General features: G+C 34.5%; 4 protein-coding genes across 5 annotated transcripts; all 4 read right to left on the bottom strand.

Annotated features, from left to right (window-relative positions):
• Positions 1-11,110: 11,110 nt before the first annotated feature.
• Positions 11,111-19,721, bottom strand: LOC125655385 (sushi, nidogen and EGF-like domain-containing protein 1). Its single transcript, XM_056142944.1, has 8 exons — positions 18,403-19,721; positions 17,771-17,914; positions 17,488-17,643; positions 17,245-17,394; positions 16,218-16,367; positions 15,782-15,925; positions 15,354-15,488; positions 11,111-11,175 (listed from the first exon to the last, which is right to left on the bottom strand). Exons 2-8 carry the CDS (start codon positions 17,820-17,822, stop codon positions 11,111-11,113), a joined length of 852 nt encoding a protein of 283 aa, XP_055998919.1. The 5' UTR covers positions 17,823-17,914; positions 18,403-19,721.
• A 2,079-nt stretch (positions 19,722-21,800) lies between these two features.
• On the bottom strand, positions 21,801-27,237 carry LOC125655374 (uncharacterized). Its single transcript, XM_048885653.2, has 7 exons — positions 27,105-27,237; positions 23,879-23,954; positions 23,555-23,646; positions 23,254-23,460; positions 23,040-23,141; positions 22,736-22,870; positions 21,801-22,601 (listed from the first exon to the last, which is right to left on the bottom strand). The coding sequence occupies exons 1-7, from the start codon at positions 27,133-27,135 to the stop codon at positions 22,486-22,488; spliced, it is 759 nt and encodes a 252-aa protein (XP_048741610.2). The 5' UTR covers positions 27,136-27,237; the 3' UTR covers positions 21,801-22,485.
• A 2,461-nt stretch (positions 27,238-29,698) lies between these two features.
• Positions 29,699-33,174, bottom strand: LOC130047803 (uncharacterized). The gene is made up of 2 exons (XM_056143298.1): positions 32,879-33,174; positions 29,699-30,418 (listed from the first exon to the last, which is right to left on the bottom strand). The coding sequence occupies exons 1-2, from the start codon at positions 33,087-33,089 to the stop codon at positions 30,285-30,287; spliced, it is 345 nt and encodes a 114-aa protein (XP_055999273.1). The 5' UTR covers positions 33,090-33,174; the 3' UTR covers positions 29,699-30,284.
• Positions 33,175-41,813: 8,639 nt separating this feature from the next.
• Positions 41,814-43,263, bottom strand: LOC130047802 (uncharacterized). 2 transcript variants are annotated; one of them, XM_056143297.1, is made up of 4 exons: positions 43,022-43,263; positions 42,770-42,884; positions 42,504-42,585; positions 41,814-42,169 (listed from the first exon to the last, which is right to left on the bottom strand). In XM_056143297.1, the coding sequence occupies exons 2-4, from the start codon at positions 42,880-42,882 to the stop codon at positions 41,888-41,890; spliced, it is 477 nt and encodes a 158-aa protein (XP_055999272.1). In that variant the 5' UTR covers positions 42,883-42,884; positions 43,022-43,263; the 3' UTR covers positions 41,814-41,887. The 2 variants fall into 2 exon arrangements, with proteins under 2 accessions (XP_055999272.1, XP_055999271.1); XM_056143296.1 differs by lacking the exon at positions 43,022-43,263 and having other exon boundaries at positions 42,770-42,954.
• Positions 43,264-66,991: the final 23,728 nt, after the last annotated feature.

Genomic DNA, 66,991 nt, shown 5'->3' with positions numbered 1-66,991 from the left:
CGACGGTATTTTCTGAAGACAATCTGGCACTTGTCAGAAGAAATTACCATTTTCCATTCATTTTCCACGGTCCAGTTTATTTTACCCGCACACCATTGCAGACGTTTTACATGACTGACAACTCGGAAAGTATTTTCTTGATAAAAACACATATTTAGGATCCATCCCAGTCTTAAACATCGCCAAATAGTTGGGTTTTTTTTTAAAATATTTGCAGTTAAGTTGATTATATTTTTTGTAACGTCCGACAGTAATCTTTTTCTATCCAACAAGTCTATGTTCTGCACGTGCACTCGACAATTTCTTTCGTCCACTTCTTTGTTAATTTTCTGTTGTACCTCGCTCTCAAAACTTATTCCAACCACTATACACAGTTAATATAGGAATTCTTAATAATTTTCCAACTTCCCCGGAACTTTTACAGCCCTGAACTAATGTTACGATGTTTTCTTAGCAGCCTATACCAAGTTCTGATGTTTACAACCCATGTTTTCTGATCACTACCTTCCCTGTATAAACAGAGTTGCAGACGACCACAAACATCCTTACGTAATATAACTGACCTTCAACTTTTGAAATACATCATTGGTGAAAGGATAACTCATGTCTGTACAAAGAGAGATAACCCGCAATGTATGATACTCGATAAACACGTTTGAAAAATGACGCAATCGTGCGAATACTTTTGTCCACAGTCTGTATATATTCATGTATGAAGAAATTAAATACTACTCATTATCAGACAAAATGCATTAGTATCCAAGATGACGCACCAATGCTCATGGTTTATGAAAACTTCAAGGGTTCTAAATATTACTTTTCTTCTTAATTTACGATGATTTCATGAGAAATATAAATCCAGTACTAACAAATGAATGGATTATGCTTTGTTTAGACTGAACATATTCAGAACTGGTACAAGTAGTTCTCGAATCCGTTTTATATTCTACTTACTCAGCGATATGGAGATAGATTGAGAGAGAGAGAGAGAGAGAGAGAGAGAGAGAGAGAGAGAGAGAGAGAGAGAGAGATTCATATCTAGTAATCAGTCATCCAAACAATTACGTTTTTAACACAACTCTGATTCCATGCACAAGTACTCTGTTGTTAAAATAAAAAAAATATACTACAGTTCCGCATTGGTCTTTCGTGGTCAGGTCTTCCTACAATCTGTTGGAATTCCCATGGACATAGATTTGAGAAAAGTTTCGCGAATTCAAGTTTACTTAAATTTCTTTAAAAATGTTTTGAATTCACACTTGATTGACACCACTTCTACCATATGTAGTCGCACAGTACGTTTGAGAAGCAACGTGGGGGCTCGGTAGAACACTTACTAGATTTTATGAAGTTTAGGAATCCAACATAGGTACGGTAACTCATATTCATCCAACCCATTGACTGGGATATTAAATGTGTCTAAATCTGATGCATGTTTCTGAAGAATTTCATATCTTGATGGGTCAGTTGGAGTATAAGTATGACTACCAAAAGTGAAATCAATGCGGACTAAAGTGAAATTAGTGCCAAGTTCGTTTGAAATACAGTTGTAATAATGAGCCTTGCAGCAACTTAAACCAAAACATATTCCTCATGTAACCTATCCAATTCTTTTAACACTTATGATTTACTAAACACAGAAGGATAGACGTTACGTACTTTTGTTTTAATATGTTTAATGTGGAATTCTAATATTACTCTAATGCTTTTAATCCATTCCAACAATGTATAAAGTTCGTATTTTTGTTATTTAGTCCATCGTTTGGCATAATCTTCGACAGAATTGAAAACAGTCACACAGTTATGTCGCCAATTGAAAGACCGATGTTCTCTCTGTATTTATAGATACATAGATACATAGATTGATTGATAGAGTGATAAATAGAAAAATAGATGGATAAATGATTAGATAAACAGAAAGACATAAGTGAACCAAGAGAGTGAAAGTGAGAGAGAAATTATTTTTGTTAACATCTTGGCTTGATTCTTTCTTTGCAGTTTAATCCTGGAAGCCAGACCGGTTTTCTGTGCATTTTTTCTATGATATGGATTTTATATGACTAAGTAGCTAATACAAAGCAGATATGTGCCGATTATGAAACCCTTGTTTGGCAGTCGATATTCTTCCCAATAATAGCTACTTTACCAGTCGATGAAGACAGAGTCACTCGTTCCCGTAGTCGGTTGTTTTAGGTGAGCCAAAATGGGTATATACTTTGTACTACCATCTCGGTTTGGATTAAAATTGAAACAGATTTTGCTTACCCAGCGGTACTATGAATTCCATCGCGTGTTTTTCAGCAGATATATGTGTGTTGTCATTTTCCAAAAACAATCCGGAAAAACTGTATCTGTTTTAAAGACGAGAAATAAGCACCGCCTTCAAATTTACCTGGTCTGTGAACCCTTGTCAATCAAAAGAAATTAAGCGTCAAATTGGATGCTAAAAATTGATGGACATTTGGCTACTAGTCTTTGTGTATACCTTATCTATCTTATTTGGCAATCGAAGCGTTCATGCAATATGTTGATGCTTACCGCGTAAACCTGCTTGATAGGGAAACGGTTTTTCTTCTGCATGTAGAGATATAGTCACACAATAATAATAATAAATTTTGCATGTACAATTACATAAATTATAATAGAATATAGTAGGTTTTGCTTAGAAATAGGTACGATTGATAACAATTATCATGGATTGTTGAATATAATATACACGGACATCCATTTTATACTAAACAGATTAATTATGAGTAAATGCATTGTACATTAATGAAATCTTGTTTACACTCAGTTGAAAATTTATAGGCGTAATTTTCCCATCGAAACATGACCACAAAAGTTTAACCAATCGGAAGAGAATTTAGCCGCTATAAGGGCTATTTATTGCTTATAATAGTTGGAAATGGGATCCAGAGAAAGAAGAGTTTTTTTGTCAAGACCAGTTATTGAAGAAACTGTCGGGAAATACGAATGTCCTGTTTTTGTAGGCCATACGTTATGGACGAGCCACACAGACAGCTTTGGTAGGCAGAGAATTATGGTGTGCGGTTCAGAAAAACCAATTCAAACAGCATAAAACTTTCTAATTTGTGTTTTTTAATATATAGTCATCATGGGGCGTGAGAGGATGATCGGTACATCAGCTCTACTTAGCCAGAAAATATACCGCAGTACTCGGAAACTGTATGTTTGGCAGTCAAACATCGTTGGATACTGGGTATCCGATGAACGAAGGCGGTCAAATGGATTCAAGAAAATTTTGAATAAAGAATATTCTGTCTAAGTTTTCAATGGCTAACGTTCTCATTCATATTGAGCTTTAATTCTTATATTTGATTCATTAGATTTAATCATCCACGTTTCGATTAACCTGCACAAGAAAAATTACTACCATGAACTAATTTCTAATCTTACAAAAACGTACAGGTAATGCAAGTAACACAGATAACAACCCGTGTATTTGGGACGGTATATACAAGCTAGCAAGGTTTCCTCGGGCTCGTGTCTTCACACCTGCCTTAAATAAGCTCTGCCCCGCACTTAACTTACCTGAGGAAAACTGACCGGTTGAAAATATCGGCCTTTAAGTTCCATTGAGATTACAATTTGTATTTCTAAATGACAAAGATCTAAACGGCGATTACTGGGTATACAATCTGAATGCTTTAAAAGTTGATACGTTGGTTCTCATACACATGATTCTGGGGTGAAACAGCCTCGTGATTTATAGAAATTTAATGTTCCATTTTTCTATTAGTTAATGAATATTATCACCATATCATTACACTAACCTTCGAAGGCTCAGATATGAAATTCAAATACAAAATATGCATAAGAGATCGTAGATTTCTGCACATACGCACGTTGAAAAGAGAAAAGTGAGTGAAAATATAAGAAATGATGTTGTGAAATAAAATCCCCACAGGGAAAGCACGAATGAAGCTCGGAATATGAAATTTAATAGTTTACCATTAATCAAAAACACATATAACACAGAAACTTAGTATGCACTTTAAAATTCCACTCACTACAGCTGCTGCACTTTTAGATTGGAACGTTTGCAAGGATGACAAGATACAATTGCAAAGGTGTTGATAAGAAATTAGAGCATTGGTATACCTGTATTAAGTACCAACGTGTATATGATTCAGTATGGTGTCTCTTAGTATGTGAACATGCATCAACCTTCGTCCCAGAAAACCCGTCGTTGTACATCTATCCATATGCTGCTTCAACTTTCCCATTTAACATTCGAGAAGTTACTCAACGTACATATTTATTTGTTTTACATTTCAAACGTTGAAGAATTGTCAAAATGAAATTATACAATATATAGAAAACCTTTACAGATGTATCTATCACATATTTAGAGCGTGCTTACATCTATAGGATAGGTTCAGGAAAATCATAGAAATCAGCTGATTTGGGGTCATCATCAGAACTCTGGAACATCCGTTTAGAGACATTTTCCGCGACGTTTTACACGCCTTGACACAATGGTGCTTCCTTTTCATGGAGGTGGTTGTACACGTCATCACAAGGATCCTGCTCTACAAACATTTGCTGAGAGAATGCATTATCTTTCTTTTCCACTGGTTCATTGAGGTGATTGTATGTGTAATTTGCTCCTCTTTGGGTATCTTGGTGAGCAAACGTTGAAGGTTCCTGAAAAATAATATAGAAGAAACATAGACGGGGAAAAAGTCGCTTTAACAAACATGATTTATTACAATACATATGAGTGATAATGTCATAAACAGATTCGTTAATTGATTCTAATTCCAAAATGCCTTATGTTACATGTGGTCTTTTGAGATGTTTGTTATACCTCATAGTTCCTAATATCACTGGGCACAGCATACAGAGTGTATTGACGATTGATGTTTTCTTCATCAGAATGTACTACAAACCTGGTTACACAAAAATTTCAAAGAATTAAAACACTGGTGACGATCAATAACAAACAAATGTAGAACAAATATACACACAAAACTGTCATTCACACAGTACGAACCAGTAATCCTATCAAAAACGAAAACAAATATTGTACAATGAATAACTATGCCAAAGCATATAAATTGAGGAAACGTAATACTACACACTCCCCTCTGGATAGTAGGTTTCTTCTACATTTACGTACAAGCATTACAATCCAGTAAAATATTCCAAATAGAAGCCCCACCTGCTCCAACAAACATAAATCGATATATTATTTCTGAAATAAAAGCTATCTAATGAGTCACTATCAGAAAATATCCTTTTTACTTTTATGTGTATTATGAATGTAAAACAAAAACAACGTACATATCAACCAAGAACTAGAACAGTTTTATATACCTTAACTCCATCCGCCTAAATGAAAATAGGTAAAGTTGAATGAAGCTATTTTAAATTCCCATACTTGGAGGGTTGAATGCAAGGTGAAGATAACGAACAGAGATCAATCTCATAACTCCTACAAGCAATACAAAATAGATAGTTGGGCAAACACGGACCCCTGGACACACCTGGACTACTCAGGTGCCTAGGAAGAGTAAGCAAGATGAGAATGTAAAAATCCCCTCCCCCCAAGCATGTCATTCAAATAGCAATTAGCCATGGCATTCTGTGTAAAATAATACTTGTCATTTTTATTCATACGTCGATTCGATATATCCCAAACTAACAAACGGTTTCTCCATCGCCAAATTTCCATATTTAACTTTAAATATTTGTGCAGCATTATTCCCATTGTCACCTGCATCTGTAGTTGATGTATATGAACTGATTCGATAGATAAGAGCTTTTTTCTGTGTATGATCAGCTTTAAATCAAGGTAGACTACTGATTAACACGTTGTCTATATGAAGGGTTTTATATCAATGTATGAAAGGTAAAAATAACGAACAGTGACCAATCTCATAACTCCTCTCAGCAATACAAAAAGAGAGTTGGGCAAACACCAACCCCTGGATGTATTAAAGGTGAGATCAGGTACCTAGGGGGAGTAATGATCCCCTGTCGACCGGTCACCCGCGCTGTTAGCTCTATATCTTGATTAGCTATAATGAGTTTGATGAAAGATGAAGAGCTAGTCTATCGGAATGAAATTTGTTAGACAGCATCAGATCCAAAAGATAGGTTGTATTGGCCTGCTAGATCACTATAACGATCACAAAATGCTGACTATAAACGAGACTGTTGTTATACTTTCAAAACAAGTAGTCTTCCACAAAAAATAAGTAGACAACACAGAGCTCTACGTTACGGAAGTGATATATACTCCTCCACCATTTCGTACGTTATATATGTGTAGTTGTGATCTTTTTTGTTTCATCATCAAATGCAGAACAAGTGGTCACAGTGTTTACATCTACAGTTCATCAAATTATAAGAACTTGTTCTGCGTAAGATTAATTTCTCAATCGAGGCATTTTACTGACATATAAGTTGATAGCATACATATTTTAAAAGTCTTTTTTTAAAGACAGCTTTTCCTAACTTCGTGGTCCTTATATATAATGAACTAATGTTCCAACTACAAGATATCACTTGATGTGATGCTTACGCCTTCGAAACACCTATCCCCACCTCTGGTATATCGATGGATCCGCGTTTGCCTTATTCGTTATTTTGTAGTTATTTATAGGAGCAATCAGACTGATTATTGTTCGTTATCTTTATATTTTTATAATTGTCAATCTCTTGGCAGCCTGTGGCTTGCATACACCCATTCTACTAATATATCATTGATCACTTGACCAAAGTAATGTAGAGATATTAAGAGTTGAGGTTACTCACTCTATAGTAATCCAATGCGCAATTCACTAAAGTTTCAATAAAACTGATTTTCTTATATATCAAGTTATCGAACACTACAGGACCAAATTATATTTCAGCAGTCAAAAGGGGAAACTTGACAATTTTGAAATGTACTGAAGTTTATAAGCACAGTTACTGCGTGTATAATTAATTCATTCTTCCTGTATTCATTTAAGATTACATTATCTAGATATTTGTCTGTACTCATGTAAATTCTGTTTATAAATATTAATCAGATAAGATATATTCTCATAATGGTAGATTAAAACAATGATAAATGTATCAACTGAGCATCAGTTCCCACACATACAGCTTTTGTTGTATGCACATCACATTACATGTCAACTATGTGTGCAGTAAGCAAACAAAACAACATAATTTGCTCGTGGAATTTGTATATTGCCTCAGGAGTGTATATAACATAGTAATCATTGGTATCAGGCATTTATATATCATTATCTATTTTCAATACTTTACCTTGATTTTTCCAAATTTAAAGTGGCATCGCTGGCGTTTTTACTTCCCCTTTGTCATGTGTATAGTAGGCGTTTTTAAACGAGATTCCAACCAAACGACAAACCTGACCGGGTTATTTCTATTCATAATGCTACATGTATAACACGTAATCCAATCGTGGAAAGTTGAAATATTTCAAGCAGTTCTTATATGTCTTTTTAAATGGTCCTAAGAATTGAAATTTTGTAAGCATATCTCGATAAAAATTGATCAGGCTGTAACAACTCTAATGACGTCACAGCAGTCACCTACTTATTACTTCATTATTATACTGATTTCGTCCGTTGCTTTTCCTGAACTGCATTTCAATGTATACTTTCTAGAAATATAATTCTCCTGGGATTTGTTTTAGCATCAATATTTTTCAAACTACACATAAAAGTAAAATAAATAACGGGGATCAATCTCATGACTCCTATAAAGAATGGAAAATTAAGAACACTGCTAACAAGAAATCCCTGGATACACCAGAGGTAGGATCAGGTGCTAAGAAGGAGTAAGCATTTAAGAAATAAATCATTGTAAATGTTGAATATGGAATTTATAGTTATAACTATTTATAAACGACCGAAGATAACGAACAGTAACCAAATTTGAATATCTGAAAACAAAATTGATAAATGGCTCATCAATATACTTAAGGCAGTGTAATTATAATATTTAACCTCTAACACAGCCCTTATCTTCCCTGATGAACCCGTTTCACATGATTCACCAAAGCCATTTCTAGCTAAATGGTATTACTAACAATATATCAACACTAATCACATTAAATTTCAAACTTGAAAACTTAGTTTCCTACGCCAATCTCTTGAGATAAAGATAAATGCAACAAAAATAGTGTCTAAGTGAAGATGTACAGAGCTATGGTTACCTTCGATACATGTCCCATTAAACACAACCATGCCTTCATTGCAAAAACATATTGACCTGTTTCCAAATAATTCACACATAGTTGCATTTGTAGTCCCGTTACATTGCAAATCATACTCACAGGATTGAAGTAACTGTCTACCAACTGAAATGTAAAGAATGAAAGTTAGTAATGCTTTGTTTGTTGATGTTGTATTCAGCAGCCGTATCAACAACTGACCATTGCATATCGCCTAAAAGAAACATCCGGAAAAAAAGCAGTATATCAAGAATAACACATTTATATCCATTTCCGATGGCAGGGTCAACTGCACAAAATACGTTGACTATATTAGTTCGAAATGCTTCTTTTATTGTTGATGTTGTATTCAACGGCCGTATCAACAATCAACAATCGACCATTACACATCGCCTAAACGAATTACCCGAAAAACAAAGCGGTATATTGAGAAGAACACATCTGATGGCAGGGTCAACTAAATAAAATGCGTTGACTATCTGAGTGCGAATTCATTACATGCAATATAAATCCTGTTACCGTAAATACATTTATTTCATTTTTATAATTTGGTCATATTTAATTTTAGTTATAAGTATTTTGTTAGTATTTATGACCAATGGACACTATTAAAGATTCTACTTTGTCTTACTTGGTACACATGACGCATTCACCCATTCAAATCCATCCCTACAAGCACAGCTGTTAGATTGGCTCTCCGTATTATATTTGCACACATCTGCATTATTTGTCTTTGTACACTGGTCGTCAATTGTGCACATCTCAAATATTTCCTTCCCAACTGATAATTCACTTTGCATATTATCAAGTTTTGAAACGTAGCCATTTTCTTTCAAACAGTGCTATTTCTATTTATAATTGAGACGAACCTGGTCAATGCTACATTGCTCATAATCAATGGGTAACAAACTAATACGAGATGTTGAGGGAACGATTTTTCTTATGTTTTCCGCACCTATGGTTTTTTCCTAATCATGGTAAAACAATATTCGGAAACACAAATATTTAATTCCTTATCAACAAGATCCCCTGATGTCCATATGAGGTAGCGTATATAAAAAGAGTATATGTGTACTTATTTCACAACAGATATTGTAGTGATGTTTAGGAATTATTCCTCGAAATTTGTTTTCACTCTTGGGTTTTTTATCGAGATACGTTGTATTGTAAAACTTATACGGTACCAATTTTGATGCACCAGATGCGCATTTCGACAAATAATGTCTCTTCAGTGATGCTCAACCGAAATGTTTGAAATCCGAAATAACATTGAAGTTTTAGAGCTATTATAGCCAAAAACAGCGTGCCAGAAAAGTGGAGTCAAATTCGTCTTAGGATAAGAGCTATCCGTGAGGAAGATAATCCTTAATTTTGAAATGAATTTCTAAATTTTATAACAGCAATTAAATATGTATCCGTATTTTCAAGCTAGTAACGAACTACTTTGATGTAAATCATTAAGAATTGGAAATCTTTGTAAAAATTACTTTTCTACCACATACCTTTCAACGATTACTCTTGAGACTATCTACGACGAATGTAGTTGTGTTGAATTTATAGCTGGTCGAAATAGAGAACCATATGTATACTTTTTGATCGATAGATATTGCTTCATATATATAAACAATAACGATACAGTACTGACTGACAGTATAAAAAGGTGTCACTCTGTGAAGTTTATAAGGGGCACATACTCCAACAGATAGGTTGGTGTCCCTCGGATTATCCTTCAAGATATCAAAGATTTGTCTTATGTACAATCGTCAAATTGTCTGTTTTGATACAGAAACAAGAATTCTTATATCCAAATTAAAGACTAAGTTCCTTTATAAGCTATTTTCATGATTCCTTTTCAGATCCCATGTGCTTGATCTCAAAATGTTCTGTAAAAATTCTAAAACTGATAAAACTGATATATATACTGATCACTAGAAATTTCTTTAGTAGTAATCTCACAGGACGCAGTTTCTGTTCCAAAACTTTCAGATTTTACTTGTAATTCTTCTAACGTTGTCTATGATAACAAGTATAACCTGTGTGGCTAAGTTTATGTGGGAAAAATCAACGGTTCTCTTAAAAGAATATCGGGGAACAACTTTTAAATGAATAATGGTGGTAACCAACTTCTTTCCAAGCATTTCAATTCACCGGACCACTCAATCTTGTCCATGAAGGTAAGGATTTAAAAAAAAAAGTTCCATTACACAAATAATCCAACATGAAGTATGCCTTTTCGTAGACAACGAGAAGATCACTGGACCAGGACCCTAGGTACTGCATTTCCATATGGATGCAACGATAATATATGTGATGTGTGAAAATTACCCTAACCCTCACCACTTCACAAGGAAATAACGTGAATGTGATCGGACTCTTCCCCAATACCCAAAGACGGAAACGCAGTCGCGGACAGATGCAAAACTTATACGGTATCAATTTTAATGCACCAGATGCGCATTTCGACAAATAATGTCTCTTCAGTGATGCTCAGCCGAAATGTTTGAAATCCGAAATAACAATGACGTTTTAGAGATGTTATAGGGGAAAACGATGTTCCAAAAAAGTGGAGTCAAATTCGTCCAGGATAAGAGCTATGCGTGAGGGAGATCATCCTTAATTTTGAAATAAATGTCTAAATTTGGAAACAGTAACTAAATATACATCCGTATTTTCAAGCTAGTAAGGAAGTACTTAGCTACTGGGCTGTAGAGACCCACGGGGACTAACAGTCCACCAGCAGAGGCCTCGACCCATTGGTCATAATGTAAAACTTATACGGTACCAATTACAGATGCCATATACAACTAAATTATAAAGTATGTAGTCATGAATTAGTAAATACATTGATATGAAATTGTAATATACATTTATAGCATATCATCCTCATGAAATTATGATTCATTCCTCAACTACACTGTCTTCACTATCACTGTCATTAATGACGCGTGGCATATCGCTGGCATCTTTCAAACATACAATTCACCTTAGACTTTAAAACTTCAATGTCCGAGTCGAGCCTTGCATATCCTAAATACCAGGTGATTGAAACTATAGAACTTGCAACAAAGTGGCATTCACGAAAAAATGAATAAAAGCTATATACCTGTAAGAGAAAAAATGTTAAAATTCCGTATAAATTCTCATACCGATTCTCACTGCAACCATTTGAAGAAATGAAGTTCTTCATTAAATGTCACCATATCATTCTATTAAACTTCCAGACTTAGATCACGAACTTCTACTTATATACAAATTAAATCTCCGTAGTAAATAATTAAGGAGGAAATATACAAAAGCAACAGTATGTACTTTAAACAACATATTTAGGTGAGTGACTAGTAAGTTATTAGAACTTGTTCTCAATCCCTTTGATTTGATCAATAAAATATGTTCTATCCAAAAACAAAACACCAACATACTCCTCCTAGCCACCTGATTCCACCTCTGGTATGTCCAGAACTCCGTGTTTGCCCAACTCTTTATTTCGTAATAATTGTGGAATTCATGAAATTGATCACAGTTCGTTATTTTCGCCTTTCATGTGTTTGTCTATATATGCATGTCCTTACCTAAAATATCCATAGATCAAATGTACATGAAACATAACCAGAGCTTTTCGATCCTTTCATTATAAATGTTGTATAAAACATCTGCCTTAGAGCATCAACTTCTAGATTTCCATGTGCATGATTTTACATTTATGTTCAGTTTCAAAACTCGCGCATTTTTTTGTGTCCAGGGGTCCGTGTTTGCCCTACTCTTAATTCTGTATTCTTTATAATATTGACCACTATTCATTATTTTCACTTTTCAATCAGGTCAGTAATTATGTAAATATATAATATATTTCCGTAACACGTGTTTACGTGACAGTGTATAAGGAAGGACAAAATAACATGTGGTTTATACTTAGATATAGTATGTATTTGCTGCAATGGTGTATTTTCCTTATGAATGATAGAGCACATATTTATTTCTGTAACTTTATAGCCGGAAGTAGAGCATTTAAGTCCCTTACTTTGACAAAAGCCCACTCCTTGACAAAAACAGTTAGAAAATATTGCTATTTCTCATGGGAAATTGATTTCAGAACATAACAAGTCAATAAGAACATAGACGACCAACGTTGGGTCTACACAACGTACTTGATAACCGAATGCAATCGATCGATTTCTCAAAAACGTATGTACTTATACGAATGTTTCAGGCTTTAATACATCACAGTCAATAGTACAATGAGAACAGGAAATACCAAATTTAAAAAAAATCTCAAAATTAGTGCATTTTTGCGGTTGTATAGTTAGCCACAATAACGAGAGCGGGGTAATGTTATAGTTGTTAATATTATTTTGCATTAGGAACAACGTCAATTATAATGGAAGTGTAGTCTCATAAAAGATTTTGTCTCAGAAAATGTTTTAATTTCCCTGTTTACGACCTCACCTTTATTATAAGTTATTGATAAGAAGACAATTTAACAAGGTATAGAAACTGAGGGCGAAATACTCCGATGTGTTTTTGTATCTCTCAATAAAGTTTTCATATATTCATACAAGTCGTGGATTTACCATTTCTTTCATTTTATACTGCACAACAACGGAGCTAAAGTGAAGCAACGATTTTAATTCCCGATCCTCATATATCAGCAGTCCATTTGTAAGAGTAGCATGTATTCCAAATAAAATGAGATCTGTGGTCTACATGATCGATGACCAAACAATCAACATGCAATTATCCTATATACATGTGTTCTTAGTTAAGCTTTCAACAAAATGTAAAAGATTGGGTAATGTTTCCTTCAAAATAGTCTTGATCTTTCTCTTTTATTCTAAGTAGTTTTGAAATTGTAAATACATGTAGAGTTATCACGAACAAGTAACTATGAAAATTAAATCCTGTTTAAACCTACAATCCAAATATGCAGGTGTAAGATAAAAACATAGTCATGGGAAAATAGTGAAATGTATTGTAAACATTTAGACAGACGATTTAACCCAACTATATTTAAATATTATTAACAAAGAAGACATTAAATGTCTCTTTACACAAACAGCAACAAAAATAGCTGGTATACAAAATGTAAATATCAACAACACACTGAACAAAGATAAAATTGGTTTAACTTTGATTGTTATAATGCTCGTAAAAAATTTCGAAAATGAAAACGATTGTATAGAAAGTATGGTTCTAGAAATTTTAAAGATGACCTTTGCACAGCTGAAAGAAGGTATAAATCTACTTTAGATAAGTCTCTTAAAATTATAAACATGATATGATGCAAAAAAAATCGGAAACTAAAAACATCAAATCCGAAAGAGTACTGGAAAATTATTAATAAGAAAAATAAAAATAAGAATTGCCCTATACATATTTCAGATTTTTATAGCTATTTTAAAGACATGAATACAAATGATTATGAAGATGATGATCAACTTGATGTTGACTTAGAAACAAATGATATAGATATATATTATGATATTTTGGATGTATCTATAATCGAGAACGAAATCAGACAATGTATTAGCACAGTGAAGAATGACAAATCATTGTTAGCGAGTATATAAAATCATCCACTGATTATATGATGCCGGTTTATGTGAAACTATTTAACATTGTATTGGTTACAGGTATACTCATTGAGGCATGGTTGATACATTTAGCTAAGTAGCTAAGTACTTCGTTACTAGCTTGAAAATACGGATGTATATTTAATTGCTGTTATAAAATTTAGAAATTCATTTCAAAATTAAGGATTATCTCTCTCATGCACAGCTCTTATCCTTGGACGAATTTGACTCCACTTTTTTAGCACGCTGGTTTTGGCTATATTTAGCTCTAAAACTTCATAGTTATTTCGGATTTCAAACATTTCGGTTGAGCATCACTGAAGAGACATTATTTGTCGAAATGCGCGTTCTGCTGCATCAAAATTGGTACCGTATAAGTTTTACATTATAAAACCAAGGATCTTAATATTTGTTCATCTATTTACTGGCCTATTATTTTATTAAGCTGTATCGGGAATTTATATACACCTTTCATAAATTATCTCAAAAATAATGTATGCCTTCTTTGATATGTATGAAGTTTTATCTGAAAATCGAGCATCTGGTGCATCAAAATTGGTAGCGCATAAGTTTTACATTATGACCCCTGGGTCGAGGCCTCTGCTGGTGGACTGTTAGTACCCGAGGGTCTCTACAGCCCAGTAGCTACGTACTTCGTTACTAACTTGAAAATACGGATGTATATTTAATTGCTGTTATGAAATTTAGAAATTCATTTCAAAATTAAGGATTATCTCCCTCATGCATAGCTTTTATCCTTGAACGAATTTGACTCCACTTTTTGGCACGCTGGTTTTGGCTATATTTAGCTCTAAAACTTCGTAGTTATTTCGGATTTCAAACATTTCGGTTGAGCATCACTGAAGAGACATTATTTGTCGAAATGCGCATCTGCTGCATCAAAATTGGTACGGTATAAGTTTTACATTATCACGCAAGCAAGCATTGTATTCCAGATATATTTCATACTAGACTTTAAGTTATAAAATTTCATAATGTATTTGCAACTAAAAATGACAAATTTCTTCTGAAATTGTGTAAATACATACCAATAATTAGCGAGAGAGTAAACACTGCGGGTTAAATGTATATAGAATATATTATTGTACTTATTCATTATCAAGATTGTGGTATATATTTATATGAATTACTTGTGTATGCGTAAATATTGTTTTTGAATGTTTGTTTAATATGTTCTCTGTGTTGTGTTAACAGTGAATGGGAAATATATTGCTATATATATATATATATATATATATATATATATATATATATGTAAAGTTCATATACAGAAGTTGAAGTCATCCCACTTGTAATTAACTTGAGTTGTTCGTTTGTCTTCAACATTTATGTCCTTAAAAATGTACAATTATTAAAAAGATATGAAATACTATGTGCTGTCTTTTATTTCCAGTTTACTGGGAGATATCAAATTGACATATGAACAAAAATGATTACTGTTAATAGGATAAACATTGTCGACATATTGACTTGTGGAACTGAAGGCCTCAATAAGATATTTTTTCTCCTTTACGTTTGTTGGATTTTCTGCATATATATTATTTAAGATTCACCTTTTACACACTCGCTATGGTCTTCGATGAACCCCTGGTCACACGAACACCTCCTTTTTTCACCACAGACACCAGCATGCAGTGTTCCTGTACACTGCCTGTCCATTTCACAGGGATCACCAAGGCTCCTGCCAGCTAAAACACATAGTGAACAGTTTATACGATTTAATGATATTAAAAGTCATTTTAATGCCTCAAACATTAACAGCTTATATTTATTTCCTTTGGGGGTGATTTAAATGGCATCTTAGAAAAAGTACAATGTAGAATTTTGCTGCGTGTGTTTTATTTCCTGTGTTTCCTACATATTAAGTGCGTTACAATTCATATGTTTGTAAAGATACCGTTGATATGCTTTCAAAGGCGCTTTTGTACTCTCATGGCACAGGATACAACATATTTCGTTGTTCTGGATATTCATTCATTACCTTCAATGCACCTTCCGTCGAATTCCAGCATACCTTCATCACAAAAGCATAACGATTTATTTCCAAACGATTTACAAATTGTGGCACTATTAGTTCCATTACACTGTACATTAAACACACATGATTCTAGTAACTCTCTTCCAGCTGAAAACAGTAATATTATTCAATACATTGTGATTGTTTTACTATTCAACTATGATACGTGTACCACACGACAATAATCCCTTCAAAACGTTGGTTTGATATAACGTTTAACATGATGAAATAATTGTGATAACATTGTCAATCATCGTGTATTGATTTTGTCCAATGCAGTTCATACGTACAATGAACACATATTGTGCTGTAATGGATGCATACAAATCAATTAAATTGATAATCTAATTAGATCAATTCATAATCTAAGGAGAGTATGTTAGATTCTGATAATACTTACTTGGTACACACGATTCATTCACCCACTCAAATCCATCACTGCATACACATATTCTAGTTGATGTTTTATCCTGATAAGCACAAACGTCAGCATTATTCGTCCCAGTACACTGGTCATCCACCATGCACGACTCGAATATCCGTTTTCCAACTGTTGAAATATTGATAAAATATGTTTACTATTTTCTACCACTACCATTTCTGCTGCTTCAGGTAATATGTAAGTTTAAAATAGTTTTGACTATGATCATGAATAAAGTAATGAAATGGGCATAAAGCGTGGGATAGTGTAATTGTTTTTTTCACTAGTTCTATCGAACCTGCATTGACTGAGTGAGCTAATCCCAGTAAACTCTTTCATTCCAATCTTTACCAGTATACTTAAGATGTGTTATTATGAAATTAAATATTTTTAACATTGAAAAGATGAATCAGAGAATATAAAGTTCGTATTTCCATAACAACACACACTGTACTATGAATAACAATATTTCTACCTGCAATTACTTACTTTTGTTTTATATTGAATTCGTTATTCATCATCAATATGAATGTATGAAAACTTTATGTTATTTCGTATCCTGATAGGGCATGTTTTGAAATAAAGAACAGGACATCATTTTCACTTTTTGTATTCATTAACTCCACGCAAATTTCATTAATGGAGGACTTTCCAGGCGACTCTCATTTATACCTTACAATTCAGATTTACTGTTCTTACCAAATTTTGAATAAAAGAGTACGAGTCTTAATATAGTCACATATTTCTAACATTGTTAGTAAACTGATTACTTTATACAGGGTTACATTAGACCCGTGCTATTATCGCCGTCCTACACTTGCAGACAGTTTCTCCCCGTTTTAAATTCGCCTAGACATAGTTGTATTAAAAAAAGAGATGTATGAGAAAACAGTTACGTCCACTCAGTGACAGAGAGGGCGAGAGGGGCGACAATAAAATTGGGCGAATATTTCCCTGTAGACACTAGTAGCATATCATTCTATTCTACAATTAACATTTGCCATACCTTTATGACATGTAAGGGACGTTTTATCCTCATGGTACTCAGGTCCACATGCACATATTTTTCGATCGCCAGCTGTTCTGCAGATTTCCAGACCTAACGTTCCATTACACTGCTTGTCTATTTCACAAGTCTCAAAAAGTGTTTTGTTAACTGCAAACCATGCATGGAATAAACGTCTTTAAAAGAGTAAACATTTTAATTCAAAATCGAAATGCGAAGATATTTATTTACAGAAATGCAAACCTGGTAAACAAAATGAACCATTTGTCGGAAATCCCTCATCACAGACACATGTTTGAGACTCTGTACCGTTGCCCTCGCTGTAGACACATCTCCCGCCATTTTTTGTACCGGTACATTCTTTATCAATTGTACACGACTCCCCTATGACTGACCCGACTGTTAACAAATCAGCAAATATGACTGAATATTAACCTTAACGATCATTATAATCCAAAATAATTTGATGATGTCCCTCCCATTTTGACAGTATCTTATCATTACAAAATAATGTTATACATCAAACCTTTTATACAAAAGTCTCGAATGACTGTATGCTTATCCGGACAGTGACACATTTGTATACCAGCGATGACTTTACATTTCCCTACCCCATAAGTTCCTGTACATTGTCTGTCAGATTCACAAGATTGGAAAAGGCGTCGATTACCTATAATGGTGAAAATACAAAACAAATAAATCACTATCTTCACCAAGGCATCCGTAACATTTATGATACCAACCCAATGATTTTTAATGGAATTCTAGTAATTTGTTTGAGCTATTATCGTCACTTACTAAACAAAATGTATTATTTCTTTTAATTCTTTAAAGTGAATTAATATATGTAGTGCTACGTCGTATACTTTATATAATCGTTATCATTTGATATAATATTTACTGCTTTAAATTACACTTGCAGTTTTATCTTAAAGGACACATTGTCATAAAATCGCATTACATTTACCATACATTCTTATACAAACCATGTATATACCAATAAATATAATCATTTATGAACACAATAATAGCTAGAGACAAATAGCACACACATATGACACGCAAGTAAACTACTTTCTCAAACTCACTTCTTTTTGTTCTCTGATTTTAAATCCTTTATAAAAGCTGTTACAAATATTCTGTTTTGAACAAGTATACCTTGTAAACAATTCGAACCCTCTTCAAGGAGCCCTACGTCACAGGAACAGACACCACGACCAGGCGGCCGTTTCACTAAATGATCGTAGATCGTAAACGTAGACTTAAATGTGAACGTATCACGTAAGACCGTTTCACTAAAAGTTACGATTTGCGATTTACGATCAGTATTGATCGTAACCCTACGAGTGGTCTAGGGTTATCGTAAGTGTTCCTACATGCACGTAAATGAGCAATATAGCCGCCATGCTGGCCCCCTGAGATCATTTTGTGATAGTATTTACCTGACCGAGTTTGTTTATACTTTGTAGGAAGAAAACAATCACAATGACTTGCAGTCTGCTTTTGCACAAAAATATTGTACAGTCCGTGCCCGAACCTTAAATCAATTAGAGTTGTCGTTCTTTGTTATGCACACCCACAGAAATGTCAGTCTCACAGGGGTCAAGTTCGTTTTGGGCCCGGGCTCTGTGATACCACAAATATTGTAAATTCATTGTATCATAGAGTTCGGGTCCAAAACGGGCCTAGCCCTTGTTACCAGTTTGCTGAAATAAATATAAAGACAATGCAAGATCGAATTCATATTTTAAAAAGTGAGGGGGGGGGTAGTCAATATATCAAACTTTGCATGTAATAATAACGAGAACAGATATTGGGGGTGGGGGTGGGGGTATAGCTACATATTCCTGCATCACCGTTAGATCACATGTATATTTAACATTAGAGGGGTTCCAAGACATTATTATTCTCATGTTCAGAAATTAAATTTCTTTAGAAACAGTTGATTTAATGATCCAAGACGTCGCGATTCCACGTACTCAGTTTTTTTCCCCCGTCAGATCAATACCTTTGATGAAACTGACTAACTGCATAATACATGCACATTTTAAGGAAAATATGATAATAAAATGATTTGGTAATGGGAGAGGGGTTAAAATCCCAATTTTGCAAGTGGATCGTTTCTGTGCTTTTATGAAGGTCGTTAGAAATTAAACATACAGACTAGACCTATATGTATACACAGACAAGGGAAGGGTCATTATCGGACCCTTGGGGTTCCGACCCCTTTTTATAAAGTGCACTCCCGTGGGGATCCGGGTTAGAATAGGTCCTCAGAACCTCTTGCTTATCGTAGGAGGCGACTAAATGGGGCGGTCCTTCGGATGAGACTGCAAACACTGAGGTCCCGTGTCACAGCAAGTGTGGCACGACAAAGATCCCTCCCTGCCCAATGGCCGTAAGCGCCGAGTATAGGCCTAAAATTTGTAGCCCTTCACCGGCAATGGTGACGTCCCCATATTAGTGAAAATTTACGAGAGGGAAGTTAAACAATATAAAAATCAATCATCATAAAGTGTAATATCAATAATAATTTTTAACTAGAGCAAAGCTCGTTGCAAAGCAACGAGAGGTCTTCCGTCGGAACTGTGAACCCGTGATTTAAAAAATAAAGTTTATAAATTATTTGTTATGCTTACAAAAAGGATCCATTTTTTTCACTTTGTAGAGAATGCAGAAAGCTTGTGTATCAACTGGCTAAAGTAGAGTTAAATCACAGATTGCTTGTCCACATGTGATGAATCTCCAAAATTAAACACAATAAGACGCTTGAGATGTATATATATATATTTGGGGCGCTCTTGCCTTTTTCATTTCACTTATAAAAACCGCATTTACTTGCACGAATGATTGTATTTAGATGAAATGAAATGAACCGACAAATAAATCCTTCTGTATGCAGACAATTATAAGTTAATAAAACTTAAAACTACTTCATTTTATTTAGTAAGATTTTTTCTGACAATTAGAAACGTCACATACCCTTACCGTAAACGTATTGTGAGGAAAATGACAACCCGATAAATAATCAGGAAAATTGTGTAGGTTTTTTTAAATGTATGTATAACTTGACACAAATATTATGAGGTCCATTGATCACTAACTCGAAATGTTTGCGGTAGCATCTTTACAATTACTTTATAATTGAAATAAAACATAATATAATTGTTAATTAAGTATGATATAATGTAAAAGGATTCAAAATGATTTCAAACATAATTTTCCAGTAATTGATGTGTTTATTTATGCGATGGACGAAAGCCGAGTTAGCTTCGATGATTTTGTTTTGATTATGCAAGCTTGTCACTCTGGCCACCTGCGAGCGAGGCGAGAGTTGGGTTACATAACTGTATAAACAACGCTGACCGTGAAGAATGTAAACAGCTTGCAGTTATTGACCATGATTTATTATACGTTTGAACGTTTTATTTTATGTATATTACTTATTTTAATTATAATATGAAACAAATAAAAGATAATTTATCTCTCTCCTTTTGTTGTTGTTGAAGGTTTGTTTATGTTAAAACGAAAGAAAAAAAGAAATGTATCACTAAATAATTTGTATTTGAACCACAGAGCATGTTAAAAACCTTATTTAAAATGAATATTAGTATCTATTGTAGTCAGGTATGTTATTTTTAGCAAGTTTATTTCAGTTATACGCATGAAGAGTTCTCGCTCACTTGCCAAATGAAAATGGCTACTTGTTTACGGGTATAGCTTTTTACTCTAATATAACACAAGATTCGAACAAAATAACAATTTCATGAGATAAATAAGATGTTAAAGAACAACTTTTCCATCGCAAGCCATATCGAATTCTTTGCCGTTTTTGAGCTATAAAGCGAAAACTTTTAGGGGCCGTAGATCCCTAATTTAAGAAACCAGCCCCTTTTTACTGGTGTCAAATAAAAGCTCTTGAAAGTCTACACAACTTTTATTTTACATGTCTTAACAAAATATTTTTAGTTTAAAAGATACAAAGGAAATTATGTGCAAATTTTCGATCTTTCAGGCGTCCTGATTTTTGACCCCTCTCTATCGCCATTTTAAATGGCGAAATCAAAAAACAAAATATGATGTGCACAACTACAAAGCTTCTACTTTACCAATTCAGTGTTTTCTCTGCTCCAATTATTATAGTCTCGGAGCCTTTATCTGGAAACCAAAGCCCCTAAAATTTCACTTAAAGGGAAATAACTCGCAAGCGGAAGAGAATATCCAAAATGTTTAAAAGTATTTTGAAAGTCTTTAGTAAAATGTATGAAAGCTGAAAATTTGAGCAAAATCGGTTGAGGAATGAGCGAGATATGAAGCTTCAAAGTTAACGTCTAGGAAAAAAAAAAGAATAATAAGAATAATCTTAACCAGCACAATAAGTAGAAGGTCTTCCGTTGCTACGGAAGACCTTAATAAATGATCTAGATTATACATCATCACGTAAAGACAGAAGTTATCATATGCTTACATGCCTAAACGGAAAAAATATATATATATATAAGACAAACGCATGTGGAAAATAAATTTCAAGTCATTTTAGGGACCATTGAGCCCATTATTTGTTTGAAATTTATACAAATAAGTGAATAGATATGTCATTAGTGTTACAGCTTATTTTACAACAATGATTAAACGCCGGAGTACGTACATATCCATGGTTTGATGCAGGGTAAAATTTCCTATACTTGTGTGCAATTTTATTTTCATTTTATTATTTCCTTTTATCAATATAATTTCATTTTCTTATTCATTTTTTTAATCCGTTGAAGATAGTTTACTTATTGATGGAAATTTGGCTCGCATCAGCAGATCGATACATGGCATTTAAAATTCTAAAATGTAATTTTTTTATGTTATTTCTTATATCACCCCCCCCCCCCCCCCCCCAACCCAATTTTAGTTACATGAAAGTCAATAAAAAAATATTCTATCAATTGTTTAAACATTCTAGGAATTTTCTTTACGTTACACTAGAGATCGGGCTCAAAATTTCCATTATTTTTGTTGACAACTTGCATGGGTTACTACAGACGATAAGGATATGTTTAAAACCATGAAGAAATAATGAATGAATATTTCTTTCCATGGTAGGATTAATTTTAAATCTACCTCCATAGAGAAAAGAGTTCTAAAAAGTCAGACGTAAATCGCAATCGTAAGTGTTACGACTACGTTAGGTTTCGTGAAACTCTCGTATACGTGCGAGTCAAATGATCTTAAACGTAATCGTACGTTTACGATCTACGATCGCTTAGTGAAACGGCCGCCAGGACTCTGTTTGTTCTGTTGACACCTCCCGGCGTTTGTAGTACCAGACTGACGGTCGTGAGAACATGGTTCATTCAAAGACATCCCAACTGCATAAAATTAATAGATAAGTAATCACGTCGTGTTAAAAATGCACACTAATTATTTCTGGATATGACATATAATTTATTTGACACACTAAATAATAATCAATTGTTATCAATGTATGTAGGTTTCTACAAACCTTTTAAACATGTTCCATTAATGATTTCCGATCTTTCCGGGCAGTAGCAGACCCCTCTCCCTCCAATATATTTACATTCTGTGGTCGATTTACACTGCATATCAGTGTCACAGGATCCAAAAAGATCGCGACGTTCTTCAAGCAAAAAAAACAAAACAAAACAAATAAAATAAAAAAGAAAATAGAAGACAAATCAAGCAATATTGGATGCACTTTATTCAGAAGTTTATTTTCTTCCAGGACGCCATTAACGTAAACATTATCAGAATATAGCTCAATATAGCCATAAAACAGTCTTTTATACCCATACAAAGCCCTGTTTTATTTTCGTCCTTGGATAGCCTGTTGCATAACGTGTTTTCACTATTACAATCCCTTCCATCAACACATGTTTTTCCATTAGATGCTGCAATGTAACAACAGAGTTAAATAGAACACAATTTTAGACAGTTCACCATGATGGGGAATGAAAATACGTTTTATAAATCGAATTCAATCTTGGAAAGAATACTCAGTACCTGTTTTGAGATGACATGAAAGAAAAAGTTCAACCCTTTCCAAGACTTTTTTGCCATAACAAGAATTGCTCTTTGTATCAAAATTGTATTTCATTCCTTCGGTAATGAAAGTCACACGATTAATCAAAACTGTCTTGTTGAATGGCAGATGTTCAAAAGTAGCAAAAAGCACACAGGTCTCCTTGGAGTCTATCAACCTCGAATTATCTACAAAGTACAATGGTGCATGCAGATACAAATGATGTTATATGTAAATAGTTAGATTGTGTTGTGTTTACCGCATCGTACGAGTATGCAATACCTTGAAGGATGAGCGATGGGAGATCATGTAAAATAAATCCACAACTTCGATTACTATTGACGAATAAGATCACATCTTTCAACATGAATTCCCTACAAATGGAATAAAGTTAACTACATTTGCTTGTGTGTGTTTTTTTCTGGCAATGTCGATAACAATGGCACCTCAAATCGATTATGATGCTGATGATTTTTTTTTTCGCTTGTCCTATAATCTGTTTTCTATTTCTTTATGGAAATGTCATTATCAGTCTTGTTGAAAATAGAACATTTAGCACCAATAGATGAAACTATTCTTTAAGAATAATAAAAAGAATGTTCTTACTCGTGAAAATACAGAGAATATAAATCGCTGGATCCCAATATAGATTGAGTCAGTGCAGCAACCACTAAAATTGTATCTACAAAATAAAGGAGGATACAGTTTAAAACACGTCCAAGTGATTTTAGTTGTGACATGTAACTTGAATGTTTTATTGTCATTTGATGTAATAGAATACATTTATATGGTATCAATTGTTCTGTTAAAAAGGCAAAACGCATGATGGTACAATGAGTGGCCAAAAGTATTGCAACAAACATGGATGACGTCATTACAATGTAAATAACAGCTGCATGAAAAAAACTTCAAATGAAATAAACATTATTTATTTACCGTTTTTTTTAGTATTTTGTTTACAAAGCCTTTCTGAATAATAACTTATCGTGGTATTGAAGATATGGAAGCATGGGAGCTACAGATATATGTTTGAGAGAGGCCATTCCAAATTTGTTTCACTGCAGCCACTAGGTCATCCCGGTTTTTGATATCATAAAACTCACGGGACAATATGATTTTGATACAACGTCAGACATTTTCAATGACATTAAGGTGCGAGGACTGTGCAGGCCAGTTGAATTTTGTAATACTGTTTTCTTGTTTCCAAGTATTAGTCTGTCTAGACGAGTGGGGGTGACATTATCGTCTTGAAAAATAAATTGTTGATTTCCAAAACCGTTGACAAAAACAGACCATAAGTGATTATCCAGCAATTCAATATGCTTTGCTATTTAGATTTATATCAACGGGTACAAGAACACCAATACCATCATAGGTAATACAACCCCAAAACATACAACTTACTCTCACGGGCGTTTGCGTTGGTTTGCACGGTAAGGCTTCCGCTTCTCGAACGATTTTCTCCACAAACTTACAAAGTTATTTTGTTCAATGACTACCTGTGTTTTGTCTGAGAAAATTACTTTCTACCATTGTTCAGGTTTTCAGTGCCTTTTCCTCAGCACCACAACGTTCGGCATTGTTTGTTGACTTTAGCGATTGTAACCGTTTTCTGAATTGGTCAGCTCCTGTATCCTTCCTGGTGTAACCTACGACGAACATTTTTTCCTGTACACATTTGTACCTTCATTCTTATTAAAAGTCGATGTAAAGTCTTGAAGAGATTGTCTTGTTGTTTTTTAAGAATGCGATAAAGTTTCCGATCACCCCTCTCATCTATCACTCGGGGCCTTCCACTCCGGGGATCGTTTTCAACACTTTGTTTTCGACAGATTTTTTTCAAAACGCTTCCAACAGTGCCTCGATGAATTCCCAATGATTCATTAGTTTTGTTGTCATTAAATCCCTTTGAATTTAGAATGACAATCCGTTTCTTTGGGTCCTTTGACAATTCTCTCTCATTCTTCGACATTGTTTTCATTCGTTACCTTACCGGAAATCGTCTGCTACTTTGAGGTACAAACGGTTCCCCATATAATTCGTACCCTAGTTAATTCGCGTACCTGATATCCCGATCTAAGCTTACTTTGTTACGCGTCAGCAATAAAAATAAAATTTAAAGTGAGTAAAATTATGATGACGTCAGCCATGTTTGTTGAATACGTTTGGCCACTCAGTGTAGAAGATAAATCTAAAGACCAAAGATGAAGATAAAGAACAGTTATAAGCACTACCAAAAAGAGAGTTGGGGAAACACGGACCCCTTGACACTTCTAAGGTGGGATCATGTGCCTAGGTGGGAGAAAGCATCCCCGGTCGACCGGTCACATCAGCCGTGAGCCCTCTATTTTGATAGGTAAACGGAGTTATTTGCAGTCAATCTCAGTGTGCCAAGAACGGTCTACGAATTACGTCAGACAGCATTTGACCCTTTGATAGGTTGTATTGACGAACAAGATCGTGATAACAACCATATGGTTTGCGAAATACTGACTTTAATTGAGACTCTTGAAATATCGATAAGAACCTGTCACCTTGGATGAGAAGGGGAAGTACGACACAATAAGAAACAATCAAAAACATGATAGAAAGAGATTGAGAAATAAATCGAACATATAAATGAATAGATAAAACAAATAATGACTAACTACAGTAATGATAAAAAAATATGCAAGCGCATCTAACATCCAATTTTCATTAGATTGTTGCATTTGCATCAGTTTTAAACCCATAAAAATGCATGCGTTTTTGAGCGACAAAATATATAAACACCTCTTGTGTCATATTTAAATTGCCCCTGACGATTTTCACATATTTTGTATGCATGTTAATTTCAAATACCCGGATTAGCTGGCTTTTATAGTATTATAAAGCACTTTGGAATTTGCGTATAATATACAAGTCATACATAGGTCGATCTTTGCATTATGCAGACAGTTCCAGTAAACAATTTTAAAAATATTTTTTTATCTCAAAAGAGAAACTTGATCATACAAGTGTAATATTATTCCTATATACAAAGAATGGGATAAAACTACCGAGGGCAGACATATACATGTCTCTGCACTACCAAGGGTGATAAAATGGTATCGGGTTTTGGTCTGCTTGGTGGTTTTCTATTTTGTGAAAGCCCGTATAAGAGACATTTTGAAATAATTGCTCATATCCCCCCAAATGATATACACACCATGCCGAAATGACTTCCACGGGTTTGAACGATCTGTGCGTTTCTCTGTTCTTGACCTGATCATGTACGGAGCCATTCTTGCACGAAACGATTTGCATGGAACGGTGAACGGTGTGCACGGAACGCTGAATGGTATGCATGGAACGGCGAACGGTCTACACGGAGCAAAACGAAATGCGTTGGAGGTGTAGTAGGACACTTCACATGATTACATATCAGAACACCTAACGTATAAAGGATTATTCTAAAAATGTAATTTTTATCCTGTCATATGAGATGGCGTATCGATATTTAAGAAGCGTCAAAATAATTTCTGTCCATCGTTTTATACCAGGGATCACGACCGTTGTGACTGATCAAAAGGGGATTATTGTTCCTCCTAAGCATCTGATCCTTCTTCTGGTGTGCCCAGGTGTCCGTGCGCGTGTTTGCCCAACTATCTAATTTACATTGCTCGTGGGAATTATAAGATTGATCACCGTTCGTTATATTCACCCTTCATCGTAACATCTACCGCATTTTTCTGTAACTATATATTATAGTCCTTACAGTTTCTATACATACGCTCTATAAATATCAAGTTTACTCAAAAATGCAAGTCCGTGTGCATGCCAATTAATTTCCATGACAAAGAGCAGTACTTACCTATACGATGGATACCGAGTGTTTTATCCATAACCGATGCCAATACTCATTAGTTGTATACTATGCATTCATCATGAAGCAGAACTTCCAAACCCCACATCTTATATAATTGCATATAATATTTTTCGAATCATTTTAGCTCCTAGCTTCCTGGTTCTCTAATACAGTTACAACAAAGAGGAAATGTTACTGTTGTACAATTTCCTTTTTTCTCATTTTGGCTTTGAAAATTGACACTTAATCTCTGTAGCCGTCAACAATTTCATATAATACGAATTAGACACCACTTCATTAAAATGACTCACACATGACATACGCACATAGGAATGCACCCAAACTCACTCTTTCCTTCATTGGTGTTTTCAACACATTCTAGTGAACTTTAACTAAAAAACCACACCTGCTTTATATTTAGATTTATCTGCAAAACATAAGCATTAACAGAACTGAACAACCCAACTGAGTTCATTTCATTCATCGATCGTTATCACGACAACAGTATGATGATATCAAGTAAATTATCGTTGGGAACGGTGTACAAAAGAGATTGACCATCAATTGCTGCTTGCTGTCTATGCTGATATATCGGGTTTGGTTTGGTTTTATACTATTTGATATCCCTTTCGAGAATTTTTTACTCAAATGGAAACGTCGTCATTGCAGGTGAAGGGGTGTGGAATTTAGGCATATGGTCGGCACTTACAGCCTTTGACCAGAGAGGGACCTTTGTCGTGCCACACTTGTTGTGACACAGGCTTCGGGTTTTGCGGTCTCAACTGCAGAACATTCCTATCAAGCCGCCTCTTACGACAAGCAACGGGTACTTAGAACCTATTCTGACCCGGATCCTCAAGGGACCCTGATCTATCTGAACTGTTAGCTTAATTAGATGACACAATAGCGGTATATAATCTGACATATGAGTTGTTAGAAACAGCGCCTGATTAAGAGATACAATTTATTGTGAAATAAAACGTCCAACCTTTGGAAAGGCAACATAACCAAGCCAAAAGGAAAACTGTACCTTCTGTTTCGGAAAGACTCTTACCTCTACATTAAGTTAGAAGTATCGCAAGCATGTAAAATATATCAAGTAGAAGTGCACCTGCTCCGACCAAAGTGAAATAGTATCTTACATCTGAAAACAATCAATCAAATGATTTGACGTTTCGAAATTACTTTCATTGAATGGGCAAGTCAAGATAACGAACGATAATCAATCTATTCGTGATTGTTCGCCTTGTTCTGTATGTTTCATCATCAGTAGTCTTTTTACGAAAGTTCTTATATTTTTTCCCTAGATTTGGAAGCTTTTAACATATCTTTTTCGAATAGAAATACTTGTTCTATCGGTGACATAAACATATTTCCAATACTTAAAAGTATCAAACTTGATTACGATGCAACTTTATATCAATGAATATGAAATGAGTTATGGGATTGATAAATTTCGGTTTCTCCACGTTTTCATCATACTTATATTCGCCATTTAGATTTCAATATTGAATAAAATTCGCATTATAAAGATGAGTTACGGACTTTTAATTCCCTTAGGATTTTGTGCCTAAATTGTGGATGCCATTTTATTTTTAATTCATATTGTTTGATATCGTTACTATGCTACAATTTGGTCAAATTGAAGGGAGATTCTATTATCGTTGTTGTAAGGTTTACTTTCGTGTCAATTCAATACTTAGTTATCTTCCTATTTTTATTGTGTCCTCATTATTACAAGGTCATTTGTAACTAGCAAACACTATTTGTGTTGTTGATATAATTGTAGAAAAAGACATGAGCTGTAGGTGGTGTCACACACGGAGATCACAAATACATTTACAGATGTTGATTGAAATGAACATTTGACAAAGAACGTTTAACATGTTATTGGATAAAGGTTTTAGACGGCATTTTGAACAATGATGTTCATTAAAAATACACGTTGATAGATATTTGTTGGACGTTGAGCTAAGTATAACGGAATCATTATACAGAATTAATTATAGACACGGAAAAAGTCATTTATAATCCATTTTCCCCATTACAGCTGTATGTTGCACTTCTTCCAATCTAGTTATTCATCTTGGATTCAATGGAAAACAAATCTTTACTTCATATCAATCTGAATGTTTCACATGTCAATTGCACTTCGCTTCCTTATCCTTATATGTAGTACATTTTTTAATTAGGGAAATGTTCATTAAATGTTCAATTGTGAAGGAACTTTTCAAATATCAAATATGTGTACCTATTCACCTAATCAATAAAGGGGTTTAATGATAGATGGGACCTGTCAATATGTAATATTCACTCCTTCTAGGTACCTGATTCCACGGTTGTGTTTTTATATGTCCACGTTTTGGAATCCCCTTCATTGGATTTTGTCGGACTTGGATTTATAAAATTGGTCTGTTATCTTCAAAATAGCATTCTTGTAGATTAGGTTATGATATTGATTAATGTTCGTTATTTTCACCTTTCATCATTCTTTTAAAATTCAAAATCTTGTAAATTGCATTACATCATGGAATCTTTAGCTAGCAATGACATGAGTAATACAGAATAAAAAATAATTTTGACTTTCGTTTAAACATGGCTTTCTTTTTTTTTTAGCACTATTTTCAATTATTTTCCAATTATAGGTCTTTGTGATAAAAAAGAAAAAAAATACTTAATAGGTGACCTGATTTTGGATTCTTATATGACAAATTTCATGTAAAATCTCCAATATGAGAAAATCAGTTCTCCAGTGGCATTCTTATTTTTAATCTTAAGCACTATTTTCAATTATTTTCGACATTCAGATTTATCGACGACATTTCGTTTATCAACATTATCTACTTCCATTCAAATTTCAATTTGATATAGCACAGTGAACTCCAAATAAGAAACCAGACACTACCATGTCTGATTCATATTTGGATATTTGTTTGAATATATATGCCATTGACAAACTAAGAACACAACTTGATGATAAACTAAATTACTTCAATTATGAAAGTCCTTACTTGTGTAACGACATTGCTTCATCAACTACATAACTATATATGGTGATTCCCTACAAAGTCACTTAAGTTCATTTCTATCGTTGCAGCATACGTTTCTTCGCTGCCTAGCTATGGTTATGATGCAGGTCATTCTTTTGTGAAGCAAAACAAAAATATTTTTTTCTTATTGAAACAGCTAAAAGTTGAGAGACATAAATATCATACCTGGTGATGATGGCAGATATATACACTGGTTTGACAATCTTGCTAGGCGGTGGGTGCCGTACGTCGCTGGTTCGACCCCCGGGCTGGGGCGAAAATTTTCAGTACCTAGTTGTGATTATTTAGTGCTTTATTTTAATTAAATGATTATCACATGTATCGTTTAGATCCTAGGGGTAAACGTAAGGTTGGGTGTTATAATTGTTTGTTTGTGCTTTATATATATGTATATATATATTCAATAAAAAAAGCAGGAAGATATACAGTTCCAAAATATATATTGTGATTTAAATATATTTTGGAACTGTATATTTTCCTGCTTTTTTATTGAATCATTTGACTGTGTGATATCAACTCTTTCTATTTGGATTATATATATATATATATATATATATATATATATATATATATATATATGTACAGTATGTATATTAATTGAAGATACTAGCTAGTGACAAACAGACAAACACAATCAAAGAATCTCATTAAAGCAATTATCCTCTTTGAACGGGATAATTCCTTCCTCTCCTGTCACAAGGAGCACATATATATAATCCTCTTTGAAATTGATAGTTCTTTCCTCTCCTGTCACAAGGAGCACATATATATAATCCTCTTTGAACTTGATAGATCTTTCCTCTCCTGTCACAAGGATCATACATCTAATCCTCTTTGAACTTGATAGTTCTTTCCTCCCCTGTTACAAGGAGCACATAACAATCAACACGTACTGTAGTTTCAGCATTCTTTAATCAAGAAATTTTTTTTTACGAGTGTGGATAAAAATTGACCGTACATTTTGTAGAGGACTGGGGAGACAACTGGTATACCAGAAAACATATTGGACAAGCCAGTGTCCTGGCTTTTTGTGCCAGTGACAGGTCCTCAGTTTACCAGCTGATAGACAGTATAGCAGAGACCCCGACCCTCACACCCTGTCTCCTACTTGCTACCTGGTATGGTATATTTGTTATGACCAGCCTGTAGCCTCCCCTCCTTTTAAAAGAGGTGGAGGTGGATCAAGTACTGTAAGTTATACTGTGAACCCCAAGATTGATGAAAACATCCATTATCATATATTGTAAACATTTAGTGTAAGCTCTGTCAATTAACTTTTTATTGACGAGTTTATTACACTGTTACCGCCCTCATGCTTTTTTAACAGATGGGAGAAGACAACAGGTTGGGTGGACGTCCCTACATACCACAACAATCACCCCAGTCCCCGCCACAGACATTGATACAATGTCCCCCACAAATTTAAGGCTAGGTGAAAAGTTGACAGAATGCAAGATGACCAGGAAATTACACACAAAATTATTGAATTAGGATACACTGTTGATATATATATTCCGAGCTTTTAGTTGATCTAGGGTCCTTAAACCAATACTCGATATGGTGGTGTGCCTTTTTAACTCCAATTATTGCATTAATTAAACGTCTACAGAAAGCCCTACCAGGTGCTACCACTCTACATGCGAAGTTGAGTAAACCAATATAGATTACAAGGATTTGAGAGTAACTTTTGAATCAATCATACCTTGAATTATTTCCCTTAGTTCAGAAAGCTTTTGTTGAGGTAATTTCATGGTAATAATCAAGGTATCAAATTCAATGCCCAAAGATACTAGTTTCTGGGTAAGTTAAGTTGTTTTTTCCCTTGTTATTGGGACTCCCAGATCAGAAGATTCAGAACAAATATCCCGGAATGTATCAAGAGTTTGATGGCATATAGATGATCTGTTTTCGCCACAGAAGCGGAAATTGTCCAAGTAATGTAGAATAAATTTGTTTCCAGATTTATTACATGTGATCCAGTGTAGAAAAGCTGCGAATCGGTCCCAAAGGGCACAGCTGATTTTGCAACCAAAAGGAACCATTTTGTCATAATAATATAGTTCTGAAATTGAAAACCCAGCAAATCAAAATCCCCTGGTGAAGCAGGTAACAACCTGAATGCTGACTTAATGTCCGATTTGGCTAAAAAGACCCCAACCCCTAACTTATTAATCATAGCTAACCCTAACCCTGAGTGTCAGCATGGGCATTTGGTGTAGCATTAGCATTTACGTAGAGCAACCAATACTCCTGATTGATTTGACCCCAAGAGGCATGAGGGTTAGCTGACATGCGCAGGCGGTACTGTTGGTCATATTTGTACCATCCAGATGAACGTGAGGCAGCCAGTCTGATGTCCCTCATATACTTAAACATTTCTTGGGCCCTAGTTCGGTACTTTTCAAGCATAATGCCACTGTAGATGATGAATGCAGAAGTTCATTTTTCAATGGTAAGGAAGATATTGGTTTTTTCCTTGACTAAACAAAATTTTCCCTCCCGAAGTCGTAGTTCCCCTTGCCCCCCCTAACATATCGTCAAATTCCTTGGCCGATTTCAGAAGAAGTGCCAAGTCAATAAACTGGCCCTCCCAATTTTTTTGTTTTATTTTGAGAGGTATAGTTTGTCCGATCGTGTCAAAACAACTGACCTCCGGGGTGGAGATGAATTCATCTACAGAAAATTTATTAGCAAAATTACAGGCCGTAGCCAAGCTATTGGAAAACTCACCCTGCCATCCACTTGGATTTTGTGGGGGTATCTGTCCATCTACCCAAGTCCGGTCCTGGGTGGAGTTGGCATCAGAAACGGACGGTCTCGTGGCCTCCGGCGGAGGGGTGGTTACACGGGGAAGCTTTGATTGCCTCTCCCGGCGGAGTCTCCGTCGCCCCCGAGATGATGAAACGACTTTATTCCCAGTTCTCGACCTCTTAGGTGGCATCTTAGGTTGTTCTAAGGATTGGATGAGTCCGCAAAACTTGGATTGTAATCGAGGAAAAAATGTGTGGCTGCCGATGAGATTGCGGTTTTTCAGGAAAGGAAACGGAAGTGGAACAACTTCGATAAGTTGTACCTAGATATTACAGCATTGGACAAGTTGTACGTAGATGAGTCTTAAACACGATTACAGAGACCCAGTACTCAATTAATGGGGGATTATTTCATATACATTTCAATAATCCTGATTAACTCTACAGTATTTAGTTTAATATTCAGTGATTTTTTAAGACTCATTTTAATTCAGAATATCGGTCCTTTCCCCGGTATGTAAAACAATTTTAAAAAAAGAATGACATCAATTTGTGTTTGATTTCTTGTTTGATATGATATATTTAGCATATTTACAATAATGACAAGGTTTTCCCAATTTGATCAAAATGTTGACAAGTTTTCCCAGTTTGAAAGCCACAAGACCCTTTTGAAAAATCACTTATATTATCATTACCGGTATACATCTCATATTGACAATGTGTAACATGATTGTGTGACAAGATGTTTTGTGATCAATAAATAATGTGTTTGATATCTTAATTTAAAAGTTTCATCAGATTCGGAATAATATGGACTGATTTTTCAAAAATTCAAATTTTATTTGTAAAGAAGAGTGTGGTTAATTTATTTTATTACGGTTCAGTGTTTAAACATATTCATAGTTTATATAAAACATTGGTGAAAAGGTTTGAAAACATTTATCAGAATTATTTGAAGAATGTCGTGTATAATCTTGTAAAATTTAATTTTAGATGCTCTCAAAACTTTTCTACATGTAAAAATGTTTTCAAAACGTTCCTTCTAAATGTTCTCAAAACTTTTCTTAGAAATGTTTTCAAAACATTGCAGTACAATGTTTTCAAAAAATGTTATGCTAGACTCTAGTTTAAAAAACCACGCAAATCATGTTAAAATAACGTTTTAGAAAATGTTTTCATAACATTTTCACAATGTTTTTAAAACGTTTTAATAGACGTTGTTGTGCTAAGAGACCATAATACGTATGCTAGTCATTATTCATAGAATGTAAAAATATTACTAAGTCTGTTTGTGGCTCTTTACAGTCTACCTACCGATTTGTACATGTATATTGACCCTGACGTACGCGAAGAGCCTATGAGTAATGAGGCGACCATTGGATCGCTTGTAAACAAAGATAATTTCATTATCAATAAATAAATCAACTTATCCGTTTTTAAGATACCCATGCTATCGTATCCAGTCGCCATTTTTGTTGTTGTGCTATTTCTAATCTAAAAATCATGTGACACGAGTAAACGGTATTTTATAAACACAACTTACCCATTCACGGCTGCGGCCACCTCGGCCCAGGCATTTTCTTTCGCCGTTTTTCCACCAAAACCGCCTTTGAATTTACCATATAGAATGTCTTCTCTATTCTGCACCCCCTCGACAAGGATTTTCTTTTCTATTTCAGTCTTTTTCTCTTTTTCTCAGTAGAGGGGCGGGCGCAGATTTGGAAATGCATTTATCGTTTGCGATTTGCAGCGCTACTTCGTAGTATGACGACATATTGGATTATACTGTACTGTATATAATGTACATGTAATTGCAGACGACTTCTAAAGGTGACGTCATTAAATCGTAAGAAAATTACATGTAAAGTACATGCTAAAGCATTGTAGTTAATGTAAACAACAAAGTGAAAGTGGATCATTGAAAAGTAAGGCCCATTGTAACAATGAAAACACGTTGAGTTATTTTGTCAAATCTCAACTCACGTGAGGTTAATCTGAGAGAGTTTGGTGGCCCGGCATTTTAGCAAAATCTCTGCTGAGATAAAAAACTTGAATTTGAGTCTGAGTTTGAGTTTGAGATTTTTATATGTTGGTGGCCCCCAGGCCAGGTGCCTACAAAACTAGTCACACGCACCGTTAGCCTTATATCTTGGTGAGGTAAACGAAGTAATCAGAAGTAAACAATTGGTTGACCAACAACGGGCTAACAATTGCTATGAAACACGTCAGACTGCATTTGGTTTAATGATATGTTGTATTGGCAAATTAGATCGTTATAACGACCATATTATTTGTGAGATGTTAACTTTAAACGTAACTGCTGATACCCTTGTAACATCAAACCTGCCTCGATTTAAAAAAAAAAAACCAAAGAGAATGGAGTGTGTTTGCCTTCAACAATTAGTAAGTATTGATACTACTTTAGATAAATGGCATGCCATGGGTCATACAACACAGAAAAGGATTACATCATGATCCTGGAATTCTATTTCACAAATCCATTCAATAGAAATGCAACCGAAGTACAAATACATCATTTATGTTTATGCCACATATCTTTAAAATTCTGTTCTTTGAACTCTGCACGAATAATGTGAATACGTAATATTTATACCTGGGCGACATAAAGGGCCATATGTTGCAACAGAAATTTTGAGCTCCAGTTTCCCCTTCATGAATCCATATAAAAGGATTTGATAACATAAATCCTAGCGTTAATTATCGTTAACACTTGAATAAATATCAGTGAAATGATTATTACATTCTGTAAATTATGAGCAAATACAGAATTCTACATCATTCCGAACACATGCTGTTGGATAATTTTCTTTAAAACTAATAATGGGTCAACATATCAAGCATGGAAGGTGACGATAACGAGCAGTGATCAATCTCATAAATCCTATAAGCAATACAAAATAAATAGTTGGACAATTCGGACCCCTGAACACACAAGAGATGCGATCAAGTGCCTAGTGGGAGTAAGCATCCCCTGTCGACCGGTCACATCCACCAGGAGCCTTATATCTTAGTCAGGTAAACGGAATTATCCGCAGTCAAAATCAGTGTGCCAAGAACGGCCTAACAATCGGTATCAACAGTGTCAGACAGCACTTGACCCAATGATAGGTTGTATCATATAAAGTCAAAACGAAGGTTTCTATTATGTGAAGATATTATGTTCATAACTTTCGTTTCTCGGCTGCACGTTTGCTTGTGGTTTCTTCATTGTAAATAATTAAGGAGGAAATATACAAAAACAACAGTATTTAGCAACATATGTAGATGAGTGGCTAGTAAGTAAGAACCTATTCTTAATCCCTTTGATTTGATCAATAAAATATTTTCTATCCAACACAAACACCAACATACTCATCCTAGGCACCTGATTCCACCTCTGGTATGTCCAGGTGTCCGTGTTTTCCCAACTCTCTATTTTGTAATAATTGTGGTATTCATGAAATTGATCACAGTTCGTTATTTTTGCCTTTAGGTGTATGTTTATATATGTATGTCCTAACCGAAAATATCCATTGATCAAACGTACATAGAACATAAACAGATCTTTTCGATCCTTTCATTATAAATGTAGTGCAAAAGATCTATCTTAGAGCATCAACTACTAAATTTCCATGTGCATGATTTTACATTGATGTTCAGTTTCAAAACTCGCATATTGTTTGGTGTTCAGGGGTCCGTGTTTGCCCTACTCTTAATTTTGTATTCTTTATAATATTGACCACTATTCATTATTTTCACTTTTCACTCAGGTCAGGAATTATGTAAATATATAATCTATTTCCGTAAAACGTGTTTAAGTTACAGTGCATAAGGAAGGACAAAATAACATGTGGTTTATACTTAGATATAGTATGTATTTTACGCAATGGTGTATTTTTCCTATAAATGATAGAGCACATATTTATTTCTGTAACTTTATAGCCGGAAGTAGAGCATTTGAGCCCCTTAATTTGACAAAAGCCCACTCCTTGACATAAACAGTCAGAAAATATTGCTATTTCTCATGGGAAATTGATTTCAGAACATAACAAGTCAATAAGAACATAGACGACGGCCAACGTTGGGTCTACACAACGTACTTGATAGCCAAATGCAATCGATCGATTTCTCAAAAACACATGTACTTAGGCAAATGCTTCAGGCTTTCATATATCACATTCATTAGTACAATGAGAACAGGAAATAACAAATTTAAAAAATCATCAAAATTAGTACATGGTTGCGATTGTATAGTTAGCCACAATAACAAGAGCGGGGTAATGTTATAGTTGTAAATATTATTTTGCATTAGGAACAAGGTCAGTTCTAATGGAAGTGTAGTCTCGTTAAAAATTTTGTCTCAGAAAATGTTTTAATCTCCCTGTTTACGACATCACCTTTATTATAAGTTATTGATAAATATTATAGTTGCCCAACTATCTATGTTGTATTACTTAAAGGAGTTATGAGATTGATCACTGTTCGTTATTTTCACCTTTCATGCATACCAAATAGGAAAGTTGTAAATGATTTGATCAATGATTATATATAATATTGAATTTTTCAAATGTTTTCAAGTACATTTTCAAGCAGGAAAAATGTCGTGAAATGCGATAATCGTGAGGCTGTTATTATCGTACACTTAAATCAATCTGATTTATTTGACTATATTTGATAAATTGTTGTCATATGATGTGGTGGGATAATTGGAATCATCATCATTTGCACTATCACTAACAAATCACCATTCTCAGAATACGTGTTTTCACACATTTGTACCTACATATACAGCCGGGACTCTATAATATATTTAAAAAACAGTGTTCAAGGGCTTCAACAGCCAGAAACTTACAACTACGGTATGTTAATAGTACAAAGACTGCATCTTTCGAAATTTAAGTGCATTGTATGATTGTTTCACTTACTGCCTGATAAAAATGTAATTTATGTTATCATGGACAATCTACTCTAGTTTTTATTTATTGTATCCAATGTTTCACTTCCGGAGTTGGTATGATTCAAGGCAACATACCACTCCTTAGTCTGGTCTGAAACCCCTCTCTTGTAAAGAGAGTGACTTGTTCTGTTTTGTTCATTATTTTACCAGCGAAATCATAATATAATATGTCATCATTAAAACATTTCAGTCACATTCAAACTTATACCCCTCCATCGCAAATGCTTCCCCAAATTCGACAAATAGGTAAGTATATACGTAGCATAAGTATCAAAAGCTCGCATTAGACACGACGCTTGTCATATACTCTTTCGTGTTTAGTAAACCATCAAATAATTCGATAGGTAAGATAATGAATACATATATGTACTGTCTCCAGTTAACAAAGCCTGTATCTACATTGTTTTGTAATGTATTCAACAAAATTACTTTGATACACAGCACTCTGATTCTACGCAAAAGAAATTTCACGACATGTAGTAGATATTAAAATAATGCTCAAGTTCCTCGTTGACTTTACCTATGTTTACAATTGTAGTATTTGGTGATCAAGTCTTCCAACAGTGCCTTAAAATTCCAGTTGTAGTTTATTTTGTTCATTGTCTGACCTGTTGGTGTATTTTAATTAATTGGTGTCTGATGATACTCATTGCATTTCTATGTCGTATCGAGTGTAACTGGTCGACAGGTTCACAGGGGATGTCTACTCTTCCTAGACACCTGATCCCATCTCTGGCGTACCCAGAGGTTCGTGTTTGCCTATGTATTCATCAGGTAAACGGTGTACTTGATTGTCAACATCAGTGTATCAAGAGCGGTTTAACAATAGGTATGAAACACTTCAGACAACATTTTTCCTAATGACAGGTTGTATTGGAAAACTGAATCCCTCTAACGACCATATAATTTGCGAAATACTGACTTTAAGGGAACCTTATGAAACCTGAAACATCAACTTGTTTGTCAGAAACTTGTCTTGATTTAAAAACTGATAAAGACATAGGGTACACGGTGGGTGTGACCGGTGTACCGGGAATGCTTACTCCTCCTAGGCACCTTCTCCCACCCCTGGTATGTCAATGGGTTCGTGATTGCAGAGTTCTTTATTTTGCATTTCTTATAGGAGTCATGAGATTGATACATTTTCGTTATATTCACCTTTCATGCACGCTCTTGTATATCGAATTAATTGAGAAACATAAATACAATATGCAGGTTATGGAGTGAAATATTGTCACATGTATATAGATATAGGAACTTAATGATAGAGCAGCTGAAGTCATCCTGTTTGTCATAAAGTTAGGCTCTTATTTTGTCGTTGATATTTACAGGCATGTTCAATCTAAGTACGAATATGACGTGGAGGACTCCGTCTTTCATTTGGAGTTCCTGGGACATATCGTATGAACATATGAATGAAATGATCATTGTTAATAAATAGAACGTAGTTGATATATCGAAAATATCGAGATAAAGTCCACAGCAAGATATTTTTTATTCGCATCTAGAAGGTTTTAAATAGATTCTGCCTCATTAAAGTATGAAATGAGGTTAGCTAATTAAAGATCGCAATGGGAATTCCAACAGACTGTTCGAAGACCTGATCATAAAAGACTACCAAGAAAGTCAATGAAAAACCCCAGCATATTATAGTCAGCATTACTCTAGTTCTTCAGAAGTACAGGAAAGGTGAAGATAACGAACAGTGATGTCATAACTTTTATAAACAATACAAAATAGATACTTGAGCAAACATGGACCCCTGGACACACCATAGGCGGGGTCAGCTAATACGAACATATGTGCGTTGTTGGGAAACGTTTCTTTCAATTATTTTTTCTTTAGAATTTAAGTAAATTCAACCTGTCGTTAAGTCGATTGATGTCTGACGTGTTTCAAACTAATTCGTTGACCGTTATTGCATACTGATTTTTAATACGGATTATTCTATTTACCTTGTCACGATATAGCGCTCACGGCAGGTGTGATCAATCAACAGGTGATCCTCACTCCTGGGCACCTGATCCCACGTCTGGTGTATATAAGGGCCCGTGTTTACCCTACTCTTAATTTTGTATTATTTATGGGAGTTTTAACATTGATCACTGCTCGTTATCTTCACTTTTCATGCAATAACATCGACAACTTTGCATGAATCAGAATTATAAAAGTTAAACTCACGAATAAATAAAAATACAGGTATATTTCATCATAAGTGAATGTGCAATCCTAAAAATCACAGTTTTCATAAGATATGACGATCACATGAAAACTTTAGACAGACATATTTTTGCAAAGTGTCCAAATGTGTAACATCAAACATCTAATATTTAGTATCGAGGTTATGTGAAATACACGTCATTGGGCAGAACTTTATCACAGTCGGATATTAATAAGAAAAAAGAAGCAATTGCTTAATTCAGCCTGAAATATTATAACCCGTAAACACTTCATCTTCCATAAAACATGGTTACATCTTCAACAGGTATATAAAGGCATCAAACAATATCGAACTTAACAATGTATTGTCCATTGTTCAAATTTAGGATTAGCGGGTTTATGACAGGATAACTACTAGACCACAGTATAAACACATCAGATAATCACTATGATACATGTTTATAAAATTCATGTACTGATCTTGGAGTAAAGAACTCTTGTATATTTATACTTGAAATTTGCACTCACTAAAGCAGACGGACTTTTGTAGTTAGAATTCTTGTTCAAGTGATACAATTGCATTGTAAGATCACTGAATTCATCGATATCAACTGTGAATGATATTTGGTGCGCGGTTGAGTTAAGGCTTTCCCCATAAATGCCAGTCCTGTACATAAATGTACTTTATCGCACTGGCACATTGCGCGACGTCACAATGAAAAATACGTCATGACCAAGGTCATGACGTACATATCTACAGTCCTTTTGTGGTTGGAATTGTCAAAATATTGTTTCGTTATTTACCACCGCTGTCAAACGGTAAACTGCAATCGCGTAAAAGTTTCTGTCAAATGGGTTATATTCATTCTCTTTGATATTGAAAAAGTTTCGATTTCTTTTCTATATAACATACGTGCTAAAGTAATATCCATATTATATTGTGATCTTGATATCGCCCCTAATCTGCACGTATAGTTACTTTCACAATGGACTCATTTGCATAAACAGGGTTTCCGTATATAAAAATTTCATTATTGGCACGACACCCCGAGGTTTTTAAGTGAAAGATGTTTGATTTATGCGACATGTGAACTTCAGTGCAAAAGGAAAGTTAGGGGAGCAATTTCAGGCTTCAACAGAAAATATGTTTTTCAGGCTAGATTCAACTTCGTATGTGCAAATATCGCTGCATCTTGCATATTCAATGCAAAAATTAGACATGTTACAAGTCGCAATAAACTTGCTCTCAGCACTTTTCAAATTAAGAAATTAATATGCTTTGAAGTTATATTAACTTCAACTTGCATTGATATCTGGATATCGTGCCAATTCAACGATTTATACATACACGATACGTTTTTATCTTGATATTTGATCACGTGATACAGAGTTGATGTAGAGACTGTCGGTCTGGTGAAAAATGTATAGGAGGTCAATATGCACTTAATGCTATATGCATATTGTTTTTGTATAAAAGAGTTGTTTTTTACAGAATTTGTCACAAATTGATCTGTTTATTTTAATGCTTTTTTCCTGACATATTTCTATGGCCCTACTTAACACATCTGCGTGGTACGTTTACATGCATCAACCTTCGTCCCTGAAAACAAAGTGTGGTAATATATTCTGCTTCAAATTTCACCTTTGATATTCGAGAAATTGTAAAACTTATATATATATATATATATATATATATATATATATATATATATATATATATATTTCACATCCCAACAGTTGAAGAACTGCCAAAATCAAATTGTCTTCCTGATTAAAGCAACACGTTCTAATTCATTGGTACATAATCTTTGTGATTTGAATATCAAGAATTTAAAGAATATAAAAAGTTTTACGCGTGCACCTGCTGTATCTTTAACACATGTTAGCATTTATAGGTTCAGCAAAATCATAGAGACCAACAGATTCAGGGTTATCATCAGAACTGTGTTTCATGTCATTAGAGACATTTTCTGTGACGTCATACACGCCTTCACACAATGGTGCATCCTTTTCATGGAGGTGGTTGTACACGTCATCACAAGAGTCCAGCTCAGGATACACATTGTCTTTTTTCTGTTCCACAGGTTCGTGTAGGTGATTGTAAGAGTAATTTGCTACTATTTGTGCATCTTTGTGAACAAGCACTGAAGGTCCCTGAAAAATAAATATAGAATACACATGAAAGGTGAGGATAACGAACAGTGATCAATCTCATAACTCCCATAAGCATTACAAAATAGAGCATAGAAGCAAATTAACTCGCTTTAAAAAAACATGATGTTTTACAAGACATATGGATAATAATATTTTAACTTCTTTCCATTACATAGAAGCTTGATCAATTTTATTTTAGATTTATTCCATATACTCCCTGCCAATTGGTCTAGAGAAAATATGGCATTGAACATAAACAGGAGTGTTCGTTAGAGTTGATGTTAATTTCAAAACATATTCTGCTACAAGTAGTACTTTTGGTTTCGATTCATACCACATGGTTCCCAATATCGCTGGGCACGGCATACAGAATGGATTGACGGTTGCTGGGTTCTTGATCTGTCTGTACCATAAACCTGGTTACACAAAAATTATACCGAATTAAAACACTAATAACGAGCAGGAAGTAAAACTATTATATACACAAAGCTGTCATTTGAACATCCTGAACAAGTAACTCTATCACGGAATAATTTAAATCTTTGTGCAATAGATAACTATAGATAGAATCATAGACTTAAGTCAAATATTATACTGCACCTTCCACTTTTGGATAATGGGTTTCTTCTACATTTACATATAATTATACCAATCAAACAAAATATTCCAAACAGAAGTCCGCCTGCTCCGAACAACATGAGTTGATATATCATATCTAAAATGGTAACGATATGATAATTGAAATAATATAAAGATTCAGTCATCAGAAATTGTCATAATCCTTTTGACTTCCATAAGTAGTATAAATATTTAAAAATAAATAAACCAAAACTTAGTGCAGTTTTTACATACCTTGATTCCATCCACCTGAAATTAAATATAGTTATTTCAAAATTTCACAGATGGAGGTTTGAATAATATGAAATTATAAAACTTCAACTAAGAATTTCATTTAAATATTAATTCACCTCGGAATTCTGTATACATTAATGCTTGTGATATATTTTACAACTTGAGAGTTCTGGCAAACGAAGATCCTGAATGCAAATGTGAAGATACGGAACAGTGATAAATGTTATAATTCCTAAAGGTAATACATATCAAAGGTTGGGCAAACGTGAACCTCTTAACGCACCAGATGTGCGATCCGATGCCTAGGAGAAATAAACCTTCCCTGTTGACCGGTCACGTCCGCCGGGAGTTCTAAATGCTGATCTAGTTAACTTAGTAATCCGTAATCAATATCTAACCACATAACCTGAATATTCACGCAACGCAAGACATACAATGCAATGAGCTCTCTTAGATATATCGAATCGATTTAAGAATGAATATCTTATTGTCGAGTTGAAGGCTACGGGATATTTTTCTTCACATATAGAGATTTTGGAATTAGCCTGTTTCAAAAGCATGTCAGCTAATAATGGAGTACAAGTTGTGCCCATAGCAAGTCCGTAGAGGCTTCAAAATTAACCAAGGGTTTAATTCAATCGTCCAGGCCCTCTACGAATATTGTAACAGCGCAGTGGTCCTCAACATTTCTTTCAGATAGCCAGTCAGATGCGCACAATGGCCATGGTCAACAGCTCAATAACATGAGTGCCAACATAACCATTAATGGTGAGCCCTTGGAGGAAGTAACCAGCTTCAAGTACCTAGGATCAACCTTGTCCAAAGATGACACCTGTACAGCAGAAATCCAAAATAGGATTAATTATTCAATTGCTACAACTGTCAGACTGAACAAAGTAAAGTAGAGCAAAGTCATATACCACACACACTGCTTAACAAGTCAATAGCGATGTGAATGTCCGACATGGAATCTGAAACAGAGAACAGATTCAAAGCATGGTTTGGTCCCGTCATACGATGTAACACCCGATATAAAACAGGAGGACACCGACGGGGTGGCAGAGAAGGAGCTGAACCGACGTCAAGAAATTTCGATGAGAGATCTCATCACGAGAGTTGTTACATTGTAACAGAACAGCATGGCGAGTTACTACAAGATCTTCCTCAAGTTTACTCATCTGATCCCACTGGTATGTCGAGGGACCCGAGTTTGCCCAGTTTAATCTTTTCTTCCTTATAAGAGTTATGAGACTAATCACTGCATACTTTTTTCACATTTTTACTGATTGGGATATCATTTGGGGCAAGCAAGGCTATCTCTAATTAAACAATAACACAACTTTGAACAACATCTATTTACAAAAAGAAACACATGAAAATTTACAATGAAAAAATATCAATAGTCTCTTTAAACAGTTAACGGCCACTGTTCATTGCCATCATTTTCGAGTTCATCAATGTGTCTAGATATCCATGACTAGTATTAGATGCAGAATATATGCTAATATGATAAAGTTCTACAAAGGCGAACCGCAATCGTCACTTCTCTGCGATCCCTGGCAGTTCTTGATTGTAGTTGTTGAACATGAGATTCCCCTCCTTTTGGGTCTGAATCCAACTGCTAGATACTCGTGGATTCCCAGTGATATAGGGTCAAATAATTCACCCGTGTATTTCCGTTGACACACGGTCCAATAATTTAGCATTGATTCCCTCATCCGATTCAATTCTGCAACTTTCCATGATGCTAAAATATGGTAACTATCATCAATTTAGGCAACTAACTATTGTATCAAATTGCAAAGATAATGAAGTTGTATAATGAAAAGAAAATATCAAAACGAGTGTATATGTAAAAGCTAACATTGATATTTACAGAAATAGCTGACCATGCATTACACCCGTTCATTCGCTTCCGCCCAGGTATGTAGAAGAAAGATTTAAATGTCACAAGACAATTACAAAACACACTGAAAACTACCTATATATTAGAGAAATTTCTACATAATGTAACAATAGATTTACATTCTTACGCCACCGCATATGCAGGTAAAATGGCGAGTACTGGCCAAGTTCAAAAATAAGAAGGAGTATATACAAAGTGTTAAATGAACAAAGATACACTGCAAATGAACTGTAAAGGTAAAAATATACTTACCGCTGTATTGTATCCGTCACCATGCCATACATAAGTTACTAGTATGAGTAATCCACATCGAACACGTGTCAGCATACAACGAAGTGACACAGCTACCGTCTCACCATTGACGTAGTTCATCCGGGAATAAATACCAACCAATCAAGTTACGCTCGGGTGATTTTTACGAGTAATTATGGGAAAGATCGGTGTGTTTGATTTAGTAATCGGGACATAAAAGGTATATGTTCGAGTACAACATATTATACAGAAGTTTTTGTGATGTCAAATGTGTTTTTTTTTTATCTGAAGCCTATTTTCAAAACAATTGGAAAGAAAACCTTTAGCATAACTAGAAAACGAGAAATGGAATTAAAATAAAGTTCGTTTGAATTATTGTTGTGATAATGAACCATAGAAACAAAGACCAGAGACAATTTTGTTACATGCTTTGCCAGTAGGAAGTAAAAAACACTCCTCGTCTAGGCTGTAAAATTCATCTTTCACTTCTGGTTAATTAAACACAGATGGATAGAGGGTACGCATTTTTGTTTTAATGTGTCCAAGACGATCATTTAATATTCAAACATTTAATTATACTTCATTTCTCTACGTGTTTTTTTTTCTGAAAGTACCGTAGTGACGTTGACATTTTTCTTTGGGTAAAACCCACTATTTCAGTCGATGGAAAGCAAATCACGTGCTTCAAATGTGTGATCCTTGGAGCGAGCTCGTGTCTTACAACATGAGCTTAGCTCACTATTAATGAAGAATAAATTAATATTTGCTCTAAGGTGAAACGGTATTAAGTTAAATGTTGGACTGTAAGCATACTGCATATTGTAGGCATACTGCAAAGTTTAGCATTCAATTTCACTTCTTTTTTCATCCCATGATGGCCTCTTGCTTCAATCTCCCTATCGGGAACTGTCCAGGTCACATTGTTGGTTGTTATCTATTTCTCATTTGAATGTCGGTAGTTTGATAAATTGTAACAAGTAATATTACACATGGATAATACAAATCTAAGGTTGTGTTTTGCTTTTTCTTCTTTAGTATGCATCAACGTATTGTGTAAAGCATCTGTACTCGATATCATTTATCGATGGACGTGACCTAGTTTAAACGGCTGGAAATTTCACGACGTTTTAACTTTAGAATGATATTTGGTAGAGTTCAATAAAAAGGTGTCATAAACCTTTTTACTCTTAACGTATACTTCCTAGAGTTTAAGCTACCTGGAAATTTGTTCTAGAATGAGTAAACTGTAAGTTTTGTAATAATGAACCCTCTACAAAATTACATTGGATATTGCATAGCTGGGGACTGGACTTCACTACAGAGTTCGAAAGGACTGTAAACAGCGGTAAACAAACAGCTAGCATCCCTTGCCCACTTTAACACATCTAAATCATTATTCATATGCTGCTAAGTTTCCCTGTATATCACTGTAATAAATTGTAAAATCTTTTAAATTATGTTTCTGGAGTTTGCTGGACTTGGTTTATTCTGATCCTAACAGAAAACCAAATAAGAGAATATCAACCCTAACAATTTGCATTTTGCCAACTAAGTACTTATGATAGGAATTTTGACGGCGTTACGCTTAATACGTTCAGCGATTTTAAATGACTTGGATATTCAAATTACATTCTTTATGAAATACCTAAGTTTTGAAGATTTTGATTTGAATTTCGTTACGATCATGTAATTTATGAAAACGTTCCAATTGTTCAAAAACGTGCAGCGTTGATTCTTAAATGGAAAATCAAAATCGAATCCTCCCTTTCAAAGTAACTATAAAGTTGCTGGGGTTGTTTTCGTTGGTTCCGTGGAAATCCGGGCCAGAATAGGTCTTCGTTGCCCTTTGCCTGTCGTAAAAGACGACTAAATGGGGCAGTCCTTCGGATTAAACCGCAAAAAACCAAGGTCCCATGCCACAGCAGGTGTAACACGATCAAGATCACGCCCTACTCAACGACCATAAGCGCTAAGCACAGGCCTAAATTGTATAGCCCTTTAACGGCAATGGTGACGTTTCCATATGAGTGAAATGTTCTCGAGTGAGTGTTAAACAATATAAAATATTCATTTTTGATGGCAAGCTCAACTGAACAAAGTACGTTGACCCTATTAGTGCGAATTAATTAAATGCAAGGTGAAGATAACGAACAGTGATCAATCTCATACCTCCTATTAGCAATACAAAATAGATAGTTGGACAAACATGGACCCCTGGAAACACCAGTGGTGGGACCATGTGCCTAGGAGTAGTAAGCATCCCTTGTACACAGGTCTCACCCGCCGTGAGCCCTATATCCTGATCAGGTAAACGGAGTTATCCGGAGTCAAAATCAGTGTCCCAAGAACGGCCTAACAATCGGTATGAAACATGTCAGACAGCATTTGACCCAATGCGAGGTTGTACTGACGAACTAGATCGTTATAACCACCATAAAACTTGCGAAATGCTTACTTCAATTGAGACTTTTGAAATCCCTGTACCATCAACTTGTTTGTCAGTAGCTTACCTCAATTTAGAAACTGACTTTACGCAGAACAAGCTTTTGCATATCGAATCAGTTGATATATATAAACACCATATACGGAATGATAATGGAATTTTCCTGCATAAATATGGGAAGTTGATGATGGAGAAGCTGAAATCATCCCGTTTGTCATACAGTTAAGTTTCAATTTGCCGTTAATGTCTACTTTCAATAAAATATCTAAGTATGATGCAGAAGTGGACGACTCTGTGGTGTCCTTTTTTTCGAGCTCACAGGGATATATCAAATCGACATATGAATGAAAGCTATTATTGTTAATAGACAAAACGTCATTGATATATCTAAATGTCGCATTGAAGGCCACAGCGAGAGATTTTTTCTTCTCGCGTAGAAGTTTTTGAATAAATTCTGCTTCATATGATATAGAAACAGGTCAGCTAACAAAGGAGCACAATTCGTCAACATGGGAATTCCAACAGACTGTTGGAAGACCTGATTACCAAAGACCACAAAGATATTTTCAATGAGGAACTCCAGCATATTTTTTTTATTTCAACTTCAGAGTACTTGTGCGTGGAATCAGAGTGGTGTTTAACAAAGTACGTTTTTGAATGACTGATGACTAGATATGAATATTTCTGTTTTCCGTTTTTGTTGAAGAAGCAACTGTCTATGATGTCAAATAGTCTGGTCTTTAATTTATCGTGAGGAATGGTCGTGTATAGTGTTGAAAAATCATAGTTTTTAATGTTATTGATTATAAATCCTGATTAAATAAAATACAATGTTTTAATATATATTTATAATTCAATCAGATTTAATTTTAGTTATAAGTATTTCGTTAGTATTTATGACCAATGGATGCTATCAAAGATTCTACATTGTCTTACTCTGCACACATGATGCATTCATCCATTCAAATCTATCTCTGCAAACACAGCTCTTAGATTAGTTCTCCGTATAGTATTTGCACACATCTGCAATTTTTGTCCTAGTACATTGGTTATACACTGTGTGCGTCTCTAATATTTCCTTCCCAACTGATAATTTGATATATATATATATATTATTACTACAGTAACTTGATCCGAAGAGTCGGATCACGTCGAGTTGACAGGCGCGGATCATCAGATCACACGAGACGCGAAGCGAAACGTTATCCTCACCTTACAAAGTGTATCAAATTTTCAGTTGGGAAGGATATATTTGAGACGTGCACACTGGATGCCCAATGCACTAGGACGAAGAATGCAGATATGTGCAAATACAATACAAACACACAAACTAACATTTGTTCTTGCAGGGATGGATTTGAATGGGTGAATGCATCATGTGTACCAAGTAAGACAATGTAGAATCTTAAAAAGCATCCATTGGTCATAAAGTAAGATTGATGATTGATTGAACTTTTACAAATAATTTAAACATTATAATAACTATACTAGGAGTGGTATTACATGTAATTAATTCGCACTAATATAGGGAACGCACTTTGTCTAATTGACCCTGCCATTAGAAACGAAAGTCAATGTTTTCTTTTTAATACCTTGCTTCGTTTCTTGGATATTTCGGTTTGGCGATGTGCAATGGTCAGTTGTTGATACGACTGTTGATACAACATAAAGAAAGAAAGAAATATTTCAAATTTTCATTCTTTACATTTCAGTTGGTAGACAGTTACTTGAATCCTGTGAGTATGATTTGCAATGCAACGGAACTGCAAATGCAACCGTGTGTGAATTATTTGGAAACAGATCACTATGCTTTTGCGATAAAGGCATGTTTGATTTTAATGGAGCATGTATTGAAGGTAACCCTAGCCCTATATATCTTTAAACTAAGAGAGAGAGAGAGGTAGAATTATTTATATCGTTCAACCTCTGACGTTTATAAAGTAATTAACAGTGGCAGAAATATTGTTTTGGATTTGATTGATAGTAACAGTTGTACAGAGACAAATATGCTGGGGAATATCGTGCATTTACATGATACGGGATTCGATAAATGATTTTTTACTTTAAGGAACAATTTTTGCTGCATTTATTTTTCTTTATCTCAAAATATTGGCATAGCATGTTAAACTTTCAAAATTTGAAAAAACGTGTGCAACTGTCATTTTTTTGTAGATGATAAGATGGTGTTTGAAATCCCCTTTATGCATTGAATATAATTAGTGTTCATACATTTTCTTACATTGCTATTGATACTCTTTCAGCCTTGGTGAATCATGTGAAATTGAAGGACAGTGTAAAGAAACACTACATGCTGGTGTTTGTGGTGAAAATAGTTCGTGTTCCTGCGATAGCGGGTTCATCAGAGAAAAGAAAGACTGTATTAGAGGTTAGGCCTGAGAGAAATGTACTTTTATTATCTAGTGATACGTATCAATATTATATATAATTTTCGTAATGATGTATTTCGTCCATGCTATATGTAGTTTGAAAACAAAACAAAAAAAAAAAAAGAAAGAAAAGAAAATTTACATTATAGCTTCTTTGAAGGGAATATTCGATTTCGATTTTCCAATTAAAAGTCAATGTTACAAATCTTTAAAGCTTTTTTGAAACTTTTTCATAATTTCAATGATTGTAACGAAATTCAAATCAGAATGTCCCATAAATGTTCAGAGTTCTTCATCAATAATACGATTTGAATATCCAATTAATTTAAAATTGCTGGACCTATCAAGCATTACGAGTTTCTTGTTTGGTATTGTGTTAGGATAAGGATGAACCCAAATCTAGTAAACTGCAGGAACAGAATTTAAACGATTTAACAATGTAGTGCAATGATTTACAGGGAAATTTAGCGACACATGGATGATGAATTAATTAAATTAAAGTACACAAAGGAATGCTTGCTGTTTGTCTACCGCTGAGTTGAATTCACACATGATAATAAGCCTGTTTGGAACCCGTCGAAATCAGCCGTAAAGTTTAGATCCCATTTATGTAAGATCCATGAAATTTTGAAGAAAAAAAAGTTTATCATTACAAAACTTACTGTCTACTCATTGTAAAACAGATTACTAGAAAATTCAAATGTTAAAAAGTAAACACTGAGAGTAACAGGTTTACATTTCAATTGGGATTTACCAAACGTCGTTATAGAGGCTAGAACGTAATAAAACCACCAAGGGCTAAAACTAGGTCACATCCATCGATAGATGAAATAGAGTACACATATTTTACACAACCCTTTGAAACATGATTTGGAAGACGAAGCAAATCATAAATCTTAGGTTTTCATTGTATATTCACTTCCACTACTGTTTCATATTTAGATATTTTATTGAAAGTAGACATTAACAGCAAACTGATAACTCAAATGTATGAGAATCATCCCGATTTCAGTTTCTCCATTGTCAACTTTTCATATTTATGTAGCAATATTCCGTTGTCACCTGCATGTGGTGTTTATATATCTCAACTGATTCGATATGCAAACGCTTGTTCTGTGTATAGTCAGTTTTTAAATCGAGGCAGGCTACTGACAAACAAGTTGATGATACAAGGGTTTCAACAGTTTCGATTAAAAGTCAGCATTTTACAAATTCTATAGTCGTTATACGATGTAGTCTGTCATTACAACCTATAATTGTCTTAAATGCTGTCTGACGTGTTTCTTACCGCTTGTTAGACCGTTCTTGGCACACTGATTTTGACTACTACATGTACGGATAACTCCGTTTTCCTTATTAGGATATAAGACTCACGGTGGGTGTGACCGGTCGACAGGAAATGCTTACTCCTTCCAGGCATCTGATCCCAGTTCTAGCATGTCCAAGAATCCGTGTTTGCCAAGGAATATATTATGTATTGCTTACAGGAGTTATGAGACTGATTACTGTTTGTTATCTTCAACTTACATTATGATTATATACAATTTATTTCGATATAAACCAAAATGTGAAAACAAATTTTGAGGTATTATTCTGAAATGATCAATGTAATGTGTGTTTATATGCATCGTCGTGAAAGGTGAAGATAACAAACAGTGATCAATCTCATATGGACATCAAGGAATCTCATTTATAAGGAATCAAATATAAGTGTTCCCGGATATTGCCTCACTGTAATTAGATTAAAACCCTAGGCACGGAAAACATTAGAAAAATTGCTACGTCAACATCTCGTATCTCGTATTAGTTTGTTACTCATTGATCATGAGCATTGTAACATTAACCAGGTTCGTCCCAATTCTTAATAGGAATAGGACTATGTAAAACTTATACGGTACCAATTTTGATGCACCAGATGCCCAGTTCGACAAATAATGTCTCTTCAGTGATGCTCAACCGAAATGTTTGAAATCCGAAATAATTATGAAGTTTTAGAGCTAAATATAGCCAAAAACAGCGTGCCAAACAAGTGGAGTCAAACTATGTAAAGTAAAATGGTTACGATTCTAAACTTGATGATATACAAGTTTATTATATACCCATCAATGTATCGTTCGTTGATACTGTGGATTTCACAGCGTGTGATCCGGTTTTCCGGATCACCACACTGTGGTTTTCTGATTCCGTATCAGTATCCTCTGAAACTGATGCCGTCACAATGACGTCACAATGCATCAACGCAACGTTATTTGTGGAAAATATTGACCGCGTCACAAAACAAAACTACGTACACAAAACATAATTTCATGGTATGTCTGTGTTTTTGATAATTTGGATTACATGTATCATCTTATAAATGCGGATTTAAAATTCAGAAGGGGGTATATAATAAATTTATCATTACTACAGTAACTTGATCCGAAGAGTTGGATCGCGTCTCGTTGTCTGATCACTAGATATGCATATTTCTGTTTTCTGTTTTTGTTGAAGAAGCAACTGTCTATGATGTCAAAAAGTCTAGTCTTTAATTTATCGTGAGGAATGGTCGTGTATAGTGTTGAAAAGTCATGGGTTTTAATGGTATTGATTTGGGAAAAATTCTGTGATTTCAAGTTTACTAAAAGTTCTTTAGAATTTTTTAGAATCCACATTTGATTAACACCACTTCTGGCATATGTAGTTGCACATTAAGTTTGAAGTTTCTCCTCCACAGATGTTAACATTTTCTTCAGGAGCAAAGATAGTGGCTTGGTAGAGCACTTACTGGATCCAGCAATGTATCTTTTTTTGTAAGGGTTTTTATGTAGTTGAGGAATCCAGTATAGGTACGGTAACTCATATTCATTCGACCAATTGACTGGAATATTAAATGTGTCTAACACTGAAGCATGGTTTTGAACAATTTAATCCAATTCCTAATTTATCTAATTTGTTATCACCAAGATTTCCTGAAGTCCATATGAGGACACATATACAAAAATAGTGTATTTGCACTTATTTCCCAACACACATTGTATTGATATTTTCAGAATAATACCTCGAAATTTGTTTTCACTTTTGGGTTTTGATCGCAATAAATTGTATATAATTATGCTAAAACTACATATTATAACATATAATAACATATGACGTGAGTTACTATTCATCTCTATTAGATTTGGGGTGCTTTTGGTATGCATATTTTGATATCATTTTTAACATATTTTTGTTCTAACCAAGCTATCTATAAATAAAAATACACTTAACAATATCTTATATTCGCTATATTGCGCGTGATTTCTTTTTTTCATATTTTGTCATACCTTTGAGACACGTTAAGGAAGCCATATCCTCTATGTATTGAGGTCCACAGCCACACAACTTCCGTTCACCAACTGTTCTGCAGATCCCCAAACCCAACGTTCCATTACACTGACCATCTACTTCACAAGTCTCAAACAGCGTTTTGTTGACTATAAAACAAGTATGAAATGTAATTCTTTAAATTTTTCTATATAAAAATTAAAAATCAAATGAATTTATTCCTACGGAAATGCCACACCTGTTAAACAAAATGAATCATTTGTCAGAAATCCCTCATCGCAGGCACATGTTTGAAACTCTGTACTGTTGTCCTTGCTGTAGACACATCTCCCGCCATTTTTTGTACCGGTGCATTCATTATCGATTGAACACGATTCTCCTATGACTGACACAGTTGTTTACAAATCAGCAAATATGAATAAATATTAACCTTAACGATCGTTATAATCTAAAATAATTTGATGATGTCCCTCCCATTGTGATAATATCTTTTCATTACAAAATAATGTTATACATCGAACCTTTTACACAAACATCTCGAACGACTGTGTGGTTATCCGGACAGTGACACATTTGTATACCAGCGATGAACTTACATTCCCGTGCCCCAAAAGTTTCTGTACACTGTCTGTGTGATTCACAAGATTGGAAAAGGCGTCGATTGCCTATAATGGTAAACAAACTACATAAATATTACAAAATTTGAACTTAACCATGATATGCGTAACATTTTATGATACAAACCTTGCGATATTCTAAAGGGATTTCAGTCATTTCGTTTGAACTATTCTCATCACTTACTAAACAAAATGTAACATTTCTTTCAATTCTTTGAAGCCAAATCATGTATCCAGTAAAACTTTATATCATCGTTATCACTTGATATTTCAAAATTGTACTGCTTTCAATTCCACATGTAGTTTGGACTGGTTCGTTTTATTTTAAAAGACGTAGTGTCATAAAATCACAATATATTTACGATAAATATACTGTAGATTCATTTCAATTTGCGGAGGTAAATCTTCGTGGGAAAGCTTGTTCCTGGGACGTAATTTCGAGAATAAGCTATACGATGTCACTAGGAGAGATAACTCTACTTGGTTTACAAAATGTTCGAGGAGACGTAAATTCGTTGATACGAGTGGCCCTCGAAATCCACTCACAAACAATGATGCTTCCATTTCTGAACACATTAATATCTTGAGAAAATTGCATACAGAAATAGTTTGTAAATAAGATACTTTCTCATACTTATTTCTTTTTGTTATCGGATTTTAAATCCTTCATGAAAGGTGTTACAAATATTGCGTTTTGAACATATATACCTTGTAAACAACTGGAACCCTCTTGAAAGAATCCTACGTCACAGGAACATACACCACCACCTAGACTCTGATTGTTTTGTTGACACCTCCCAGCGTTTACAGTGTCAGTGCACTGACGGTCGTGGGAACATGATTCGTTTAAAAACATCCCAACTGTACAAGGTCAACAAATAAAAACCATTATGTTTATTTCAGGAGTTGTTTTACTTCCAAACATGCAATTAAACATAGCAGAACACTAATGTCTACCATTTGTTCTCTTTATGTGTAATTTCTACTAACCAGGCAAGCATGTACCACCGATGACTTTAAATCCTTTCTCGCAATGACAGATCCTATTCTTACATTTAGTAGTTTGGGTGCACGGCATTTCCTTGTCACAGGATTCAAAAAGATTCCGCCGTGCTTACATCAAAATGAAAATTAAAGTATTGAAAATCTTATGTACTCTGTTTTAGCGGGCTAAATAGATGTCTCTTCATAGCTTTGATCATTGATAGATATACCATAATTTTGTGACGTTTCATTGAGTATTAAATGATCACACCTCAATAAATGAAATATCACATTTCTTCAAGAACGGCCATAAAGTATCATTCCAAGAGATTTACAATCGTCAAAACTTTATGTCAGCAAATTCACAAAGGTTGATTCCGAAGAAATTTGATGAGACAAATTCTAATTATGATTCTAGAATGAAATAATTCAAATAGCCAATGATAAAGTATTAGGTACCAATACAAAGTCCTATTTCATTTTCATCCTGAAATAGCTTTCTGCAGAATTCTTTTTCAGTATTGCAGCCTTTTCCATCTTTGCATATATTTCCGCTATGTGCTGAAATATAAGGAAGGGAAATTAAAACAGTAATATAATACCAATACATGAATTTAATTTAATATGCATGTATATTCTGAATCGTCAATAGGAGAATATATGTGTATATATTACGTTTAGTAGGTTGACATGAGACATGAATCTGAATTTCGTTGAATGAATTGTTTCCTTGGCATTGGTTAGACATCACAGAAAAGTCATATTTCTTGACATTGGCATATAACCTCACAACAATACCGCTAAGCCTAATACTTTCGTTTGATGACAAATGGTCGAACGAAGTGAGAATTATGCAAGTTTCCTCATTGTAATGGTATGCTGACTTGTCTAAAATGTTATAGGTAAGAATGATGTGAAACATGGTAGAAAAAATCTGAAACACCTACTAATTTCCTATTTATTTGGATTTTATCTGTGATTACACAATACCTTGTCGAATTAGTGATGGAATTTCCTGTAGAAAAAAATCACAACTTTGATTGCTATGTACAAACCGGATGATATCTTGGAATCTGAACTCCCTGCAAATGACAAGAATTACTTATTATTTCGTGACTTCCTGTCACGGTTTCAGCAAATAGTTATGAAAGCCCTAAATTATTTTAATGTTTCTGTTTGCTAAAATGAAATTAGTTGACGATTTAACAATGTTGAATATCAATGTTTATGAAAGGAGTAAAATTATTTCAAAGGAAATCTTACTCTTGGAAATATGGAGAATGCTTGGAGCTGGAAGGCAACGACATTCCATTCATACCGATCACAAATAGAAATATATCTATAAAATTACACAGAAACAATGGATTTAAGAGTAGAGGTAAAGCAAAGCAAATTATAACGATTTTCTCCGTAAATTTTAAAATTGAATTAACATTATTTAATATTTAGGATCACAAATATATTATTCCTCAAAGATTTAGCATGAAAAAGTGAAGTTAAAAAACAGTGATCAATATCAAAACTTCAACATGAATCCTGGAAACAAATGGGTTGGGTACAGGTGCCTAGGAGGAGTACAGATCCATTTTTCAACGGTCACACCCACCTTGATCCATATATTATCCCCACGTTCTTTAGATATCAATAATCGATTATACATTGAGTTATACAGTTTATCCTGATGTTGTTTGATAAAAGCACATTTAACACGTTATAATGATCTAATTTGTCATACGAGTTTTCAGAGGGTTAAATGTCACCTGGTGTTTTTCATATGAATTTTACATGCTGAGCTTGATTACGGAACATTCTGTTTACATGATCTCGGCGGGCGTGAACTGGTCAACATTGGATGTTTACTCCTACTATGAACGTAGTTCCATCTCTGACATCCTCAGAAATCCGCGTTTGTCCATCTCTTACTTCCGTATTCTGTGTGATTTATAAGATTCATCACTCTTCGTTATCATAAATTCCTCATTGTTCCTCAGTTTTAGGTGCGTGTAAGTAAGGATATCGGAAGAATGTTTTCATTACAGAGTTTAATAGAGACTCAGTGCATTACATTTTTGGTTGAATTAGAAATATGTTGATAGATATTGCTAAAGGAAAATAACTGTATTGAGATAACCAGTTACTTACCGACTGACTCCATTCCTCGCATCTTGACCGTCTGTCTAATTCCGTTGATCACTTATTCATTATATAGCAAAACGTAAACATCCACTTATGCAGATGTGAATTATGAATATTTTTTACGTGCCAAACACGATCGTTTCCTTATTGTTATACTCTGTACCATTAACAATTAAGGAATTTTTTTTAACAGCTGCATTATGTGTATAATATTTCATCTGGTACTTTTATTATCAGCTGCATACGGAGTATATGTTTCTCACCTTATTAGATATACAGATCATGTTCTACGTTTATCTGACTAAAACAAACATCTAGTGGCGGATGGATCCTGTCAACAGATAATGGTTTCTCTTCCTAGACAACTGATATCACATTAGAAAATTCAAATGACCCGTGTTTTTCCTATTATCAATGATTCATATCATTTTCTTAGTATTTGTCCACCTCCGTCTGAACAAATCCAAAGGAACTTGCTACAAGGAAATGACCATTACATTCTTGATTTTTACAGCTGTGTTTTGTGTATGAAATCTCATCTGTTACGTTTGTTATCTCCTGCATATAGGGTGTATATCTCTCAGCTTATTCTCGCAGACAATATTCTACGTTTACAACAAGTCGATGGTGCAGGAGTTTCAACAGTCTCGTTTTTAGTCAGCATTACAAAATTATATGGTCGTTATAACAATCTAGTAAGCCAATACAACCTATCATTGGGTCGAATATTGTCTAACTTGTTTCATTCCATTTGTTAGGCCTTTCTGGGCACACTCATTTTGACTACAGATAATTCCATTTACATGATCATTGTATAGGGCTCAAGGTGGGTACGACCGATCGACAGGAGATGTTTACTCCTCCTAGGCACCTGCTCTCACCTCTGGTATATCCAGGGTTCCTTTTTTTCCCAACTCTCTATTTTGCATTGCTTATAGGAGTTATGAGATTGATCACTATTTGTTATATTGATCTTTGATCAGAATATTCCAAGGGCCCGTGTTTTCCCTATTATCAATGCTTCTTAGTATTTTTCCACCTCAGTCTAAAAAAAATCCAAAAGAATTTTTTGCAAAGACTTTGTCGCACGATAAAGATGCCTAACTAGAATTAAAACCATTCGAAGTAAACGTTTTCTTTCAAACATTACGTGTACGGGTTCTGGGTTAAAGTGAACCTTTTCGATTGGAATAGGATAATTCAGAGATACAATCAGACAGTATTTCACGGCAGTGTTTTATGTAATCAAATATTTTGCAAGAAATATTAACTCTGCTATCGGTTAAATCTGAAAGGAAAAGCATTGACCCTTTGTCAGAATGTATATACACTATCAGATAGATAATATGAGGACTATTAACCGCCTTTTTCTGAAAAGTTTGCAACATGTTTTTTTTTCCGGATTTTTTGACATCATAACATCCTAAGTTGAAATTCAGAATATCAGCCAAGTCAAAAGTAGTTTTGGCAAGGTTTATGCATGATCATTCCAATGAAAATATTTTCAAAAAATGTTAAATCCGCTCACACTAAACAAATATGCATATCGAACGTGTGAGCAGATAGGCAACACATACTTGTGATAAGATTGTCACATTGTCATTTTTTTTATTTTAACTGTGACGAAAAACCCTGAGTCTCTATCATTCATTATTTCATGCCCCTGGAATCAAATAGGGCATATCCTTGTCTATATATGTCTATATGTCTATCTATGGCAAAATACTTTAACTTTAGTCATATCTTTTAGAGCTTTCATATTTAGTATTTATATTTCTTGGAACAAGAGCTTTCCATTGACACCAAACTTGTTGACCTGATTACCTTAACATTGACCTTTGACCTACCTTTAGACAATTCGACCTGCCTTTTTACTCATATGAAGCAGAATTTATTCAAAAACACCGAAGTGAGAGGAAAAGATACATTTATTTATCAACAATGCTAATTTTCATTCACTTGTCGATTTGATATATCACTGTGCCCTCGAAATAAAATACACCACAGAGTCATCCACGTCTGCTTCATACTTAGATATTTTATTGAAAATATATCTTAACAGCAAACTAACAACTCAACTTTATGATAAACGGGATGATTTCAAATTACATATGTAAAACATGATTTGGAAGGAATATCATCCAAGACTTGTGCTGGTTTAAAGAGTCTGTGATTGTCAAAATCCATAATCATAGAGTTCAGTCTATATTCAGGTGATGAAAAATCCAATTATAGACTAGTTGTGACTTCTTAAAATAACGTATGTAAAACTCTCAATGGAACAGAGTAAAGTTTCGTACGAATTTGGTGTGGACCTAATTGTCTGTTGACGTAAGGTAAAAGTGATTCAAAAGTGACATCATTTATACTTGGTCTTTTATATGAACGATGTCCATGACTGCGTTTCCGTCTTTGAGTATTGGGAAAGACTCCCATCGCTTTCATGTTATTTCCTTGTGGATTATTCAAATTTCCCACTACATATACATTATCCTTTCATCGATAAGGAAATGTAGTGCCTAGGATCCTGATCTAGTTATCTTATTGTTGTCTACGAATTGGGATACTTAATATTGGATTGTTTGTTTGTTTGATGGTATTTTTTGTTCCAAAATCCTTTCCCTCATGGACAAGATACGGTGGTCCGATGAATTGAAATGCTTCTAAAGACGTTTGTTAACATCATTATTTATTTTGAAATATGTGCCCCGGTATTCGTTTATTAAGTGAACCCTTAGTTTATACCATATAGATTAAGCCACACAGGTTACACTCAATAGTGTAAACAACGTTAAAGGATTTACAAGTCAAATTATCAAAAGTTTTAGTACAGAAACTACGTCCAGTGAGATTACTATTAAATGAATTTCAAGTGATCATTATAACACAGGTTTTACAGAACATATCGAAGATCTGAAAAAGAATCATCAAAAACATCGCTTAAAAAAACATAACAGTCTTTAATTTGGGGTATAGGAATTTTTGTTTCTTTACCAAAGCAGACAATTTGACGATTGTACACATAACACATTTTTTAAAGAATGTTACAGATTCTGACCACTTGCAGCTAGAAAGTATTCTTTGGAAATACAAATGATCTATAATATGAAGTTGCGTGACAAGAGAAGCAAGCCAACAAAGGGTTAAATTTGGTCCCGTCACAAAAATTGATGAAATTGGTGGAATATAATGTTAAAGCATCATAATTCAAATATCAGAAGGAATTATTCCAAAATATTTGTAAATATTGGATTGCAATGGGTCAGATATCTGTATATCATAATGCAATTTTCTCAAAAAATGCGAAAAGAACTCCTTTACTTTTTCTGTTTTTCATAAAAACCAAACATTGCTTTTTATAGATACATTTGGTTCTTGTCAAATAAATTACAATATATTGCTGTTATTTAAACATAAATATGATAGTGTAAACTTGTTAATCGTCAGATATCGTACATGTAAAATAATGCAGTTTAAAACAAAACAGTTGTTACATGAAAATAATACAAAAATGTACCATCCGTGAATACATACTTTTAATTTTCAAGACGTATATCTGTAGGAAATACAAAGTGGACATTGAACTTGAAATACCTTGGAATACAAGACTGAACTCTTCGATTACGTTCTATTCCTTTGTTTGTAAAGTTAAGCGTAAGGAACTGGCGGTACGGTATCATCCATCACTCGCAGGGGCTTAAATTGGCAACTTCAATATCAACACCAATACCACCTATCATTGGGTAAAATGCTGTCTGACGTGTTTCATACACTGATTTTGACTATGGTTAACTCCGTTTTCCCGATCAATATATAGGGCTTACGGCGGGTATGACCGGTTGACAGGGGAGGCTTACTCTTGCTATGCACATGATACCACATCTGGTGTGTTCAGTACTCCGTGTTTGCCCAACTATCTCTTTTGTATTGCTTATGGGATTGATGAGATTGATCACTGTTCGTTATCTTCGCCTTCCATCCATGATCATAGAGTTCAGTCTATATTCTAGTGTTGAACAGTTCAAGTATAAACTAGCTCTGACTTCTTCGATTAAACTCTCAATGAAACAGAGTAAAGGTTTGAGCGAATATGATGTTGACCGAATTGTCTGTTGACGTAAGGCAAAAGTGAATCAAGCGTGACAGCATGTATACTTGGTTTATTATATGAACGATGTCCTTAGGGTATTGGGAATTAGTCCCTTCACATTCACGTTACTTCTTTGTGTACTCATCAAATGTTCAACATCATAGATATTATCATTGCATCCATAAGAAATTACAGTACATAGAGTCCTGATCCAGTGATCTTTTCGTTGTCTACGAAAAAGGGTACTTAATGTTGGATCATTTTTTCTAATATCCTCACTCTCATCAACAAGATGGAGTGATCTGGAGAAATTATGTGTTTATAGAGAAGGGACTTACTAGCATTATTTATTCGAAATATGTGTCCCGATATTATTTATTTAAACGGGCCCTTTGTTCCTTTCTTATCACATGTTGATATCCCCCGGTTATTTATCTACGTCACTGTGTTGTTCAGAAGTTTGTTTCCTGAAATTTGTGACGTCACAAACAACGTAGGAAGACATTGTAATAACGAAAATTAATGTATATGTGATATCCACCGGATAGAGGAGTAAATATGTGATAAATGTATTTAACTCGTGGTTCGTGCACGACAGACAGGATATTAGACAGTGTTAACGTGTACTTATCAATCCTACAATATACCGAGGCGCTTACTCCTCCTAGGCACCTGATCCCACCTCTGGTGTGTCCAGGGATCCATGTTTGCGCAACTATATATATTGTATTGCTTATAGGAGTTATGATTGATCACTGTTCGTTATCTTTATTTTTCATGTTTATTAATGTTCGGTATATGTGATTATAATCTCGCAGGTCTACTGGAAGTGAATTGAACCAACGATGTTATCAATTTTTCATTAACTATTTATTTCTATTCAAGATATCGGAGTGTGCAAGTTATTTTGTTAGTGAATGTGCAAACATTTTGTAGTTGGTCATTGGGAATCGAAAAGATGCGACTTCCTTTTTTTGTTGATAGTGTTTGCTCTGTAAATATCCGATGTAATCTAATTTGTAAACATCTTTCATCTAAAATACTCCTGATATTGTCAATGTAGACAACGATTCTACATTTATCATGATACAAATCATGTAATCAAAATGATAGAAATTAAAATTATACAGAAATTATTTTTTAACTGAAAGATGTTTGTAAACATGACACACTGGGCTTCATCTTAATTTAATAACGGGGTGTGCATCCACAATGAATCATATGACGGTATATACCTGTAATGACATCTATACGATACCTATGCTCAGGTAAGTCCTGTTTTGACACTTGAAGACGTTTCACATGAGGCGTTTACTCTTTCTCCAATCATTCGTGTGGTAGTTCACCGTTGTGTAAGCATTTCAGAAATTCACACACGCACTTGAAGACTACAAATGAAGATTGTAACCAATGAATAATTCATCTTAGTTTTCGAACAATTTCACCAAAGCATGTGATTTTTTGATTTGTTAATTTAAGACCTAATCGCCTTTACGCTGAGCATATCATTTTGCTTGTTTTGAAACACCTTTCCGATTCGATCTGGAATAAAATCGTCTACGACGCAATTGTTTTTGGTGTGCTTTTTTTCATCAACAAGTTTGTGTTGTCCCTTTCGTTCCCGACTGAGCGACATGTGATATACAGGCGAGTTCAGTATGATAATACAGAAACGAACGGTTAGAGGAAACGAAAGTTTAATCAAGGACAAACAGTTTTAGATAATAAAAAATACAACGATTTCGTCTTGGTACGAAACGTTTTGGCCTGGGAATGGTACGCTGCATGGTTCGAATGGAACGGTTTTGTTTGGGAACGATTCTAGTGGAGAACGGAATGGTTCATTTGATGTAATTGTACGTTTCAGGGTTTGTACATATAATATGGGGTATCTAGGATATGAAAGACACGCCACAAGGCAGACATTTATCACAATCGAGTATTGATGAAAAACGGAATAAAAGAATCACAATGATGCACATTTTTCAAATCATTGCTGCATATGTGTGAGTATGTATAATAGTTGTACACCAATTGTATTGTAATATCACATATGGAATAAAATTTTGGCGAATATGAGGGTTTAAGGTTTTATATCCGAGTGTATTTAGATTTATTCAACCTTTCAAAAATTTTAAGGATGAAAGTGTTGCAAATTTACCTTTGATTTGATTTATCGAAGTGCAACAATAACAATTCTAATTGAATTTTAGCATATCCTTTATGTGAAGATAAGTGCACTCTGTCATTAGCACACTAAGAATGATGTGCTTGAAATAATTAGTAATGAGGAAAGCATGATTCTACATTTTGTTTTGATTAAACTTTGATGTATCAAACTGTATACACATACAATTTTCGCAGATCCTATGGTCGTAAGAGCGATCTAGTTTGCCAATACAACCTGTCATTAGACCAAATGCTGCCTGACGTGTTATGATTATACTCTCAATTTGACTACATATCACTCCGTTTTCCTTTATATATAGATACAGGACTTAAGGTGGATGTGACCGTTCGACAGCGAATGTTTACTCTTCCTGGTCACCTGATTTCACCTCTAGTATGTCTTAGGGTCTGTTTCTGTCCAGCTCTTTATGTTGTATTCCTCAGGAGTTATGAGATAAATCAATCTTCGTTATTTATTTCGCTTTTGTTATTTTCATCTGTTCATAGATACGTAGATAGATAGATAGATAGATGGATATATATATATATGGATAGATAGATAGATAGATAGATAGATAAATAGATAGATAGATAGATAGATAGATAGATAGATAGATAGATAGAACATACCATTCATCGTCCACAAAGCATTAAACCGATCATTGTCATTCGCAACACCAAAGTTAAAGGATCGATCTTAATAATCATAATAATAATTGGCTTTATATAGCGCTTTTTCCACCGTATTCTGCTAAAAGCGCGTTACAATGCATTATTATCCGGTAGACCTTATATCAATCTAGAACTTCCTCAGCCTCCTAGGAAGCACACAGTGCAAGCTGTCATTATAAGCGCTAGAACACTAACATTCTAACAATATTTTTCACTGTCTATAGCCAGGTACCCCTTTCACACTTGGGTGGAGTGAGGAAATTCATGTAAAGTGGCTTTCCCAAGGACACAACGTCGGCCTTATCGCGGCCAGGACTCGAACCCAGGACCTTTTGGTCGAGAGTCTGACGACCTAACCACAAGGCAAAAAGGAAAAGAAAAACGTGCGTTATAGTGAAAGTAAACTTTCTTGTTATAATAGAAATTCAATTTTTGAAGCACAAAATACTAGGATTATTAACTGTAAAATTTAACGAAAACTGCAGATCACTCACCAATATCAAATGATAGAATATCCATCGTTCTTATCACAGAACATAACTATTGTTTGGTTAAAAAGTAGGGGGTAGTTCTGAATGAGAGAAGAATGTAAGAGCCTACAGTTATGAATTCAAACCTTATACATGAACACATAGCGAAGGACAAGAGCTGGTACGTGTAGCAAAATAACGAGTCAGCTTCTGTTAATGAATACCTAACGCTCTCCGAACTCTCTTTTTAGCACTTTCAAGTTCGGGCAAAAGAACAATTTGTTATTATCATCATTTTGTTTTTCTTCACAAGAGCTTTAGACAAGTAAACTCTTTTTCTCACACACACACCCCACCCACCCCACCCAGCTTTAAAAACCCGATGCTAAATTTCGATGATTTGACAAGTATTTCTGATTATTTTGCGCCTATATTTATGAAACAAGTGTCAATAAATGCATTTACTCCTTTCGCAAAATTAGACACTTTTGTATCATTTTTCCCTGATGCAATTTGAAGATAACGAACAGTGATCAATCTCATAACTCCTATAAGCAATACAAAATAAATAACCGGCCAAACACGGACCCCGGACACACCAGAGGTGGGATCAGTTGCCCATGAGGAGTAAGCATTCCCTATTGATCGGTCACACCCACCGTGAGCCCTGTATACTGATCAGGTAAACGGAGTTATCCGCAGTCAAAATCAGTGTGCCAAGAACGACTTAACAATCGGTATGAAACACGTCAGACAGCATTTGACCCAATGATAGGTTGTATTGACGAACTAGATCGTTATAACGACCATAGAATTTGCGAAATGCTGACTTCAATCGAGAATGTTGAAATCCATATACCATCAACTTGTTTGTCAGTAGCTTACCTCGATTTAAAAACTGACTATACCCAGAACAAGCTCTTGCATATCGAATCAGTTGACAAATATAAACACCATATGCAGGTGAAAATGGAATATTGCTGCATAAATATGGGAAGTTGACGATGGAGAAGCTGAAACCATCCCGTTTGTCATACAGTTAAGTTGTCAGTTTGCCGTTATTGTCTACTTTCAATAAAATATCTAAGTATGAAGCAGATGTGGACGATTCTGTGGTGTCCTTTATTTCGAGCTCACAGGGATATATCAAATCGACATATGAATCAAAGTCATTATTGTTAATATAAAAAATTGACTTTTCTCATGCATTTTTATACAATACACATATAAAAGTATCTGCATCAGAAATATACAAATATTGCACCATCTAAACGAAGTTCGTGGTCACACTATCTATTTTGTACGTACGTATGTTAATTCTGGGATTATTTCCTAGGGTTGATATACTGTACACACAATTCCAATAAAGTGAATTGCGGAAAATTTAAGTGGGGATAAACCTTCTATACTTAGTATACAGAAGTGGTCAAGTGTCAAAACGGGGTACAGGTACTTATACCGGTCGTGTTCTTTGTTTAATGAATCTACCTTGACTACTTTCCGGAGTTTTTTTAATTGTATATTCACATTGGTTTTTTTTATGTCCTACAGTGCTCACTAATATGCTATCTTCTTTTCACATGCATTGTATATACTCATGAATTAAGAAATTAAATACTACTCATTATCATACAGATTCCTATCAATTTGATGTTTAACTCATGCCATCCATCTCAAACCAAACCAAACATCCCTTTTAACATGGCCCGGAGAATTTGTACAATAGTAATAGATGAGGATCGCAGAAACACATGATTATCTGAATTTAAGCTATTTTATGCAGACAGAAATATTCACCAAAATTAATTGAAACCGCTATACAAAAGGCTAAAGAAACTCCCATCACAGAATTGCGAACTACTAAACAACAGGAAGAAACCAACAACAAAATTCCTTTCGTTCTTACACACAACTCGAGAGATCACAACATATTCAAACCAGCCAAGCAGTTATCCCCTATTCTTCAACAATCTGAAACATTAAATGATCTCATTCAACCCACGGACATACTCCAGAGCAGACGTCACCACCCAATTTGAAAGAAAAATTCTCACTAAAGCCAAATTTACATCAAACCCTGAAAAACTAGCAGTCTTCAAATGCGAGGATCCACGGTGTGGTACTTGCCAATTTATACAAACCGGCCACTCCATAACTTTCAAAAACGGAATGAACTTCAATGTAAATTCAACTATGACGTGTAAATCTAAAAATCGACTTTACTGTATGACGTGCCCTAGATGTGGAAAAAACTATATAGGTCAAACAGGAACCAAATTGGCTGACCGTGTTCGTGTACATAAACAACAGATCAGAGATCATACAATAAGAAACACACCGTGTAGCGGATTCGTGCGGGGAAGACAGTTTTTATATTTTCCCATGTTACAAAGTAAATTAGGAAAATGAACAATTACGCAAAGCCAAGGAAAACTATTTCATAAAACTCTTTAAGCCGAAACTAAACTGTTAATATGTTTACTTCATGTTATTTAACATGTACATTTTTACATAGAATGTCTCCATTAATGTACAGGAATT

The sequence above is a fragment of the Ostrea edulis genome, chromosome 7, assembly GCF_947568905.1.
Source record: "Ostrea edulis chromosome 7, xbOstEdul1.1, whole genome shotgun sequence".
In the NCBI taxonomy this organism is placed as follows: domain Eukaryota; kingdom Metazoa; phylum Mollusca; class Bivalvia; order Ostreida; family Ostreidae; genus Ostrea; species Ostrea edulis.
Note: the sequence above shows the minus strand (reverse complement) of the source record. Positions and strands in the feature narration are given on the sequence as shown.

Bases quoted from the DNA above. Each gene is read 5' to 3' on its own strand.
- LOC130047803 (XM_056143298.1), bottom strand. From the start codon at position 33,089: ATGCCACCTAAGAGGTCGAGAACTGGGAATAAAGTCGTTTCATCATCT. The intron at 30,419-32,878 runs GTGAGTTTTCCA...AATCACAACTAG, and splicing joins AAATCCAAGTGGATGGCAGG to GTACTGAAAATTTTCGCCCC.
- LOC125655385 (XM_056142944.1), bottom strand. From the start codon at position 17,822: ATGTGTCACTGTCCGGATAAGCATACAGTCATTCGAGACTTTTGTATA. The intron at 17,644-17,770 runs GTTTGATGTATA...ATTTGTTAACAG, and splicing joins TCGAGACTTTTGTATAAAAG to TCGGGTCAGTCATAGGGGAG. The intron at 15,489-15,781 runs GTAATGAATGAA...TATGTGTTTTAG, and splicing joins CGACGGAAGGTGCATTGAAG to CTGGCAGGAGCCTTGGTGAT.
- LOC130047802 (XM_056143296.1), bottom strand. From the start codon at position 42,933: ATGACTGAATCTTTATATTATTTCAATTATCATATCGTTACCATTTTA. The intron at 42,586-42,769 runs GTGCAGTATAAT...TTGTGTAACCAG, and splicing joins CCATTATCCAAAAGTGGAAG to GTTTATGGTACAGACAGATC. The intron at 42,170-42,503 runs GTATGAATCGAA...TTTATTTTTCAG, and splicing joins GCGATATTGGGAACCATGTG to GGACCTTCAGTGCTTGTTCA.
- LOC125655374 (XM_048885653.2), bottom strand. From the start codon at position 27,135: ATGGATAAAACACTCGGTATCCATCGTATAG. The intron at 23,647-23,878 runs GTAAGAACATTC...TTCCATTTGTAG, and splicing joins TATTCTCTGTATTTTCACGA to GGAATTCATGTTGAAAGATG. The intron at 23,461-23,554 runs GTATTGCATACT...TGTACTTTGTAG, and splicing joins CCCATCGCTCATCCTTCAAG to ATAATTCGAGGTTGATAGAC.